Here is a 72,089-nt window from a genome sequence, read left to right on the forward strand (position 1 = left end):
CAGTTAATCTCACTATGGCTTTCGGAGGTAATCATCAACAACTTGAGCAATCTGATATCTAATTGCAGAAAAGTAAACTTAAAATCAAATCACATCAATTCATAGTCTGACCCCTCGCCAGTTAGTCTCGCTATGGCTTTCGGAGGTAATCATCAATAACTTGAGCAATCTGATATCTAAACTAACTAACAAAGCAAATGAATAAGACTGAAATCAAAGCATAACTGAAATTGAAAAGTTGAAAAAAACAAAGTCAGCAGAGAGGTAAATCTCATATCACTATTTGATGCAAAAACATGTAAAGAAAAACTAATCTACAATCAACAGGTTGAAGACACTTACATGAATTAAAATTGCATGAATGGAAAATCTAATCTATCAAACTTGAAAGCAATCAAATGACATAATGGAATCAAAGCAAAATTACAAAATGAAATCTACTCTACCTTAAATTCTAATATGCTCTATGACATCTACTTCACATCTTCTTCCATGTTGAGAACATCAAAGCTTTATTCAAATTCTTCAAAATCACAAAGTACAACAAAGTTCTCCAAAGCTTTCAAAAGCCATCAAGGAATAACTACAAACTCCAAGCTAAATAACTAAATGCCAAGCCAAGCTAACAAATGAAGGAGAGAGATCTCCTATTTATACAAAAAGATGAGAAGCCATCTCATTAATGAGAGTCCACGAATCTCTCCCTCTACCTCTAGAGTCCTAATCAAAATAGGAATTGATAAGACACATGTCTTCTTAGAGTTACAATACAATTAGGAGATGTGACACATATCCTCATGATCCTATGATTCTTTCCACTCAAATTCGAATTTGGCCTTAGAGTGCCACATAAGAGTCTTCTAGAAGCTTCCTTTCAACCTACACATGTCAACAATCTCAACCCATTTGTTAGGTATAAGCATATGCACATTATTTTCTAATTTTTAACCACAAATTCACTTAAGAGGCTTAGAATTAATAAAGTTTGGAAAAACATAAATGTGCCCTAATGATAATGAAAGTGGGATGAATGTGGTGACATAGTAGTGAAATGGAGGTGATATAATGGACATAATAGTGAAAGTGTAATGGAAATGAATGACATTTTCAAGACTCAACATACCCCCCAACTGAAGCTATTGCATGTCCTCATGCAATATATATTTCATTAACTCTTTTGATCCTTGAGCTTTGGCTTAACTTTGTATGATATCATTTGATAGCTTCATATTTCTGCAAAGTGTTTTGCTTGATGCAACATGGTTGCTTCTTGTGCTACAATCATTTTTTTGTTGTTGCCTTCTATTTTGATCTTTGAACTTTGCATAATGATATTTTGATTATTGTTGCAAAGTATATATTTATTGGATTGTATGATGGTTGGTTCTTGTGTGACAACCATGATTTTGTTTGTATCCAATTTATCATTTAAGCACTTTTTGAAAAGCCATTATATGCTCATAATAACAATGTAATAGTTAATATATGTTGGAAGTATGTGGGCTCCTGAATATGATATGGATATGGCAAGATATAAATATGAATGTATTCTCCCCCCTAACTGATGGTATTGGCAATTTTATGAAATGAGGAAGAGAAATGTTTTTCAAAAAATTATCATTCTAGCTTTTTATGGAATTATATGGTCAAAAGTTAGAAAATGACGTAATTTAACTTACCCTTTGGAATGGATGAGTTGTATGTGTGGTGGCTGTAAAATTCTGATCATATTCTTCTTCAAGTAGCTGAACAAGAGGAGTCATGGATAAAGAGATAAGATGACTTTTTATTGCTTCTACTAAAACTTGTTGAATCTGCTCCAAAATGTTGAAAATAATAGTCTTCATGTCTTCAAAACTCATTGGCACAATTCCTACTATGTGAAAAGATGTTCTGATGTCGAACATAGTAGGAAATTGTTAGCTTAGTGGCCATTAATGGATGCCACTAGTCAACACGAGAACTCTCACCTTTGATGACAATGAGAGTCAAGATGCCCAAACACATGTTGCTAGGTACAAATGAATTTGTCGATGTCGAATCACCTAGAAGATCTGATGAACAAGGGACATTAATGTATTCCCATTGTTTGTCAGCATGAGGACTTGCCATTAAGGCATGCAAGCCTCAAGGTGTTTTTACAAAGAACTTAGACTCAAAGGACTATGGACTCAATAATTTGCATTGAAGCAGGGCTTATTTGCGGAATGAAAATGACAGGAAATGGAGATGGCAATGGAGAACAGAAATGGAAATGGGCAATAAGCATGTGAATGAGCCTCTTGCTTTTATTTTTGGGTTAGGAATGGACAAAAAGAGATGGAAAGTGTATGTGAATGTAAATGGAAAATATGGAGGAAAATGAGATAAATGGTTTATTATGAGGTATGGATGTGATGGAGACAATAGTATCTAAAAGTTTTTCAAGTGTTTGGATCTAATTTTGCATCAACATATTTCCTCTTTGTTGCTGATCATCCTCCTATGAAACAAATTGGTCTCTTAGAGAGACACCATTCTCTTGTAGTCATTTGTCTTTCCTCCTGGAACCTGCAAAAAAAAACTAATACTTCTTCTGCAATGGAATGTAAGATTATCAAAGGAGAGAGGTGATCAATCTCTCTAGTTATGATATTTACACACAAAACTAAGAATTTGTATTAATGAAACAAGTTCTCAAAGGAAAAATCAAAAGAATTTATACCTGCTTTGGAATTGGTGCCCCAAGTTGAATGTTGTTTCTTTCCAGCAATTTATTTCATTATTTGCCATTTCAAACTCTAATGATGGATTTCTCATTATGTAGATCTTGTTGAAATCTTTCCAATGATACTTGAATCATCAAAATCTGATTTTGTATGAGAAGGTTACACTGATTTGAACAATAAGGTTTTTCGGCTTGCGGAATTGGACTTCAGTTGCAGAATGTGCACGGTTTCTGTAGCTAAAAATCTTAAATACAAAGTTAGCCATTCATCCTTTATCATCAGTCCAAAATTAATCAATACCTTCAGAAATGTGAGCAAATAACTTATTCATTTCATTGATTCAAAATTATTATTTTTTTCTTGACATGCAGCGACTTAGTGTGGCGACTTAGTAATAACACACAACTTGACTTCCCTTTGACCGGGGTCTTTTTCATCAAATTGGATCAAATGAATAGGACACCATCCATGTACTGACATTTTCCCAGCTACCCATGTGGCTTGTTTTGCTTGATGACACCTGCAACCTAGAGTTTAATAAAAACAGCTGCAGAAAGTTGAACCAGCTGTGGAAAGTTGAATCAACCGCGGAAAGTGGCTGAAACAGTCAATCATCAGACGCATATTCCTGACTGCCCCTTTTATCTAGCTAAAGAAAGTCCAAGTCTAAGTGTGTTCAAATGATTTATCTCTCCCAATGAGCCCCATCAGTTTTTTTTTCGGCTACTCTTCAGAATTCCCTTTATTGTCTGTGAAATGGAGTGACTGCAGGGATAGAAATCAGACATTTATGGATATGGAAATGGAATGAAAATGTATATGGAAGAAGATGACTGTGATTAAAGCAATTGTATGTATAGAGTATGTGAAGACAGAGTGAATATATGCGTAGGCTGTGTGAAAACAAGGTGACTGAGTATGCAAAGAGGCTGCAAAGATATGAAAAAGAAAAAAAAACTCGGTGTAATGAACAACTAATAAGGGTTTAAGAGTCGTATGCAACCAATTTATTATTCACAAGAATCCAATATTGCCATTCACGAGAATGTTGCTGCAATTCAAATCTTTAAAAGATCAAATCTGTTGTTCCTCTCATTCTTATTTCTTTCCTTGCATTTACATAATCACTGATAGCCTCAAGGTTTTCCTACCTTCGTAATGTTGGCACCCTCTACAAAGCATGGCTCCACAAAAGCAATTTCATTATTTCTAAAGTCGTGGTCACAATTTTCTATAAATCCTGAGAGCAATGAATCTGCGAGAAGCTCACTGGAAATGCCATTGAGAAGCTATCTGTAAAAGATGCAACTAGAAAGCCTTCTAATATCGATGCTTTTGATTTACAAACAGCATCACAGTAAGTCAAATTCGCAGAACCATTCCCAGAATCATTTGAAATAAGAAACCTTTCCAATTTATGAAATCCATTAAGTGGAACCATTTCATATGGCTCTGATGTGTACAAAACAGCGTATATAATCCCATCTTGTTGCAGGTTCTTGATAATATCAGCTAGCATTTTTCCTTCTACTTGAGTCTTTCCAGAAGCTTCAAACACCGAGGACTTATCATTGCATATCGAATCATGCAAGGCATGTGACTATGCAAATAATAAAATCCATCAAAAAGAACAAGGGAATAGTCGTTAAAACAGGTGGAGAAGTTCGATTTGACAGATCAGTTTGGAAAAGGCATACTGAACTGGTTCACGTAATGGAGTTTTCAATAAACAAAGCCGTCTTCAATTGGGAATGCTTGTTAACAGGTGTTAATGAGTTACAAACGGGTGGCATTAAGGGCAGAAGACGTGGTGGAGTAAGTTCCAGCACATAATCAAATTAGAATTCCCCTTTCTCAGGCACGCCGAAGTAAATCACAGCGTGTTCATTAATTAAATCTCGTTTTTTCATGCGGCAAGCAAAAATGCGCTCCAAAGAACCGAGGATATCTCCCAAACCGCCACGAATTTCTAAAAACTGTTTCTGGGTTATCTAACTGACCCTATTGGCGAAGAAACCCATGTTTTATTTTTTTCAGATTCATCTTCGTTTGGCCAACTAATGCTCTCAAAGTTTGACGTTTTTCTTTGTTTACGCTTTTCTGAGTTAATGCATTCAGCCTGTAAAATTTTCGAATTAGAGGTAGGACGATACGTCTTTATTTGCCAGTGGTAGTATGCACAATGTTGAAACGCATAATTTGGTTTTAGCCTCAAGGATTTAAATGAAATTCGTGAAGTGGAATGCTCTATAAAATCGATTTCAAAGAAAGATTGTTTTCAGATACAGTCAACAGCAAATATGGTGAACAAGCGAATTGCCAATAACCAAGAATTTAAAGAAGTTTGTGAGGCTTACAATGGAGATCACGAGCTCAGCATTTTCTCTGTGTATTGGTGACTGCAGCATACCTTAAACTTCTATTTTCAATCTATTTGCACAGTTTATGTAGGTCATCCATAGGTTTCAGATTTTGTTATGATTGAGAAATTTCCTATGTTGGCTTTCCAAAAACGTTCCAAAACCAAAAGCTTCTTATATGAATAAGATGCACAGTTCAAATGAATGCAAATGGATTGCTTACAAAGGGTTGAGGATGCACTGAAACGAAATCATGAAGAGGCCATAATATCAAATCAATGTGTATGTAGATTTTTCAGGTTTTGACATTGGGAGGTTTCAAAAAAAAAATTCCACATAATTGGATGCCACATACACTCTTTTGAAAGCCACACAAGGGTTTTTTTTTTTTTTTTTTTTTGGCCTCATCTTATTTTATTTACAACAATCCATGCAATTTGATATGTTGAATTTGCACTTTTGATATATATTTTTTTTAATGTTCTTGCAAGTTTGTTTCAGGACCAAGGCTTCAAACAGGAATGCAAATTTTCCTATTGAAGCCACAGTGAAAGCTAGGATTCAAGATAGCCATAAATTGTTTTCCCCTTTTTTTCTCTGAAATTGTAAATTTTTATAAGAAAGATTAATGATTTTCAATTTCAGGCAGCAAAGACTTCAAGGAAAAGAAGCTAAAAACAAGACTTTGACTGAGGTCTTAAGCTGATTTTTTATCAATCTGGGCTGGGTGACTAGGATAGGATCCATGTCGGGACAATTCTGGAGATGCCCATGTGGTCGGTTTCTTCATTGGACGTCTGTAACATGCTAAACCTTGAAATCAGCTGTGGAATTCTCAACTAGCTGCGGAATCAGGCTACATTCCGTAGCTAAGTTGCAAAACCTTATTAAAATAGGATACAGTGTTTTGAGGACCACTACAAACCATAACCAGTCAATCTTGGACAATTGAACCTATCAAAGCAGTTGGGTTTCATTATTATTATTATTATTACTACTTTTTTTTGAATCAATTGAAATGATGAAGTTTATTTTGTCTCTTTTTTTTCATCTTTTCTTTTTTACATAACAATTCTTTTTCTGATCCTCTAGATCACACAAAGTGCAGGAGGAGAGCATACTGAAGAATTATTAATTTTTTTATATGTAAGAAATAAGGTCTCCTAATTACACTTCCCCGGAAACGGCACCAAAATGTCTAGTCAATTTAACGCTTTAAATTTCTCTACATAAATTATCAATCTGGGTATCGTAAACTGATGAAGTGTGGTGCACCATATGTGCTTAGTTAACCTTTTTCTTACTTCGTTGTTTTATAGATTTTATTTTGTTTTGGGGTTTTGTTCTTGTTGATCTCCTAAAGTATCTAATGCAAATGGAAATCCTATTCTAAGGTCTTAAAAATACTTTTAAAGGTCAAGTATGGATTTAGATTTCAAGACAAGGTCTATGTCCTAATGGTAATTTCCAAAACTTAGCACTTCAAAAGATCTTAAAACATGTTATTGATGGAATTAGTACTTAAACAAAAGTGTAAGTATGCAGCTACTTTAATCAAGCAAAAGATGAAATACTGATCATGAAATCACTATCTCTGCTGCTTGTGTAAATACGAAAATAAAAGTTAAGCTATTGCACTCAAACAAATAAAAAACTGCAAACCAATAAAAAGTAAAATCAAATCACATCATTCATAGTCTGATTCCTCGCCAAGTAGTCTAAGCTATGGATTTCGGAGATAATCATCAATAACATAAGAAATCTAATATCTAATTGCAGAAAATTAAAACTAAAATCAGATCACATCAATTCATAGTTTGACCCCTCTCCAGTTAGTCTCTCTATGGCTTTCAGAGGTAATCATCAACAACTTGAGCAATTTGATATCTAATTGTAGAAAAGTAAACTTAAAATCAAATCACATCAATTCATAGTCTGGCCCCTCGCCAATTAGTCTCGCTATGGCTTTCGGAGGTAATCATTAACAACTTGAGCAATCTGATATCTAATTGCAGAAAAGTAAACTTAAAATAAAATCACATCAAGTCATAGTCTAACCCCTCGCCAGTTAGTCTCGCTATGGCTTTCGGAAGTAATCATCAACAACTTGAGCAATCTGACATCTAATTGCAGAAAAGTAAACTTAAAATCAAATCACATAAATTCATACTCTGACCCCTCGCCAGTTAGTCTCGCTATGGCTTTCGGAGGTAATCATCAACAACTTGAGTAATCTAATATCTAATTGCAGAAAAGTAAACTTAAAATCAAATCACATCAATTCATAGTTTGACCCCTCGCTAGTTAGTCTCGCTATGGCTTTCGGAGGTAATCATCAATAACTTGAGCAATCTGATATCTAAACTAACTAACAAAGCAAATGAATAAGACTGAAATCAAAGCATAACTGAAATTGAAAAGCTAAAAAAAACAAAGTCAGCAGAGAGGTAAATCTCATGTCACTATTTGATGCAAAAACATGTAAAGAAAAACTAATCTACAATCAACCGGTTGAAGACACTTACATGAATTAAAATTGCATGAATGGAAAATATAATCTATCAAACTTGAAAGCAATCAAATGACATAATGAAATCAAAGCAAAATTACAAAATGAAATCTACTCTACCTTACATTCTAATATGCTCCATGACATCTACTTCACATCTCCTTCCATGTTGAGAACATCAAAGCTTTATTCAAATTCTTCAAAATCACAAAGTACAACAAAGTTCTCCAAAGCTTTCAAAAGCCATCAAGAAAGAACTACAAACTCCAAGCTAAATAACTAAAAGCCAAGTCAAGCTAACAAATGAAGGAGAGAGATCTCCTATTTATACAAAAAGATGAGAAGCTATCTCATTAATGAGAGTCCATGAATCTCTCCCTCTACCTCTAGAGTTCTAATCAAAATAGGAACTGATAAGACACATGTCTTCTTAGAGTTACAATACAATTAAGAGATGCGACACATATCCTCATGATCCCATGATTCTTTCCACTCAAATTCGAATTTGGCCTTAGAGTGACACATAAGGGTCTTCTAAAAGCCTCCTTCCAACCTACACATGTCAACAATCTCAACCCATTTGTTAGGTATAAGCATATGCACATTATTTTCTAATTTTTAACCACAAATTCACTTAAAAGGCTTAAAATTAATAAAGTTTGGAAAAACATAAATGTGGCCTAATGATAATGAAAGTGGGATGAATGTGGTGACATAGTAGTGAAATGGAGGTGATATAATGGACATAATAGTGAAAGTGTAATGGAAATGAATGACATTTTCAAGACTCAACAAATCTTCAGTGGGTCAGTTCTTTGACTTGATGAGATACTCTGAAATTGATTGATTTCGTAGTTGTCCGGTTTTTGTTTCTGTGACTGCTCCAGGTTCCAAAATGATTTTTTCTTCCTTGTCAAGTTTTGACAATATTGTTTGAATTGGGATCTTCTGCAACTTTTTAATGAGTGACCACACTTCTTCGTCCTTCTTCCATTCATTCCTTGCTTCGTTTATCGAATCTGGTTGGATAATAGAAATAGCACAAAACAATGCTTCCACATCCCCATCCTTTCCTGAGAGTGGATCTGCAATAACATTTTTCTTCCCTTTTCTGTAGATGATTTCAAAGGCATAACCCAACATATTTGTGATCCATTTTTTTCTATTCTTCTAAAGATAATCTTTGTTCTAAGAAATATTTAAGACTATCATGACCCATTTTTACCTTGAAGTGTCTTCTCATTAGGTAAGGTCGTCATTTCTTAAGTGCATGTAGTATTGCCAACATTTCCTACTCATAAATAGCTTGCTTGAGATGTAACCATAAAAATACCCAATCCCCTACATAAAAAATTCTTTCACTGCGATGTTGATCTACCTGTTGTTTCATTCAATTCTTCACCAAAGCGGTGTTATCTTTTAAAAGTTGGAGAACTTGTTGTTGATGCTCGATGTGAGCTTTCACTGCTTGAATATTTTTCTTCTTGATATGTCCTTCTATCTTGATAGTTTGAGGAGTGGTAATTTCTCCCAATGCATTACAAGATATGGTCAGATTCATTTCTTGATTCTCGATGTGATCTTTCACTTCTTGAACATTTTTCTTTTTGATATGTCCTTCTATCTTGATAGTTTGAGGAGTGGTAATTCCAACCATTGCATTACAAGATATGGTCGGATTCATTTCTTCTTTCTCGATGTGATATTTCACTTCTTGAACCTCTTTCTTCTTGATATGTCCTTCTATTTTGAGAGTTTGAGGAGTGGTAATTCTTGTCAATTATTTACAAGATATGGTCGGATTCATTTCTTCTTTTTCTGGGGTTGGTTCCTGGTGTATATCCTCTTCTTTTGATGTTTCTTGATCATTTTCTTCACCTTCTTCATAATTTATGTAAAATAATTTCTTCTCAGCACACTTATGACCTTTTTTGTATTTGCTATCACAATTGTTACAAAGTTCTTTTTCTCTTTTTTCTTCCAATTGTTGTGGTGTAAACCTTGTAGGTTGTCGAAGGCTAGGAGAAAAACACTTCCATAATTATAGTCGTGAGTGGTGGGATTCCTTGTTTCCATAATTTCTCTTTCAATTTTTCTTGCCAACCTAAATGCCTTCTCTAATGAATCAGGTTCCCAAAGACGAACCTCATGTTGAATGTTATCCTTTAAAGTCCCTATGAATACATCAATCCTTTGCTTCTCTGGAATATCATTTACCCTTATATTCAAGTTTTGAAAGTCCTCAATGTGCTCTGCCATTGAACCCTTTTGTTTAAGATTTATCAATTTGCTAAAGAAGGTGTTTCTCTTTGTATCCTCATAATGTGCTATCATTTCCTCCATAAAAATTGACCACGTGACAAGTGGTTTATGAGCACAAAGCCCTTCATACCATAAAAATTGATTCGGTTCTAAATATAAATATGTGATACATACCTTTTGTAACAGTTGCACCTCATGTAGATCAAAATATTGCTCCATCTGTAGTATCCAATTTAACTAGTCCTTGCCACCAATCTTCCTCATATCGCCTTTTCTTGATTTTAGGAGCTTGATCTTGAAACGAATGTAACTCTGTAATTTGATATCTCCAAGTTCTGACATTTCTTCTTGCAGTAGCCCTCTGAGTCCTCTTTCTAACCATGCAATTCTGATCAAGATTGGATTCTGCAAGGAAGAGTTATGTCAAATCTCCCACGATGACCTGATTATAAATTTGTTTAGTAGAGCGCACTTGTACGAAGTGCCACGTGACACTATTTCAACCTTAGGTCCTGAGATTGATATACAGATAACTACAGTCTGTTCTTTTTTTGCAACTCCTTACGAAATTTCAATCTGATCCTCAAAGAGAAAGTTATGACGATTTTCCCAAGGCCACCTATTTGGGATGTAGTTCAGGAGCCTGCAAAAACCCTAAATGTCTTGGAGTATCTCTCTAAAAATATAACAAAAAAAGATCTGAAATTCAGACCCAAGCTTCACCAAGTTTTAGGCTCAAATGGGTTTCAATTTCAAAGCCTGAAACTTTGTAGAAAACCAATTATAGCGAAACTTCCACGATGGCCTATTTGAGATGGAATTCTAGAGCGTGCAAAAATACTAACTTCCTCAAATCATATCTTCGAAAATATAGACAAACAAGATCTAAAATTTGGACCCAAGGTTTAGCGAGATGTCATCTCAAATGGGTTTTGTTTTTAGCTTCTGAAACTTCGCCGAAAAATCATTATAGCAAAAATTCCACGATGACCTATTTGGAGCAACGAAACCATAGAATCCAAAGCTCTAATACAAAATGTTATGAAACCAGCTCACTAAAAGATAAAAAAGATAGATAAACGCCTTCAAAATAAGCGTCTTAAAGGGGGGAAACCTCCTTTACATTACACAAATGAACAATTCTTGGATGATACAAATGACAAGACCTCCTTTCTATATATAGGAGTCTGAGGGGTCATAATATAATCAGAGCAAACTTAACAATAATAATGTAAGGGCACAATAATAACAATAGTGGTAAGGGGGTTTTACTATTAACAATAATAAGGGAAGGGGGTTTTACTATTAACAATAAGGAGTTACACTAGTAGTATATGGACTTAACATGCTCCTCTCCTTCAAAAAGTGTTGTCCTCAATGCTTAAGTAGTTCTTGATGCTTCTGTATAAAATTCTTGTCCTCCCATGTGGAATATTCAGTGGTTAATTTCTTCCACTTGACGAGATACTCTGAAATTGATCGATTTCGTAGCTATCGGGTTCTTATTTCTGTGACTTCTCCAGGTTCCAATATGATTTTTCCTTCCTCGTCAAGTTCTGACAATATTGTTTGAACTGGGATCTTCTGCAACTTTTGAATGAGTGACCACACTTCTTCATCCTTCTTCCATTCATCCCTTGCTTCATTTATCCAATCTGGTTGGATAATAGAAATAGCACAAAACAATGCTTCCACATCTTCATCATTTCTTGAGAGTGCATCTACAACAACATTTTGCTTCCGTTTTTTGTAGATGATTTCAAAGTCATAACCCAACATATTTGTGACCCATTTTTTCGTTCTTCTAAAGATAATCTTTGTTCTAAAAAGTATTTAAGACTATCATGATCCATTTTTACCTTGAAGTGTCTTCCCATTAGGTAAGGTCGCCATTTCTTAAGTGCATGTAGTATTGCCAACATTTCCTTCTCATAAATAGCTTGCTTGATATGTAACTGTAAAAATACCCAGTCGCCTACATCAAAACTTATTTCACTGCGATGTGGATCTGCCTGTTGTTTCATTCGATTATGCACCAAAGTGGTGTTATCCTTTAAAAGTTGGAGAACTTGTTGTTGATGCTCGATGTGATCTTTCACTGCTTGAATATTTTTCTTCTTGATATGTCCTTGTATCTTGAGAGTTTGAGTAGTGGTAATTTCTTCCAATGCATTACAAGATATGGTCAGATTCATTTCTTGATGCTCGATGTGATCTTTCACTTCTTGAACATTTTTCTTCTTAATATGTCCTTCTATCTTGATAGTTTTAGGAGTGGTAATTCCAACCAATGCATTACAAGATATGGTCGAATTCATTTCTTCTTTGTCGATGTGATCTTACACTTCTTGAACCTTTTTCTTCTTGACATGTCCTTCTCTCTTGAGAGTTTGAGGAGTGGTAATTCTTGCCATTGCTTTACAAGATATGGTCAGATTCATTTCTTCTTTCTCTAGGGTTGGTTCCTGGTGTACATCCTCTTCTTTTGATGTTTCTTGATCCTTTTCTTCCTCCCCTTCATAATTTATGTAAAATAATTTCTTCTAAGCACACTTATGACCTTTTGTGTATTTGCTATCACAATTGTAACAAAGCCCTTTTTCTATTTTTTCTTCCAATTTTTGTGGTGTAAACCTTGTAGGTTGTGGAAGGCTAGGAGAAAAAACACTTCCATAATTATAGTCATGAGTGGTGGGATTCCTTGTTTCCATAATTTCGCTTTCAATTTTTCTTTCCAACCTAAATTCCTTCTCCAATGAATCAGGTTCTCATGTTGAATGTTATCCTTTAAAGTCCCTATGAAGACATCAATCCTTTTCTTCTCTAGAATATCATTTACCCTTATTTTTAATTTTTGAAAGTCCTCAATGTGCTTTGCCATTGAACCCTTTTGTTTGATATTTATCATTTAGCTAAAGAAGGTGTTTCTCTTTGTATCCTTATAATGTGTTATCATTTCCTCTGTGAAAATTGACCTCGTGAGAAGTAGTTTACGAGAAAAAAGCCCTTCATACCATAAAAATTGGTTCGATTCTAAATTTAAAGATGTAATACGTACCTTTTGTAACAATTGTAGCTCATGTAGATCAAAATATTGCTCCATATGTAGTATCCAATTTAATGGATTCTTGCCATCAAACTTCCTCATATCGCCTTTTCTTGATTTTAGGAGATCGATCTTGACACGACTGTAACTCTGTAATTTCAGATCACCAAGTTCTAAAATTGTATCCTGCAGTAGTCCTCTGAGTCCTCTTTCTGACCCCGCAAATCTAATCACGATTGGATTCTGGTATGAAGAGTTATGTCAAATCTCCCACGATACCCTGATTATAGATTGGTTCAATAGAGCATACTTGTACAAAGTGCCACGTGTCATTTTTAACCATTAGGACTTGAAACCGATATACACAAAACTACAGTTCGTCCTCTTTCTGTAACTTCTTACAAAATTTCAATATGATGCTCAAAGAGAAAATTATGACAATTTTCCCAAGGTCACCTATTTGGGATGTAATTTAGGAGCCTATAGAAACCCTAAATGTCTTAGAGTGTATCTCCAAAAATATAGAAAAAAAAAGATTTGAAATTCTGACCCGAGCTTCACGAAGTTTTCGGCTCACATGGATTTTAATTTCAAAGTCTAAAACTTTGTAGAAAAACAAGTATAATGAAAATTCCACCATGACCTATTTGAGATGGAATTCTGGAGCTTGCAAAAACCATAACTTCCTCAGATCATATCTCCAAAAATATAGTGCGACAAGATCTGAAATTTGGACCTGAGGTTCCATGAGATGTCATCTCAAATGGGTTTTGTTTAGCGTCTGCAATGTCGCATAAAAAACGTTATAGCGAAAATTCCACGATGACTTGTTTGGAGCAGTGAAACCCTAGAGTCCAAAGCTCTAATACCAAATGTTATGAAACCAGCTCACAAAATGAACAATTCTTGGATGTTACAAATGAAAAGACATTCTTTCTATATGTAGGAGTCTAAGGGGTCATAATATAATCAAAGCTAACATAATAATAATAATGTAAAGGCACAATAATAAAAATTGTGGGATTCAATGGGACACAATAATAATAATATGGGGGCTACATGGGCACGACAAGATAATAAGGTAAGAGGGTTGTACTAATAACAATAAGGGGTTACACTACTAGTATAGGGACCTAATATGATCCTCTCCTTCAAAAAGTGTTGTCCTCAATGCTTGATTAGTTTTTGATGCTTCTGTATAAAATTCTTGTCCTCCCATGTGGAATATTCAGCAGGTAAGTTTTTCCACTAGATGAGATACTTTGAAATTAATCAATTTTGTAGTTGTCTGGTTCTTGTTTCTGTGGCTGCTCTAGGTTCCAATATGATTTTTCCTTCATCGTCAAGTTCTGAAAATATTGTTTGAACTGGGATCTTCTGCAACTTTTGAATGAGTGGCCACGCTTCTTTGTCCTTCTTCCATTCATCCCTTGCTTCGTTTATCCAATCTGGTTGGATAATAGAAATAGCACAAAACAATGCTTCCACATCCCCATCCTTTCTTGAAAGTGGGTCTGCAACAACATTTTGCTTCCCTTTTTTGCAGATGATTTCAAAGTCATAACCCAACATATTTGTGACCCATTTTTTCTATTCTTCTAAAGATAATCTTTGTTCTAAGAAGTATTTAAGACTATCATGATCCATTTTTACCTTGAAGTGTCTTGCCATTAGATAAGGTCACCATTTCTTAAGGGCATGTAGTATTTCCAACATTTCTTACTCATAAATAACTTGCTTGAGATGTAACCATAAAAATACCCAATCGCCTACATAAAAAAGTCTTTCACTACGATGTTGATCTACCTATTGTTTCATTCGATTCTGCACCAAAGCAGTGTTATCCTTTAAAAGTTGGAGAAATTGTTGTTGATGCTCAATGTGATCTTTCACTGCCTGAATCTTTTTCTTCTTGAAATGTCCTTCTGTCTTGAGAGTTTTAGGAGTGGTAATTTCTCCCAATGCATTACAAGATATGGTCGGATTCATTTGTTGATTCTCGATGTGATCTTTCACTTCTTGAACATTTTTCTTCTTGATATGTCCTTCTATCTTGATAGTTTGAGGAGTGCTAATTTTGACCATTGCATTACAAGATATGGTCAGATTCATTTCTTCTTTCTCGATGTGATCTTTCACTTCTTGAACCTCTTTCTTCTTGATATGTCCTTCTATCTTGAGAGTTTGAGGAGTGGTAACTCTTACCAATTCTTTACAAGATATGGTCAAATTCATTTCTTCTTTCTCTGGGGTTGGTTCCTGGTGTATATCCTCTTCTTTTGATGTTTCTTGATCATTTTCTCCACCTTCTTCATAATTTAGGTAAAATAATTTCTTCTCATCACACTTATGACCTTAAGTGTATTTGTTATCACAATTGTAACAAAGCTCTTTTTCTCTTTTTTCTTCCAATTGTTGTGATGTAAACCTTGTAGGTTGTGGAAGGCTAGGAGAAAAAACACTTCCATAATTATAGGCGTGAGTGGTGGGATTCCTTGTTTCCATAATTTCGCTTTCAATTTTTCTTGCCAACCTAAATGCCTTCTCCAATGAATCAAGTTCCCAAAGACGAACCTCATGTCGAATGTTATCCTTTAAAGTCCCTATGAAGACATCAATCATTTGCTTCTTTGGAATATCATTTGCCCTTATATTCAAATTTTGAAAGTCCTCAATGTGCTCTGCCATTGAACACTTTTGTTTGAGATTTATCAATTTGCTAAAGAAGGTGTTTCTCTTTGTATCCTCATAATGTGCTATCATTTCCTCCATGAAAATTGACCAAGTGACAAGTGGTTTATGAGCACAAAGCCCTTCATACCATAAAAATTGATTCGGTTCTAAATACAAATATGCTATATGTACCTTTTGTAATAGTTTCATGTCATGTAGATCAAAATATTGCTCCATCTGTAGTATCCAATTTAATGGGTCCTTGCCACCAACCTTCCTCATATCGCTTTTTCTTGATTTTAGGAGCTCGATCATGAAATGAATGTAACTCTGTAATTTCATATCTCCAAGTTCTAAAATTGTGTCCAACAGTAGCCCTCTAAGTCCTCCTTCTAACCTCGCAATTCTGATCAAGATTGGGTTCTCCAAGGAAGAGTTATGTCAAATCTCCCACGATGACCTGATTATAGATTTGTTTAGTAGAGCACACTTGTATGAAGTACCATGTGTCATTGTTTCAACCTTAGGACCTGAGACTGAGATACAAAAAAGTACAGTCTGTTCTTTTTTTGTATTTTCTTACAAAATTTCAATCTGATCCTCAAAGAGAAAGTTATGATGTTTTTCCCAAGGTCGCATATTTGGGATGTAATTCAGGAGCCTGCAAAAACCCTAAATGTCTCGGAGTGTATCTCTGAAAATATAACAAAAAAAGATCTGAAATTCGGACCTGAGCTTCACCAAGTGTTAGGCTCAAATGGGTTTCAATTTTAGAGCCTGAAACTTTTTTGAAAACCAATTATAGCGAAACTGCCACGATGGCCTATTTGAGATGGAATTCTGGAGTGTGCAAAAACACTAACTTCCTCAGATCATATCTCCCAAAATATAGCAAGAAAAGATCTAAAATTTGGACCTGAGGTTCAAAAAGATGTCTTCTCAAATGGGTTTTGTTTTTAGCTTCTGAAACTTCGTAGAAAAATCGTTATAGCGAAAATTCCATGATGACTTGTTTGGAGCAGCGAAACGCTAGAATCCAAAGCTCTAATACCAAATGTTATGAAACCAACTCACAAAAAGATAGATAAACGCCTTCAAAATAAACCTCTTCGAGGGGGAAACCTCCTTTACATTACACAAATGAACAATTCTTGGATGATACAAATGACAAGGCCTCCTTTCTATATATAGGAGTCTAAGGGGTCATAATATAATCAGAGCCGACATAGCAATAATAATGTAAGGGCACAATAATAACAATAGTGGGCTTCTATGGGGCACAATAATAACAATATGGGGACTACATGGGCACAACAATATAATAAGGTAAGGGGGTTGTACTAATAACAATAAGGGGTTACACTAGTAGTATATGGACCTAACATATCGGTATAAGGAAGGATCTTGGGTTGAGTAGAGATCCTGTGAAGAAAAGAGCTAACGACTTCATAGTTAGAGGATTCAGAAGATGAAGCAGCATCCGCTGTTGCCACTCTCTGAATTACCTTAGGTCCTTCACTTTCAAGAAATTGGTACATGGATTCCCATGAGGATGTTCCACTATCTATCGTGCATGTAGTGTCCGAGAAAAGCAGGCGCATTTCTATTACATCGGAAGCAGAAGGTGTGGATTGCGAAGTTTCCATGGCTTTCTTTCCTTTCTTTGCTTTGGTCATCATGTTACACTACTTCTTCTCGAGTTTAACCTGCAACCAGAAACACAGAGGAATGAAGAACAACACGTTTGAAATGCGGGAACGTTTGAACAAACAAGGTTTGAAATGATCGAGAGTGTAGTTTGAATGCGAAAATCTGAGATATCTACATATAAGCCGTCAAATCACCTTGGGGCTTTAAATCATAAATAATGTTAGAATTTCTTAATAACTGAAATCATGGCTTCACGTGATAATTTATTATTGCATTAATAGATCACATCACAAAATTCTTTTAAACAGTAATCTAAAAAAGGTTTTCTGTGCTTTCCCAATATGCAATAGCAATACCATTATAGCAGCGGCTTGGTTATCGGAATTTCGTGATGCGATGATCGTAATATCGCAATCGAAGGTTTGGAGTGAAGGAAAATGGAAATGATTGAAGGAATTTTTTGATTATGAAATCACGAGGAATGATGTGGCAATGGAGCGAGCCCTCCTTCTATTGCCAAAATGTTGATGCCTCGGAATTCGCTGCAACAACATGGGGGATAACCACCCAGTCGAGGACTGGAATACTGTCCCTTTTCCACTTTTGATTGATTTCAGGGGAATAATATCCATTTTTTAAATAGAAAATGAGATTAGGATATTGGAACTCTGATTATTTTAGGCTTACCTCAGATATGTGTACAATATTACCTGAGTCCTCATCTACTCGTAGGTTGGAAGCTCCTGTAAGCAATATGCAAAAACCTTGCCCTTTGACAATTTTAGTTGGTTTAATGTCAATATCATTTTCTTGCATGGATGTTACCCAATTTTCTCTCTTTTACCCTAATTCCCTTTTCATAAGAAGTTGTCTCACTACTGAGAATGGGACTATTATTTTAGTGTGTGTGTGTTTAGTTGAAAAGGCCTGAAGTGCTTTACAGATTTAAAAACAGAAAAAACTTGCTTCTCCACCTCTAAATAATTTAGTTCAACACCTTGAAAATTAGAACTAAAAAAAGAGATGAGTGCTTCAATTTGTTGATCATTAAGTTGTGTTAAAACAACAACATAAGGTTTTTGAGAAGCGAAAGTGTACAAAATAATATGATTAAATTTTTTTGGAGTAGTTAAATAGGGAGCATTCATAATGGTTTGTTTGATTAAATCAAAAGCTTCCCTTTCATTATTTCCCCACTTAATCATGGTTTGTAATGGTAAAACAATTTGGGAAAAGTCAGGGACAAATCTCTTAACAAAATTTATCTGGCCTAGAAAGGACTGCATAGATTTTTTATTGTGAAGCAACACAATTTTAGAAATTTCTTTTATTTTATCAGGATCAATACATATGCCCTTTTTGGATACAATAAACCCTCAAAGCTTGCCTTCATTTAGAGCAAACTAAGATTTCTTTGGATTTAATGAAATTCCATACTTCTTGCAACGTTCAAAGATCTATTTCAAGTCATGCAAATGGTTACCTCTTTTCTTGGAGTAAACAATTATGTCATCCAAGTAAACAACAATAGTTTTATTTATCAAACCCTTGAAGGTTATGTCCATGGGTCTTTGTAAGGTTTCCCCTGCGTTTATTAAACCAAAAGACATTTTCTGATAGGCATAGGTTCCCCATTTAGTCATGAACATAGTCTTTAACCTATTGTCTAGGTGGACCAAGAGTTTGTCATACCCTGAAAAACCATCAAGAAAATACATTAGTTCGGAACTAGCTACTGATTGCAGTATTTGTTCCACGGTCAGTAATGGGAAATTGTCCTTTTGACAAGCTTTATTGAGATTTCTAAAATCTATGCAAATACAAATATCACCATTTTGTTACTGATATGTACTAAGTTTTAAACCCATTTTGAATGCCTAATAGGAAAGATAATCTTGGCCTTAAGGAGTTTATTCAGCTCAGGCTTGATTTGGCTTTCTAGATTGGGGCGAATTAACCTTTATTTTTGTTGTACTGGTTTGTCCTTGGATATCATGGGAATAATGTGTTCTATGATGGAGGTATCATATTTTTTAAGATCATCATAGCTCCAAGCAAAGATACCTTTATACTTTTTTAATAAATGAATGAAGGCTAATCTCTCATCAGGTGAGAGACCAAGTCCTAAATTGATGTTTTGTGGTTTGAGATCAGTTCCAAGGTTTACTAGTTCAAACCTTAAGGTTGAACTTTGGAGTTTAGAATTAGTAACCTTCTTAAATCTGTCTTTTAGATCATAAATATCTTCAAGCTTTACCACAGATTTAGGTATGGGATTTTCATTGGATTTTTGTTTCAACTGATTATCATGTTCATTTTCATCAATTATCTGATCATCATATGATCCTTCAGATGTTAAAAAGCTTAGGATATCTTCATCATCATTAAACACTTGCCAATTGGTGACATTATCAGGAATCGATGGTTGAAAAATTAATTCTATAGAAAACCTATCTGGACTGTAGTCTTCTGATGGTATAAGCTTGGATGCTATATTAGCCAGAAGGTCAGCACTTTCATTTTGAAGTCTAGGGATAGGAGAGATGTTGAATGCTAAAAAATGTGAAGTAAGGTCCTGAACCAATGATTGGTAATGTTTTAAATGTCTAGAGAGATAATGAATGGTGTTTCTTACTTGTTTGATAACAATTTCAGAATCTCCAAATACTTGAAGATATTTGATATCAAGACCTATTTCTTTATACAAACCCTGGATCAGTGCCTCATATTCAACAGTATTGTTTGTGCATTCAAATTCCAACCTACATGCTAGCATTGTTTTTTCTCCTTCTGGACTAATTAATATACAACCGACTCCTGCACCATCATTAGATTTAGATCCATCAAAATATAATGTCAAAATAAATATTTAACTAATGGTTTATCTACAAGATTTATACATTTGGAAGAATCTGTTTGTGAAAAGTTCTCAATCTGAGAAGTAACAGAGTTATCCAAAAAAGGTGACTTCTGTGCATTGAAATTTCCTAAAAATGACTCAGCATAGTAGTTTCCAATAATGTTATTGTTAAAAGCTACTGGTTCATTTTCATCTTCAAAATCAGTTATTGTATACTTCAAATGTTTTTCTCGGTCAATTATGATTTGATTTGGATTTTCGTTGTAAGGGAGCCACATATGAGACAGATCTATTGCAAAATAACCATGAAGTTTCTCATACCAATATCTACTAAGAATTAAACCATAAAACTCGGGAATATCAGCAACTAGTATGTCAATTATTTGAAAACCTTTTGGGTTAGAAGAAAGTCTAATGTTGACTGAATTCATTTCCCCCAAAACCTCGACTTTTTTTCTATCAAGTTGGACAATGTGAACTGCATACTTTTGGGGTGAGACATTTAATTTCATGTAGACTGATCTTGGCATTATGTTTGAGGAGGCCCTTGAGTCTATTAAGCAGTTGTGCAAATTTTTATTAAAGATTTCATAAGTCAAGAGGAAAGGGGGAGTATGTGAGTTATATCTATCGCGAATTAAGATAGCATCAGTGGAATCAACCTTATTTGATGAATCATTAGGAGGCTTACCCATTCCTCTAGAAGCTTTGGATAAAACAAAAGTAGGAAGAGGAGAAGCAAGAATTGCATTCAATTCTTTGAGTAATAGCTTATGCTGATGTTTAAGCTTACTCAGCTCATGAAGAGAGATATTTTCTCTGGATTTCTTCATGTATTCCATGGTATCAACAACTACCAAGGTTTTGGATGAGGATGGAGGATTATATGAGGATGGGGTTGGTTGAGGAGATGTAGAAGAAGACTTTTTACTGACCACTTTATCCTTGGTAGTAGAGGTTAAAGGATTTTTCTTTTGGGTTGATTTTGTAGAATTAGCAGGGCCTTTACTCTTAGTGCTAACAGGTAAATATTCTTGCTCATCTTCACCGCCAGAAGTAGGTAGGCTAAAATCCCACATCCCATGTACTTCAACCAATTCTTCATCTTCAGATTCATCAATAGATAATGTCGTTTCTTCATCATCTTCATCCAAATTAGACTCACCATTAGATATTGTATTTAGAGGTTGAGGATTAGATGTTTGATTTCTCTTGAAGGATCTAAAAGGTTTTTTAGAAGAGGACTCAACTACCTGTTTCTTAATTTCTACCATCTCATTTGACATGGTTTTAAGGAATTTTTGTAAGCCTTCAAGATCAAAGGGATCCTTAGGGGCTTTCTTCTTTGATTCATCCTTAAATGTAACCTTTTTCGTCTTTCTTTCTTCCTATGCAGTCTTCTTTTCTAATGCAACTGTTCTATTTTCAAAAAAACAACGCTTCTTTCATGTTTTCTACTAAAGTAGCCTTATTGGCTCTATCCAAAAAAATTGCTATATTGGAAGGAAGAGAGGAAATGTACCATTCGATTTGTACATCAACACCAAGGCTTGATGTAACTGGGATTTTGTTTAGCAATTTATTAAATCTAGAATTAAAATCTTTGATCTTTTCACCTGATTTTTCTTTTAAATTAGAAAGATCATTAATAAGGGATGTAGTTGTGCGATCATCACCAAATTTAGCTAAAAATTGTTCTTCAAACATGTCCCAATTCGTAATAGATCCTGGTGGTAATGAAAAATACCATGAACCTGTCAATCCTTGAAGAGTGTAGGGAAACAATCTTACTACACAGTCTTCTTCAACTACTCCATTAAGATTAATGGCTAACATATAATTGTGGAGATTCTCTTCAGCAGGTAATCCATCATCAAGATTAAATTTTGGTAGCCATCTTTCAGGATGTTTAGGTAGATCATGGAGAGGTGCTAGCATTTTCACAGCTCCAGGATTGGCCCATGGTCTGACTGGTGGTGGGGGTTGTTGTTGTTGTCTTCCTGCCATTATTGGAGTTTGGGAAGAGGTGGATGTTGAGGGTGATTGTGTGGAAGAAGAGGCAGGTTGTGTATTAGTGTTGGATGAACTAGCACTAGTACTTTGAGAAGAAGGGGTATTAACAAGAATGAATGGAGGGAAAGAAGGAGTTTGTGGAGGTGAATTTGACAAAATCTCACTAGTAGATGTTTATGACTCAGATTTCTTAGTCTTTTTCCAGAAAGAAGGAAGAGGAAACTCAAATGGAGGAACCCCAAGCTTCTCGCTTTGAGAACGAGTTAAAATCCGAGTAGGTTGTAAATAGAAGTTACACTTCCTTCAAAAGCTTCAGATGGCACAGGATTTTCTACTAAAATATAGATTCCTCCTAATTTCATTATTAAAGTATGGACTTCAAGTGATTCTGGATTATAATCTAAAGAGGGTACTTCATGAAAAGTTCTAGGAGATTTAGGAGGTGATTTCTCAAATTATTATCTAGAAATAAGAGTTTTAGATGAAGATATAGAAGTTGGGGATGATCTTGAGGGGGAGTGACTCTTGGAATGGATTTTTAATTTAGATTCAGTTCTTTTTGCCATTCATAGTCATGGCCCTCTTTCCAGCGCCGAAATGTTGATGCCTTGAAATTCGCTACAACAACAAGGGGGATAACCACCCGATCAGGGACTTGAATACCGCCCCTTTTCCATTTGGTATAGTGGCTCCGACTGGATATAATGGGACCAATTTCCCAATAAAAACATGATATAATGGATAGAGTGTTTATAACCAAAAACTAAGTAATAGATGGGGTTGTTTATAAACTGAAATACATGTATATTATTCTACCTATTACCTGAGGTTACTTATGTTTATGCGATCTAGAATAATTGTCCTTAGTGCATGATAATAAAGATTAATCAAACACTTGCAGAAATGAAAATCATTTAAGATAATTATTTTGATTAAATAGTTAATCGAAATAATTGATAAAACTCGTATCGCAACCAAATAACATTTAAAAAATCACTTATATATGTATTAAAGATGACAATTCTAACATGTTCAGAAGTGAATTAATGCATAATTGAGTTAGAAAAGATACATATAATAAACAACATAAAGAGGAATGATTATCGATTCATAAACAAAACATAAATACAATGATAAAAGTACCCGATGTATGTTACTCTTCTCATGAAAGAAATAGTTTTGGTCGAGTCTTTCTCATTAATATGGTTTAAAAAGTACAAAAGTGCAAGCTTCCAATGCCTTCTCTACAAAATCTCAGGACGCTGATCCGGTCATTCTACTAAGATAAACTTGAAAGTACAGAAGTGCAAGCTTCCAAAGTATTTCCTTATAAAATTTGGGGACCCTTTCTTTGTAGACATGAAAGGGTTTATATAAAAAAAATAAAGTATAAAATAGACAATACATAGTGTTGAGGAGGTTGAAACAACTCTCTTTAAAATAAGAGACAATAGGACATAAATAGAAGTTGTTGAAATGACGAGCTTATGAATGCAATTTTGTCTATTCTTTCATTCACTGCTTGAGCTCGTAAATATCCATAATTGGCTTAAATTCGAGGGGCTAACCTGTCCTCATGCGTAGTTATCCAGTGTACACTGCATCTGAAAGCGTGGGAAGCATATGAGTGGACGAGTTAGTAAGGCAACAAAGCATTAGCCAGTGACTGTGTGGCTTCACAAGATATTTCCAATACATCTCCCAGTCAAGTTTGGTCAATTTTTTAATTGCTTCTTCCTTTTATTTTGAAGTTTCTTGCCATTGCCTTTCCAGGACTTTGATATCAGAAATATTACCAGGTGGGCATTCTTGAATCAGGTTGGCATTATGCAAGTTATCATTGATAGTTTTAATGATGTTATTGGCAACATTGGTTGCCCTAGAGACTGCTCTTTTTGTCTGTTTCAACTGAATGTCCCAATCAGTAAAGAGGATTTCCTTGTGAGATTCCTCTATTCTGGGAAGGTCTGTTGCTCTGCCTTCTGGTGTATCCTACCATGTTATAAATCCTGATATTTTATCATCAATGTCATTGAAAGTCACCCTCAGATCGGATGATTGATTCATCAGTGAATCACTTTTAACACATAGTGGATTGATGATAGATAACTTTTGACAAAACATTGCTTGTTGCTTTGATAACAAAGTGTTTAGCTCCAATGCTTCCTTTATAAATTCCTCCACTTTAGGATTGTCCTTCAGCTGATCAAGTGAAAATTGGAGTTGTCAAATTTGAGTGTCCTTAGTACTGATCTCTGTCTGATGTTGGAGCTTTAATTGATCAAAGCTCTATTGGAGTTGAGACAATTGTGTCTTGACTTGTTGATCAATACTTTGTCTTTCCTCTACCAACTGTTGTTCCAACTGTTGGATTCTCTCTTCCTTTTCCCTAATCAGTATTCAAACTTCTGCTGCTTTATCAATCATAGCAGATGCATAGGCACCTGTGAACTGTGAAAACTTTGTCAAATTCTCTGAAGGATCAGTTTGTGTATCCTTCCATACTATGTCCATTGGTATATCACTAGGAATGACTGTTGATGATGGCTCTATTCTTCTCCTTTTCCTCTGTCTTTTCACCACAACCCGATGTTTGGGACTGTAAAAGACGTCAAGAGGAGGGATTTCTTCCACTTTAAGGACAATTTCAGATGAAGGGAATGTTGGGATGATTTCAATTTCTTTTGTAGTGACAGCTTTATCAGAATCCCTATCAGTAAACGAGCTTTGTCTAGTGTTCTAGGGTGTGCTGAATGTTTTATCCATCTCAATATTCTCTTCCCCTTGCTTTCCTTTAAGTTGTTGATCAAATTGTTTCCATGCTTCATCTAGCTCATTATTGAAGGGTGTTTTATCAGTATGAATTTCTGTGGATTTATCTTCCACTTCAATATCCTTAGAAACCTGCTCTAAGTCCTGTTCTGAATTTTGTTCTGAACTTTTCTCTGAATTCTACTTTGAACCATGTTCTGAACCCTGCTCTAAACCTTGCTCTTCTTGGGAAATCGGTTGAGGAATCCTCAACAGATCCAAAGGGATGTTCTGCAGTCTTCTTTCCATGTATTCTTTGAATTGCACTACCTTTTCTAGATTCAGTTTCAATGTAGCTAGGTGTTGTACTTGTGAAAATATCTCGACAGATTCAAATAGGTCATCATAGTCATCATCTTCATGAATGAATTTCCTGATTTTCACTTAGGCAGTAACATTTTGTGCTACTTTGTTTGGATCAAACTGTCTACCAGGCATAGTAGCAAGATTTAAACATGTAATATTATCAATTTCAAGCGAAGTATGTTTGAAATCATGTAGAGAATATACACCACATTGGATTGGGAATGAAGGCCAAAGATATTTCTTGGCTTCCTTTAGGGTCTTTATCAATCCGTGGTCAATCCATTCCCTACAGTTTGATAGGAAATTTTCCTAGTGAGTAGTTTATCAAGGACATATAATGGGAGAACATGAGGAGGTGCCATACTTCCATAGACTCTAATATAGGTAAATATCTCTTCACCAAACCACCTTCCTATTGGTATGAAATCAATTTTGGTCTCTTCATATAGTCTTGGGGCTCTTTTGTCAAAAACGACTTGGTGTACTGGTAGAATGACTCCTTGGCAAATTTTATAAAAATGGGCGTGGAAATTAGATTCCCACAGGATTTTATGATATATATGGATAGGAGTGGGGTCTTGAATGGTTCATTTCCATCCCATGGTTGGGAAATTTAAAGTGAAACTGACCGCATCCATGATATATGCGCTCATAAAGAATGGTGGAAATACTTTGGTAGAAACATATTGATTTTGCCTAAATTAGCGGATTTGGGAGGCAATATTATTTGAAAGGATAGTGCCCCAATCCATTATATAAGAATTGACTACTACCTCAATAAGAGGAACCCATTTGACTGAGAATTTAGTTGTATTAGGGTATCTGAATAGCCTACACATCATAGCTACGATATAAGAATAGGGAGCGGTGAGAGAAGATATAGAGTACATACCTAACTTTTCATGTTTGTGTTTGTTTGGGTAGGATCTCCATCATTTAATTGGATCTAATTCCACCTCATTCTCGCTTGCAAAATGTTCGAGGAAAGCTTTGTCATACACCTTTTATGGGTCAGGTATATGGTACATTTTCTTCAAATCTTGAGCTGTAAAAGACCCGATGACTGTTTTTCTTAAAGTTAAGAATGTCCTATTGGTGATATTGATATTCTCAATTATCCATTTCATCATATTGGTATAAGGAAGGATCTTGGGTCGAGCAGTGATCCTGTGAAGAAAAGAGCTGGCGGCTTCATAGTTGGAGGCTTCAAAAGATGAAGCAGCATCCGTTGTTGCCACTCTTTGAATTACCTTAGGTCCTTCACTTTCAAGCAATTGGTACATGGATTCCCATGAGGATGTTCCACTGTCTATCATGCATGTAGTGTCTAAGAAAAGTGGGGGAATTTATGTTACATCGGAAGCAGAAGGTGTGGATTGCAAAGTTTCCATGGATTTCTTTCCTTTCTTTGCTTTGGTCATCCTGTTACACTGCTTCTTCTCGGGTTTAACCTGCAATTGGAAACATAGAGGAATGAAGAACAATAGGTTTGAAATGTGGGAGCATTTGAACATACAAGGTTTGAAATGATGGAGAGTTTAGTTTTAATGCGAAAAATCTGAAATATCTACATACAGGCCATCAAATCACCTTGGGGCTTTAAATCATAAATACCGTTAGAAGTTCTTAATAACTGAAATCATGGCTTCACGTGATAATTTATTATTCCATTAATAGATCGCATCGCAAAAACCTTTTAAACGGTAATCTAAAACATGTTTCCATGTGTTTTCCTGATATGTGATAGTGATACCATTATATCGGCAGTTTGGGTATCGGAATTCCACGATGCGATGATCGTAATATTGCAATTGAGGGTTTGGAGCAGAGGACAATGGAAATGACCAAAGGCCTTTTGTGATTGCGAAATCACGAGGAATGATGTGGCAGTGGAGCGGGCCCGACTGATGATTTAATAAACATGCTTTTCCTTTGTTTTATTCATTCTCATGATTTTATTAAAGTCATGCCTTTTAACAAAGAGCTTTATCGCAATTGGAAGATCGGAAGTGAATGGAGCGGCCTACCTTTTGCTAATTTCTGATTCATCCAAACGCGACATATTTATAGGTTGCATTAATTTTTATATCAGGTCTGAATGGTTTATCATATATCGCAATCAGAGTGGTCCTTGGGGCTTTTATATATCATGCTCGTTGATCCAGGTGGATATTTAGACACCATGGCATGGAAATGCTCAAAAATCAAAGTGATAAAAATGATGTCGAACTAGGACCAGATTGAAGAGCTCATCTTCCTAATCGTGGAGGTGCAAACGGTTCGTCAATCCAAGTCCAGATGACGAAGTTATCGCGAAAAGAAGGTCAGCTTGATCCTTAAGAAAATGAGGTTTTTCCATAAAAATTGGACTTTAAGCCTTAAGAGGCAAATCGCAATCGGCATAGTCCAAAGGGCAGACTTAAGGTAGGCCTTTAGGATCCCCAATCAGCGATCTTCGATATCGGAGTCGAGGGCAGGCAATCGGCAATGTCGGAGAGTTGTCTATGCGATCGGTAATCAGCGTCAATGAAACCCAAAGGCCGAGGATTGGGACCCCTGCGATTAGCGACCACCGATATCGGCGATCAGAGTGATTGGCAATCGGCGTTGGCACATGCCAATATATCGATGAAGGACCCTGGGCCAATGCGATAGTGATATGTGATTTAATCTCAGCCGTCGGATCAAGAAGCCGATCAATGACCACGATTAAATCAGTGATCGGAACGATTGGGGTTGGCGATCGGCGAACCCGACTTGTGATTAGGCGTGGACCCGACGAATAATAGATCCAACTTTATAAAATTTGAGATCCGGGAATTCAGAATTTTTAGTGTATTCACGGTTTCGGCCAAATCAGTTATGCAATGAGATAAGCGATTAAAGCGGACCCGATAAGGTTTGTAGGGATGATTTCAATTGTTTTGAAGTCTAACTTTAAAGGGATTTGTCAGTTTTTTAGTGTATTTCTATTTTAAAACAGAAAGAAGGCTATTTTCAAAGTTTTGTTGCAACGTCTGATGCTTCTAAGCAAACGGCTTCTATTCTGAACAGAAACGACTCCGATTTAGATGCGGCCTTGTCCCAAATGTGTATAAAACATGATGGGTGATACAGAGCCGAGGGGAGAGTGCGAAAGGTTGTGTAGCAATGGTATGATAGAAAGCCCTAGGGTGGCATGCCAGAGGAAGAGTGTCTGTACCAGAGAGCCCAAGAGCCTGTGTTGGGTAATGCTAGAGAGCCATAAGGAGGCTGCGCCCGATGAATAGTCGCAGAATGAGGCTATGTAGAGATAGCTAGACCGTGCTACGAATTATGCAGGGAAACTTGAAGCAGAGCTGCACTTGAGATGCGTAGAGCCACAGAGCTTGAACTTCAGGTAGATCACAGAGCTGCAGTGATAAAAGCCAGAGCGCTACAGAGCCAGATAGCCAGCAAGCTACAAAGCCGAGAGTCCAGAGAAGTTCTTCTTATCGATTCCTTAATCAATTCTTCTTGATTGATTTTTCTTGTGATCGATTCTTCTTCGTGTGATCAGCTCATCTTTTGATCAATTCTTCTTGATTGAATGCTTCTTTGATCGATTCTTCTTCGATCGCTTATTCTTCTCGCATATTGATGCCGTGAGATCAGTGCTTCAACACTTTGACAGTTGCTTCAGAGCAGCGCTTCTTCATATCGCCATTCATAATGAGGTCGTGACAGATTGGGAGTAGACTGTGCTTGTGCATTAATGATATGAATAGATGTTCACTATGAATCGCTTTATCCACTTCTTCATTCATATCGTCAGATGGCCCGTGGTTGGTGTGAGGTATAAGATTATTTCATATATTTCTTCTTTTACATTATGCTGCAGATCCTAGATTGATATTGATGCAGGATCTTCTTTATTTTCATGTTGTCATGATTCATTTTTTCATGTTATGAGGAATCTTCATATGATGCACTTTATGCTTTGAGATCCCTTATTGTATGTTGTTGGGATACTATTGTTGTCGTTGTGCATGTGTTTTGCTTTGACATCCCTTTTTATGCCTTGTTGGCGGGATGCGCACTATGCATGTTTTTGTATCATACTGATAGGAGTCTTTGGATTGAGAGTTCTAGTTTTTGAATATCTCTTAAAGCCACTCCTACATGAGGGCCTTCTTCCTTGTATGATCGAGACAGAAAACTCTTGTGTACATCACTTTAATGCAGCGATCTACACCACCTTGACTGGGTCCTAGAGACGTAGTCCCTCCTGGACAAACTCTGTTAACAACAGCTTATGTTTCCATGTGTTGACGATTATATTGTTCCTCTTCTTTTCTGCATGCACTTTGATTCCTTAACGTTCTTTTCGAAAGAAATTTTAACACATCATGAAAGTAAAAGGTCTTGGTAAGTTCCTTCTTCACACCCGGACCTAGATCACTTGTTCTAAGTTTTGTGATGCGGGCAAGCTCCGATATAGAGCGACTTTTTAAACAATACCTAAGCCTTTTAAAGTTTAAGAATGTTTTGTTCTTGGGGGCTATAATTTATCGCAACCCAAATCTCAAAAGGATAAAACGGGATTTTCTCATTAGGACTTGCGAAGTGCGCTAATGTCGGGATTTCTTTAAGGCAGGTTCATTCAAGTTGTTCAAGCCAATGAAATTTGGATTTTTTTATTCAAATAAGTTCAAATTTGTCATTTTAAAACACGAAAATGTTTTATTTTTCTATGTTTTTAAAAATTTAAAGGGTCCCCATTATTTATATAATAATTTCTGAAGACATTCATATATAAATAAATGGGGGGGTTGTTGAATAGCACAACAAGTAGTTATACATGCTAGTGCAAAAGAAAGAAGCCCAGGTCTGGACGGCTGGGGAATGGAATTGTTTCACCATTTCCTAGATCTGATGATTACTGATATTTTAGCTCTTGCAGAGGAATCACGTACAAATTGATGTATATCAAGGGCATTGGATGCTACATTTATTACTCTTATCCCTAAGAAGGACCATCTGATCCCTTTAAATGATTAAATGCCCAGTTCTCTCTATAATGCCTTATACAAAATTATTTAAAAAAGCTGATAGAAATATGGGTTAAGAAGACATTATCAACATACATTTCTCCAAAAAAAATTGGATTTTTGGATGGTAGACAAATTCAGGGTGTAATTGGCATCGCTCAGGAACGTATGCATTCTATCAAGATTAGAAATACGCAAGCTAGCTTGATAAAGGTGGATTTGACAAAGGCATACAATTGTATAGATTGGGATTTTTTGCGAATGGTTCTGTATAAAGTGGGCATCTCCTCAAGTAACATTGGATGGATTATGGGATGTATACAATCCACGAATTTCACCATCATTATTAATGGGTGCCCAACCAGATTCTTTAGGGCATTCCAGGGTCTCCGACAAGGATGTGGTTTATCGTTTCTCCTATTCATTCTGGTCATGGATTCTTTGAGTCAAAAGATGAGAGAGGAAAAAGAAAGTGGTAGTATCAAGGGAGTGAAAGTTTCTAGGAATATGCAGGTTACTCATATTATGTTTGTAGACGACCTTCTATTCGGGGGCATAGTTTATTTAGTGAGGCATCAGGCCTCTTTACAGGCACAAACAAATCAATATTGATCACAACAAACATCAACGAACCTAGATGCAGGAGATTTGTATTTTATTTGGGATCTCTCCAAACAGTTTAGAAGAAGGCATCAAATATCTTGGGTTCCAGCTAAAGGAAAATATATATTACAACAAGGATTGGGCTTGGCTACTCGACAGATTCAACAACAAATTCACAGGGTGGGCACATAAATGGCTTTCCATTGGAGGGCATTTGACCTTAGTCAGATATTTCCTACAAAATATTTCGGTGTACTGGATGCATCTATTCTTGTTGCCTCTGGAGGTTTGTAAAAAGATCAACGTGATTATGGTGAGATTCCTATGGTCTAGTACGGAGCTGAAGGGGAAGATTCATCTGGTAAAGTGGAAGGCCATTGCAAGACCGATAGATGAGGTGGGGTGGGGTATTCTGGATACCCACAACTTCAACTGTGCCTTAATCATAAAAATTCTATGGAGGGCAGCTAGTGACAATGGCATATGGGGGCAAATAATCAGAGATAAGTACATGAAGGGACATGGCCTCTCGTCATGGTCAAGGATGGGGGTAAGAAGGATAAATGGAGCCTCATTCATATGGAGGAGCATGATGAAAAATAGTCACTGGATGTTGGGGAATACATGATGAGAAATCGTGGATGGAAACAAGGTGGAGGTAGGCCTTGATGCGATAAAAGGCCTAGAGAGAAGTCACTCCGTATTGGCTACCCTTATTACCCTTTTGCATGAAAAGGGAATCTACAAAATTGCACATATCGCTGTCAGGAAAAATCTGTTTATTGCACATCCAGCTTCGCCGAGAGTTATATATATTGGTTTGATTGAGAACATGGCCATTGAATGGGAAGCATACATCACAAACCTATATGCATTTGGTACATTCATTGGAAAAGGCGAAGACGAATTGCAATGGGAAGGCCCTACAAAGGATGGGTTCCAAAAAGTTAAGGAAATATACAATAATCTTCCTTTAATGGAAAAATCTTTCAATTTCATCACTTGGTACAAGGCAGCATGGGGTTGGGAGATACGTACGAAACTCTAATGCTTTGGGTGGTTGGCTATTCACAAAAGAATTCTCACATGGGATAACTTACATGGCATAGGTTTCCAAGGGCTGGGAATGTGCTCCATGTGCAGGATGCATGATGAGGAGGATGATCATCTTTTCATTGTATGTTCGTTCGCCAGGGGAGTATGGTCTGGGGTGATGACCATTCTGTTGTGGCCAGCAACAACCCCCCTCCTTATTTAATGTTATTCCTAACACTAAATAAGTGGGGACCCTTAATTAAAAATTTAAAAATCAAAATAGTGCTTAAATTTCCTTTTCAAATAAAATTACCATCATAAGCTTAGGAAACTCCCTTGCAAAATCTAAAAAAATCTAAGTTTTATGATAAGGTAAGACAAAATCTTTCCTTAGGAAATATCACATCGCAAAAAGATGACAGAAGAACACCTTACAAGCCAAATTCCAATATTGCGAGATCGCGATACGCGATAATAAACAAATATCGCATCACATACATCAAGCACAACTTACATTGAAACACTTTAATTTGCCAATATGCGATGACGCCAATCGCAAATCGCATTTCGCAGAAAACAGGTTAACAAATATTGTCATATATAACATTCCTGCGATATGCGATATTGCGATATTGCGATTTCGCGATACAGCAACAATGCGATAATGCGATGTCACGAGCAATCAACTCTGCGATGTTACAATTCTGTGACATTATGATTTCGCGATATTGCAATCTACGATATTGCGAAGCAAATCGCAAAATTGCTTCATCGCAGATCTTTTGGGCTCTTTATTCAAGAAAAGAATTTTCCATAAGCTGACACCTGGTTATGCGCTTTAACGCTAATAAATGAGTTATTTGCCAGTTATTAATGGAATATGGTTTCATGCTTATCGAAAAATCATCTCACGTAAGGTGGTATATTTGATGTGTCTTCGTCATTTAAAACTTTCCCATCACCCTTCCTTGTCATTATTTTCACTTCACTTGTGAATTGCAGGAACGGAGAACAGAGAATGATACAAATCAATATGCAGGATAAAATGGGAAAGAAAAGCAAAGCTCCGAGCTCTGAAGAAAAAGAAATGGCACCCTTGTATAGAGACGCGGCCTGTAACAGAGACGCGGGAATTGCTACGTGGGAAGGCATGTATAATCTGCTTGAAGACGAGAATCCCAGAGTAATGGAAGTCACTGCTACCGTGGGCTCAAATAGTTCTTCTGAGGCATCCATTACAGAGCTAGCTTGCTCATTCCTACACCGAATAGCAGCAAGACCCAAAATTCTCCCATACACGGACATGGTTAAAGTGGATACTGGACAACGTTGATATCAGAAATAGACAATTTAAGACTCAGGGTCAAGAGCTTACGGAAATATTATTTTCACAAAATTTGAACTTTATATCACCTAAAAGGAAAAAGCGCAAAAGGCAAAAAACACATCAAGGAAACCCGGATCAAGAAAAATTTCTCGAAAATGAAAGCTGCTAATTGCCCAGTCACCTGCAAGCCCCGAAAATTGCAAGAAAGCAACGATACAAACAGATTGGAGGCAGAAAGCCCAAGAAAAGGCAGAAGCAATCCAAGGGTTAACCAAGTTGAACTGGGATTATTACTGGGCATACTTGGTAAAGCCACATATCCAGTGGATGACTCTTAAGTGTATCATCAATTCGGCAGAAAAGATGGCGCCAGCTCTTGTCGATTCTGTTTTCTCAGCTCAGCTAAAATTGTAAGTTAGCCAGCCAACTCTTCTCAAACAGATGTTGCATGCGTGCGATTTCAAGGACCAAATATAGAAGTAGTTTTAATTTTAGATTCAATTTTAGTTTTAATTTTGTTTTATTTTCCTGAAATGAGAACGGTCATTTAAACTGCATCCTACATTTTTGTAATAATTTATTTTTAGATTTAGTTAGTAGTATTTAAACCCTTCTCATGCATTTAGAGAAGGGTCCTAAAATTTATCAAAAACTTATCCCCAGAACATGCACTTTTGTACCCTCTGAGGAGGTTTTGATGAATGAATGGAACATGATTTATTGATGTTTGCATTTGATATCTGCTACTGATGTTGCACTTTTGTACTCTTAGTGGATGTTAGATGAAGAAGAGATAAATCGTTATCGCTTGAAGCTCATGAGTAGGACTAGTTATAAATGGTATTTCTATCTCTTAATTATTTCTGCCCTTGTGTTAAAGTGATTTTCATGTTCATTTATTTATATATTGATGTATGAATGCCTGAGTTATCATTTGGCACTTTTGTACGGTGATAGATATTTATTTATGCTTGATGTATGAATAGCTTATTATGCGATAAGTTTTTCACAACTATTTTGTCTAACTTTTTATACGAAGTGGTTCATCTTTATTGAATTATTTTCTCATAACAGTTGAATGATCTTTATTACCAGTTGTTATTTGAAATCATTTTAGATCTCATAACAGAAATATTACACCCTGGGTTAAGTGTAGATTTAGATATTTCTGTTTATTAGAATACAATTTCCATATTACTATATTAGAATTAGAGTAGAAGTATTCCATTTAGAAACTGTTAGAAAGAGAAATATCAATCTGTCACACACACACACACCTAAATTGGGAAATTGGTCCCTTATCCCCAGTCGAACCCACTATACCAAGCGGAAAAGGAGCTGCTAACCAAGGTTCGGACCGGGTGGGTATCCCCCTTGTTGTAGACCCAATTTTCGAGGCTTCAACAAATTCTTAAGTTGGGTCATTTGAGAACTCAGAATTCTCTTGAAAACGACTTTCTCATATGGTCTAAAGACTTGCATGACTACCATTCCCTCCCCTTCTATGTCATCTAGGCATATGGAAAAATCAAAATGCTTGGTTGTTCGAACAAAAGAAACTGGTGGTTTGGGAGTTGATTTTAAAGATCATCATTTTTTTTTAGATTGGTCCAAAGAAGTTTGTGATAAAAATAAGGAATCATATTCACAAGAACATTAAGCAGATTTACCCCAGGGTTTTTTTTACGGGGCTAGACAACAAAGAAGGTATGGATGTGGTGTTGCCATTATCTTGGAACCAGGGTGCATTTACCACTTCTGGTGGCAAGGAGGAAGGGGGGCTAATAGTAGAGCTGAGCTTATTGTGCTCTGGCATGTTCTCACCTTCGCAAAATGGTTGAGGTTGGACAAAACTTATGTACATGGAGACGCCAAGAGCATTATAGATTGGGACAAAGATTACACTCATTTCAACCCTCATATTTTGTCGAATTGGATGAGATGCATCAAGATTATGGAACCCTCTTTCCAGAGCATTACATATACTCACATCTAGAGAGAACAAAATCAGATTAGTGATCTTCATTCAAAAAAGGGAATCAAATCAAGATCAAGTAAGTATTATTATGCAGCATATGTTTAGGATAGACTCATGAATGTAGGGTGTTTCAACACCAATTGAAAATTTATTACAATGTTTTGTAGTAGAAGGTTGTTCCTTAATAAGCTGGTGATATGCTTGCAAACAATAATGATTAGGAAACTAAATACCATTTTTGTGGATAAATAGAACATAGCTATTCTTGAATAGATATGATAGGCAAAATATGCAAAACAATGATTTTGGTATGGATATTATTAAAAACTTTGTAAAAATGTGTGGAAAAGAGATTTTGTCTCATAAAGAGAACTTTTGTATGGAATCTAAGAGAACGTACTTTCTTTTTATTAATGAAAAGAAAACTTTTTTTTCATATTGAAATATATATATATATATATATATATATATATATATATATATATATATATATATATATATATATATATATATATATTTTATTTCCACTGGAAAAATCGTAATCTTTCATTAAAATTGAAAAATTACATGTTGTAGATGCCATCGGCATATGCTGAAAACAGTGATCCGTCAAAAATGGTGCTTTTTGTAAAAAAACAGTGATCCGTCAACACCACGCAGGGTGTACGAGTGCAGGATAATATCATGTTATGCATATATGATTATGTACATGTGGGGGAAAATCATAATTTTCGCCCCTTTTTCTTCTCAACTTTTTTCCAAACCCCATGTGGTTCTGTTGGACTTATCAGTGCCAGTGCAGTTTCATCCACAGGTTGTGGATTTTCTTTATCAGAGTCTGATGAATCTGATATGTGATGTCGTTTGTTTCTGCTCATGTCCATGGTATCTATTGTTTTTGCCTGTGTTATTTCTGATTGCTCCTGTGGTTTTTTGTCTTCCGCTGTTGGTACTTCATTCATCTCGCTGGGCTGTTTGGGATTGGTGGTCTCCATCTCTTCTTCCTCCTCGTCATCTGAATCGGGTGGAGGGAATTGCCATCCCTTCGCTTTTTTCTCTGTTTTCTTCTTTCTTCGATTGTCTTTTTTGGCTGTTGGGCATGTATTTTGTAGGTGTCCCGTTTGTCTACATATTCGACATCAGAAGGCAGTATTTTCGAAGTCTAAACCTTGAGTCCAGCTCCTCTGTCCATGCCTCAGCTGAATCTGGTCTGGCAGGCCTTTGCTGAGGTCTACTTCCACACATATCCGAGCATATGTGTAAATTATTTCCTCCAATCGCTGTGTGTCCCATTTGATGTAGCGTCCGATGGTATTTCCAATTCCAACTAGTACTTGATCAGTCTAGAGATGGATTGGGAGGTTGTGTAGTCGCACCCAAACAGGCATTTTGGTAACAACCATTGTATTAGCGTCAAATTCTGGAAACCAAGGTGTGATGAAAAGTCCTGTGGAACCCCAGAACCAAGGTCCTTCCTGTATTACTGTGTCCCTGTCAGATGCTGATAATAAGTTTACTATAAAGAATCCTTTGGAGCAGAGGTGTATTTCGCATTGCATGGTCCAGTTCGTGAAGATCCAGTGGAATAAATCAACTGGTTTGGGCCAAAAACTGTTAAATCTGCATATTACTGCTTGCCTTTCATATATATTGTAGTACTCCTCTGTTTCTGGTGTATCTATGTTGAATATTGGGGTATGATCCAGCTGTTCCACAATATATGGCCTGGCGATCATCCCTGTTTGATTTGATGTTGTTCCTTCTTTGTTTTTCCCTTGTAGGATGTCTTTGAAGGAGGTGTTACTTGGTTTTCTCCCTGCACCTGTGCCACTCCCTTCAGCTCTATTATTATTCCTGCCATTGACGGATGCTCCCCCTCTCAATCTCAGATTTAGTATGATTGTTGACAGGGGTTTTATCTGATATTCCCAGAGATATTTAGTATCTTGAAGAGCTCTGCCCTCGTATATCAGATTTTGTGATCTGATAGGGAAACCTAATTGTTTCATGATCATTTCCTGTAATTGCTTAACAGTATCCGATTCTTGTACCCAGATAATTTTCGATTTACCTTCAGGTAGTTTTATAAATACTTGGAATCCTCTTGCCGGAGTTCCAACTCTTGTAATTGATGGATCTGTTGCAGAGATTTTGTTCTGTGGCTTTTGCATGTCCCATATCAGTGGATGGGCGACCAGATCTGTTGTGGTTTGAGTCCGATTTTTCATATGAGTCCGATCTGCCATGTTGGTATCTGGTTCGACGAACCCAGGTCTTGATCTGCACATATTCTCTTGGATCGGGCCAGGATAGGGTCGATATGCCATAATAGGGTCTGGATCTGTTAGTTCAGGGCATACTCTGTACAGGGTGCCGCGGATCGGTGGGAAAGAATCCCATTCGGAGCTCCAAGGTAGGAGAGAACCCAGATCTACGCCAATAACATGCAGAGCAGCATTCTGATATTCGATGTAAGGGGTTTTTCTTCCATACCTTGAACAAGAACTGCGTTTTTCCATCCTGCAAGATCCATTGTTGCAAAAAATCGCCTCTCCGCCGAGCTTGATCGCGTCCGTTGAGTCCTGGTGGTATCCTGAGTGGCCATTCGAAACCCTTGTTTCAACCCAAAGCTTTGCGGCGTTTTTCGTGATCTGGGTGTTTGCCGTATCTGTCAGATCTTGGCGGACCAGGAGTTCATTGTGATCTGGGTTCGCTTGTGCCAGGGGTTGTAGCGGCGGGCAATCTGCTATGGATCTGGATCCTCCATGCGTTGAACCCTCAAGAGGGCCCGAGGAGCAGCAGACGCGTACTGTTGAGGCCATTCCGGAATCGATCGCGAATCTCCAACCCGTCCATATATATATATATATATATATATATAGTCAAAACATTGTTTGCTCACTACTCAAACTTGTTTCACTATTTCAACATCTAAAGTAGATGAATCATACATTTGAGAAGAGGAGGAGGATTAGGGCCCTGTCACAAAGTGTTAGGTTTATTTGTTTGATGCTATCTCTTTTTGGCTATCTAGTACTATCTATTTTTTCATCTCAATGACCATTTTCATTTGCCTCACACTTTAGAGAGACTCTTTTGATTCGAAAATTTCCGTTAAAATGTATGCTTCTTTGCGAATCCAAACATGAAGCTCCAAAACTAAATTACTAGCTATTAGACTAGAAAATACTTCCTCACACTTTAAACTGACATGATTGGCAATTTTCTATTAAAAAGTCTGCTTTCTTTTGACATTTCAAGATTTAGCTCAGTCAGGTATGGAAAAATCCTATCCATAAATTGTAGCAGCCTTGGAAATTTTGTCAATTTTTTGTGGTAATGTATTAAATATAAATAATAAATAGGAAAAATCTCGTAGCGTTGAAATTTTAAATATTTATTTATAAATTACATCTTTGATAGCATATTTTCCAAACTTATAAGTTGGCTAAAAGGAATGTAAATAATCGATATAAAGTTATAAACAAGTAAGCAGCTGAAATTGTTTTCCATTGAAATACAGAATTCATGCCAGAACTTTGTTTACAAGAAAGGACTAATATTGACTTCATGGTTCTACAAATAAAAAGAGATAATTGTTAAACAAAATATACTTTATGCTTGGTGACCTTAATTTTTTTTCTTTTCTTTTCTTTTCTTAATCATTCAGACTTTGAAAGTACAATATTCAAATAACAAGGGGTAAGCTAACATAGTATCTTGTATGCATTTTATTTCTTAATCCTAATTCAGGTTATTGTGCAAGAGATAGAGATTCCTATATTATTTTGTATCTATACTTCTAAGAAATAAAAAATCCTTTATTACTTCACTTTTTCTGTATTTCTTTAATTTTAAAGAGACTTCTTATTTCTACAACACTCAAATGCATGAGTAAAGATTCTAAGAATATATTTGATTAAAGTTTTAAAAAAATTATGTAAACAAATATTGATTTCCTTACCTTTCATTTTTTTAGGCTTAATCATGCATGATTTCTTAGTATGTAATGGTAGGCAGCGTAACTACACTTCTGAAAATCGATTTCTATATGCACATTGTGACTGCTACTAGATAGTAACCATGAAGATGGTATTGGCTTCTCATTTGTTCTAAAGATCAACCTTGACTTCGCCATTTGTGTTCTAAAGATCTTCCTTGACTTCGTTATTTGTGTTTTAAAGATCAACCTTCAAGTTGTTAGGCTTTGAATGAAGGTACTGGCTCTGATACCAATTGTTGGAAATGCTGGGGGGGGTGGTGAATTAGTATTCCATTTTTCAACTATTATTTTACCAGTTAAAACATTTATATTCAGAACACAAGATGAACAACAAGTATCAATGCTTTTATTAATATAATCTTTTCAATAAAATAGATACAATATATAAATAGTTGCAATCAGTTGCCAAGAACCAACGTGGACTTTTGTGAGGCTCCAACCTCCAGAGATCCAACTCTTTTTCACCAGGCAACAATCTTGGACTTAGGAGCACCAACTCCCAAGGACTTCAATCCTTCCAATTCCTGAGACACCAGTCCCAAGGACACCAATCCTTCCTATTTTGAGGCACCAATCCCAAGGACTCCAATCCTTCTTACTTCTGAGGCATCAACCCCAAGGACTCCAATCCTTCTTACTTCTAAGGCATCAACCCCAAGGACTCCAATCCTTCTTACTTCTGAGGCACTAACACCAAGGATTCCAACCCAATCTTGTCAAGGCATGTTTGATAGTAATGTTCTGCTCTCAGAACTCTTTTTTACTGAGTTCTGTCTATTTATAGCTTCACTGTAGTTTCCATGCTACAGTATCAATGACAGCCAATCTTCTTATGAAGGAGTTTTTACAACTCTTCATATTGTCCACACAGAGTCTCTAATAGCCTTCATGATCTCTGATAATGTCTCCACACAACATTAGTGAGTCTACCATTAGCTAGACTAAGCTCTGCATAAGAATTGACTTTTTGTTCAAGCATCTGTTCTAGCTGTCACAATAAATGCTTCAGCATGACTGCTTCTCTGCAGGCTACTTCTCCCTTCAAACAATGTTAGATAAAAACCTTATTCATTACATCACAGAATTTTTCTTCAGATTGCAATGTATACCTGATTAAATCTTTCATAGGGTAATACGATTAGCTGAGAAGCTCACCCTTCGAATGCCTCCTGTCTTGTTGGTCGTTCGGCCCTTTTCTATTGTGCTGGACCCTACAACTGCCTTTGTTTCCTCTAGCTTTTTCAACAACACTTCCACTTTCCTTGCTCTCTATTTTTGTATCTTCCTGATGCCTATAACCGTCGGTTTCCTCTTTCCGTTGCCCCTTCGGCTTCCTCAATGCTCACTTCAGCTTCCCCTACGTTGGCTTGTCCTCTTCGGTGCTTTGGCTTCCTCTGCACTGGCTTGTCCTTCAGCTTCCCAGCTTTTCGGCTTCCTCAGTCTCTTCGTGCTCACCAACACTCCTGGGACACGTTGATTCAGTGATGAGGACCAAATACACAGAGAAAAACTGCTACATAAAAAACTGTAACAGAGGCCCGTTTTTTTTTGTAAGAATATACAAACACAGGTCTTTATTGTTCACGAAGAGAACTCATTGGAGAGACAGTACCAACAAGGAAGCCCCACCTGCCACGTCACCACCGAAATTCGCAATCTCCATTGTTCAGGCCTCCTGAACTATTGAGTGCGTTTTTATGCATTTTGTCCTTCAAACCCCGTGCAATACAATTTTCGAAATACACAGGAATATATGAAAAAATCACTAAAACGCAAGGCCGAACTTCAAATTTATTACACCTGCATCGGGTCCGCAGTGTAATCACAATCGGCAGTCACAGCTTCCAGAGGTCTGCAACATATATCGCAATCGGCGCTTTATAGAGTGACAAGGCTTTATACATTGCGATGTGAGAGTCCCAATGGGCAAATACGATGTTATTATGGGTTATTGCTATAACCTGTTCGGGTCCGTGTATATACTCCTCCGCTCTTAACTTAACCCATAACTTGATTTCTGCCCATATTATGTTACATCACATTGCAATGGTCTGTGGGGTCCACACACACACACACACACATATATCACAATCGGGGGTTTTGGGTAGTGGCACATAACCGAACCCGCCGATTATCATATCGCCGATATATATATATATATATATCTTTTCGCTCCGATAGTGTAAATTGCATATATATGTTATATGTTGCTCCGCCTCTGCCTTTAACTCTTCCGCATATATATATATATATATATATATATATATATATCCGCTCTTTGGCACTTTGGCATGTATTACTCTCGATAAGACTCCTTTGCATATATTGCTCCCGATATCGCTGATATGCCTCCGATAGCTTTGTTTTGCTCCTCCGATATGTTCTTCTTTGGTATATATATATGACATATATATATATATGGTTCCTCTTGTAGCTCTGATAGCTCGGTGTTACCTCCTCTGGGATGTTAACTCCTCTTTTGATGACTTCTTCCTCTCGGTTCTTCTTGGGCATGTATTACATGCAATGCTCCTCCGATGTGGCTCCTCTTGCTCCAATGTCTTCCTTTAGCTTTGCAATGAACTCCTCTGATGGCTTCTGCCTTTTCCGATATGCCTCTCTTGCTCTAATACTCTATAATACTCTTAAGCATAAGCGATAGCTTTGATATGCCTCCTTTGTTAACTCCTCCATTAACAGACTCTTGCTCATGGCTTGGCTATCCTGATGGCCTTGCTCCTCTCTTCAAGGATCTATTCTGGTTCCCCTTCATGGATCTTCTAGTATCTAGAATATTTCCATATTGACATCAATGACAACCTAGGTCAACAATCTCCCCCTTTGTTATTGATGGCAATATTCTTCTTCTCTCCCCCTTTGACATCAATGGAAAAGGAGTGCTCTGGGACTCCCCCTATCAAACTGCTTCTATTCTTCATGAATGGTAGGTCTTCATGGGTCTATGACTCCCCCTGTCATAGTGCTCTTCTTTTTACTCAAGATAGAAGGATTTATGCTTTATCATCAATTAACACATTATTCCCTCTTCATGTCTCAGAACTACTTTATCATGGCTTCAACAATTCTTAAGATGCTCTACATCAATGCTTTCAATTAGATTGCAAATAGCCATACACCAAGTGTCCAAGTTCAGGTTTTTATGCTTCAATCCATATTGTTGTCTCCACAGTCAGAATTGAGAGGCCTTCATAGTCTGAATCAAGAGAAAATGCCACTGAAATTGTCTTTCTTGCTATCTTTCTTCAAATCCGAGTTCCTTTGTGTCTCTGTGCTTCTCCTTGAGTCACTGCCATCTAGTATTCAACATCACTGCATTTGGATGAAATTGTGAGAGGTTGCGCCTCACTGTTTCTATATTTTCTAAGTGACCAATATCAGTTTAAGTTATATTTGACTGCACAACATTCTCCTTTCTATGAGCCATCTTTTCCTTGTGTTCTTGTACATATCTTTTCAAGTTATTTCCGCTAGCAGATTTAGATATCCAATATGTGAATGTCTTTTAAATAAATTTGTTGATTTGCATCTTCATGCAATGCTTCAGTTTTGTTATATGCTGCCAGCTGCTCTTACTTCAAACTCCATTCCAAATGTATCTATTTGTTTGAAGGTTGCCTCTATTTGTGTCCATAATTTACCTGTTCTCACATTAAATCCCTGAGTCAAGGCATTTAACATCTGTAATATCAACACCATAGTTATTTTCCCTATTTCTCTAGTATTAGATGACCTTCTCTGTTGCTTCAGATACTACTTAGTGATTAAGTGGAAAGCATCTTCAACAACAGTCCAAAGAATGGTTACAGGATCATGTTCTTCAATGGAGTATTCCTGAGAAATGATCTTTATCAAAGAATGATTGTTAATATAACTCAGCAAGGATTTTATAAGGACCCCTTCACTAATAGCTTCTACAATAATGATCAAGAATCACAGGCTCCCCCTAACTGTATGCATAATCTCTTTTGGCAAAGTCTTCCCATCAAATGCTTAGATTGTCAAAATTCAGGCCAATGACATGTGTTGTTGGCTGGAGAGTTCAAGGGACTTTCGGATTGTATTTTCTTCCTTCTCCATACTTGTGCAACTTTCTTATTTTGCATGGTTCTACCTTGTGTAAGGGCCCAAGTTAATTTACAATCACATGCCATATGACCAATGTTATGACACTTGAAGCATTCTACATTGTTCATGAATAAGAATTCATGATTTCTTCTTGCAAAATTGTTTCTTGGAGTTTGTTAGGCCCCTATACTACTAGTGTAACCCCTAATTGTTATTAGTACAACCCACTTATTATATTGATGCACCCATGTAGTGCCCATATTGTTACTATTGTGCCACATAGAAGCCCAATATTGTTATTATTGTGCCCTTCCATTAATATTGTTATGTCGGCTCTGATTATGTTATGACCCCTTAGACTCCTATATATAGAAAGGAGGTCTTTTCATTTGTATCATCCAAGAATTGTTCATTTATGTAATGTAAAGGAGGTTTCCCCCTCGAAGAGGCTGGATTATAAGGCATTGATCTATCTTTTCTATCTTTTTGTGAGCTGGTTTCATAACATTTGGTATCAGAGCTTTGGATTCTAGGGTTTCACTGCGCCAAACAGGTCATCATGGCATTTTCACTATAACTTTTTTTATGCGACATTTGCCAAGCTAAAAAAAAACCCATTTGAGAAGACATCGCGCTGAATCGTGGGTCCGAATTTTAGAGATTTTCGCACTACATTTGCAAAGATATGATCTGAGGAAGTTGGTCTTTTTGCAGACTCTTGAATTACATTAAAAACAGGTGACCTGGGAAAAATCGTCATAACTTTCTCTCTGAGCATCGGATTGAAATTTTTTAAGAAGGTATAGAAAGAGGATAGACTGTAGTTTCTTGTATATATTTTTCAGAGCCAAAGGTTGAAACAGGGACACGTGGAATGTCGTACAAGTTCGCTCTACTGAACTAGTCTATAATCAGGTCACTGTGGGAGATTTGGCATAACTTGTCCCTCGAGAATCCAATTTGGATCAGACTAGTGGCATTGGAAAGAGGACACAGAGGGCTACTATAGGTCACAATTTCGAACTTAAATATCCAAAAGTATGGAGTTACAGTCGCTTCAAGATCAAGCTCCTAAAATCAAGAAAAAGCAAGATGAGGAAGTTTGATGGAAAGGATCTGATAAATTGGATACTTCTTATGGAGCAATATTTTTATCTACACGGTGTATCACTGTTACAAAAGGTATGTATTGCATCTTCATATTTAGAACCGGATCAATTTTTATGGTATGAAGGGCTTTGTTCTCGTAAACAACTTGTTACGTGGTCAATTTTCACGGAGGAAATGATAGCACATTATGAGGATACAAAGAGCAACACCACAACAATTGGAAAGAGTAAAAGGGCTTTGTGACATAGTGGAAAGCAAAATTATGGAAACCAGGAAGCATACCCCTCACAACTATAAAGATGGAAGTGTTGTTTCTCCCAGCCTTCTACAACCTACAAGGGTTACACCACAACAATTGGAAGAAAAAAGAGAAAAAGGGCTTTGTTACAATTGTGATAGAAAATGCACTAAAGGTCATAAGTGTGCTGAGAAGAAATTATTTTACATAGAATATGAAGAGAATGAAGAAAAGGATCAAGAAACATCAAAAGAAGAGGATATGCGCCAGGACCCCACCCCAGAGAAAGAAGAAATGAATCCAACCATATCTTGTAATTCATTGGTCGAAATTACCACTCCTCAAACTATCAAGATAGAAGGACATATCAAGAAGAAAAATGTTCAAGAAGTGAAACATCACATCAAGCATCAAGAAATGAATCCAACCATATCTTGTAAATGATTGGAAGAAATTACCACTCCTCAAACTCTAGAGATAGAAGGACATATCAAGAAGAAAAAGGTTCAAGCAAAGAAAGATCACATCGAGAATCAACAACAAGTTCTCAAACTTTTAAAGGATAACACCACTTCGACGCAAAATCAAACGAAACAATAAGTAGATCAACATCATAGTGAAAAATGTTTTGATGTAGGTGATTGGGTATTTTTACTGCTACATCTCAAGCAAGCTATTTATGAGAAGGAAATGTTGGTAATACTACATGCACTTAAAAAATGGCGACCTTACCGAATGGGAAGACTCTTCAAGGATGAGGATGTGGAAGCATTTATTTCTATTATCCAACCAGGTTGGATAAACGAAGCAAGGGATGAATGGAAGAAGGACGAAGAAGTATGGCCACTTATTCAAAAGTTGCAAAAGATCCCAATTCAAACAATATTGCCATAAATTGAAGAGGAAGGAAAAATCATATTGGAACCTGGAGCAGTCACAGAAACAAGAACCCGACAGCTATGAAATCGATCAATTTCAGAGTATCTCATCAAGTGGAAGAACTTACCCGCTGAAGATTCCACATGGGAGGACAAGAATTTTATACAGAAGCATCAAGAACTACTCAAGCATTGAGTACAACACTTTTTGAAGGAGAGGGGCATGTTAGGCCCCTATACCACTAGTGTAACCCCTTATTGTTATTAGTACAACCCACTTATTATATTGATGTACCCATGTAGTGCCCATATTGTTACTATTGTGCCACATAGAAGCCCACTATTGTTATTATTGTGCCCTTACATTATTATTGTTATGTCGGCTCTGATTATGTTATGACCCCTTAAACTCCTATATATAGAAAGGAGGTCTTTTCATTTGTATCAGCCAAGAATTGTTCATTTATGTAATGTAAACGAGGCTGCCCCCTCGAAGAGGCTGAATTCTAAGGCATTGATCTATCTTTTCTATCTTTTTGTGAGCTGGTTTCATAACAGAGTTTGTTGGGGACCATAATATCTATCTTTATGAGATGGTTTACAATCTTTTTCCATGTGACCAAAGTTTGTACAAGAATAATAATAACCAAAAAAGGAACTTTGGTACTTGGGAGATGGAGATTTCCTTGATGTGCTTCTGAAGCCTTTCTGCCTTGGGATCATTTGATGATAACCATTGCCTCTCACATCTTTGAAATCATCTACATTTCTTCTTGGAGCAGGATTTCTTCAATTGTAGCCTTGATGTTTCTCCTTGCCTTTGCTAAAACTGGGAGCATCGCCATTTCTTTCTGGCTTCTTCACATCCTTTTTGTTTGAAGCATTATCATTCTTGTTTGAGGGTTCACCTGCATACCCAAGACCTGATTTATCAGATGGACATCTGTGATAGCTGAGCATGTCATCCAAGGCTTGAGAGCTCTTCAAGATTTTGTTCATCCCTTCAACCTTTTTTTTGAGGAAGCCAATCTCTTCTTCCAATATTTCACACTCATTATTCTTCTTAGCAAGTTGTTTTTCAGTTTATTCCTTGATATGAGTAGCTTCATCTGCTTCTATTTTAAGGGAGATGATACCTGACTTCATTTTGAGGATTTCTTCATCCTTTACTTTTAGTTGACATATCATGGTGTTTCTTTCCTTTCCTGCTTCATCAACGTATCCTTCTATGACTTCCAATGCTTCCATTGTCTTCTCAACTCCTTGTGCTTGTTCAAGTTGACTTGACAAGGTATCTTCCCGTTTCTTTACGTTATCCAATTGATTTGTCATGGATATGACTTCTTCATGATGCTTTCTTTTTCTTGATGAAATTCCTTCTTAAGCTTGGTAAGCTCTTCATCCCTTTCTTGTACTTGACGCTTGACAAGGTCAAATTTCTCCCTTGTTTGATATTGGTCACTAGCTAGTGCTATCTTCTTAAGTTCCTCATTTTCCTTTTTCAAATTGTTAATCTCTTCCATCGCAGCCATAAGTTGGGCGAGGAGATCTTCTACAAAATATTTTTCATTCTCTTCATCTTCTAGGTCTACTTTAGCCTTGATGTAATCATTCTCATTTTCAGCTTCTATGATGGGTTCTGGATTTCCTTCTTGATTTCCATCATCTTCTTGACTGATGGTCATGGTCAATGCTCCTTTTGAATGAAGGTCATGAAGTTTGTCCCATATACCCTTTGCTGATGAATATTTTCCTAGATTGTTCTTTATAGAATCAGGCAAACCATTCAAGATTGCCTTCATTGCTTTTGCATTGTACTCCTTGGATTCTTCATCCATCCTACTATCAACAATCACTGATTTCCATATTTCAATGCCTTGAGTCTGTAAGAAATTCCTCATTCTTGATTCCCATATGTTAAAGTTCCCATTGAACCATGGAGCCTCCTCAAATTGATTATCTTCTATTTTAGTGGTATAGGGAGACACATCCTTAGGAGAATTGGAGACTTTCTTCCTTAACTTCACAATTTGTGTTCTAAAGATCAACCTTCAAGCTGTTAGGCTTTGAATGAAGGTACTGGCTCTTGTACCAATTGTTGGAAATACTGAGAGGGTGGGGGGGGGGGGTGAATCAGTATTCCTTTTCTCAACTATTATTTTACCTATTAAAACATTTATATTCAAAACACAAGATGAACAACAAGTATCAATGCTTTTATTAATATAATCTTTGCAATAAAATAGATACAATATATAAATGGTTGCAATCAGTTTCCAAGCACCAACTTGGACTTTTGTGAGGCTCCAACCTCCATAGCTCCAACTCTGTTTCGCTAAGGCAACAATCTTGGACTTAGGAGCACCAACTCCCAAGGACTTCAATCCTTCCAGTTCCTGAGACACCAATCCTTCCTATTTCTGAGGCACCAATCCTAAGGACTCCAATCCTTCTTACTTCTGAGGCATCAACCCCAAGGATTCCAATCCTTCTTACTTCTGAGGCATTAACCCAAGGACTCCAATCCTTCTTACTTCTGAGGCACTAACCCCAAGGGTTCCAACCCAATCTTGTCAAGGCATGTTTGATAGTAATGTTCTGCTCTCAGAACTCTTCTTCACTGAGTTCTATTTGTTTGTAGCTTCACTGTAGTTTCCATGCTACAATATCAATGCCAGCCAATCTTCTTATGAAGGATTCTTTAGAACTCTTCATACTGTCCACACAGAGTCTCCAATAGCCTTCACGACCTCTGATAATTTCTCCATGCAGCTTTAGTGAGTCTACTATTAGTTGCACTAAGATCTGCATAAGAACCAACTTTCCGTTCAAGCATATGTTCTAGCTGTCACAATAAATGCTTCAGCATGACTGCTTCTCTGCAGGCTACTTCTCCCTTCAAACAATGTTAGATAAAAACTTTATTCATTACATCACAGAATTATTCTTCAGACTGCAATGTATACCTGATTAATTCTTTCATAGGGTAACACGATTAGCTGAGAAGCTCACCCTTTGAATGCCTCCTGTCCTATTGGTCCTTTGGCCCTTTTCTGTTCTGCTGGACCCTACAGCTACCTCTGTTTCCTCTAGCTTTTCAACAACACTTCCACTTTCCTTGTTCTCTGTTTTTGTATCTTCCTGATGCCTTTGACCGTCGGTTTCCTCTTTCCACTGCCCCTTCTGCTTCCTCAACGCTCGCTTCAACTTCCTCTGCGCTGGCTTGTCCTCTTCAGCGCTTTGGCTTCCTCTGCGCTAGCTTGTCCTCTTCAGCACTTTAGCTTCCTCTGTGCTAGCTTGTCCTTCGGGTTCCCGGATTTTCGGCTTCCTCAGTCTCTTCATGCTCACCAACACTCCTGGGACACGTTGATTCAATAGCAAGGACCGAATACACAAAGAAAAACTGTTGCATAGAAAACTGTAATAGAGGCCCCTTTTTTTGTAAGAATATGCAAACACAAGTCTTTATTGTTCACGGAGAGAATTCATTGGAGAGATAGTACCAACAAGGAAGCCCCACCTGCCACGTCGCCATCGCAATTCATAATCGCCATTGTTTAGGCCTCCTGAACTATCGGGTGCGTTTTTATGAATTTTGGCCTTTAAACCCCGTGCAATACAATTTTCGAAATACATAGGAATATATGAAAAAATGACTGAAACACTAAAGGTCGGACTTCAAATTTATTACACCCACATCTATACCTACATCAGGTCCGCAGTGTAATCGCAATCGACAGTCGCAGCTTCTAGAGGTCCGCAACATATATCGCAATCGGTGCTTTATAGAGTGACAAGGCTTTGCAATATATGCGATACATAACTCCTGATATGACAGACGCGATATTATTATAGGTTGTTTTTAATGCCTCCGTCAGGTCCATACATATATATCGCAATCGGTGGTTCGGGGGTGACAACCCTTTATACATTGCGATGTGAGAGTCTCGATGGGTGGACACGATGTTATTAAGGGTTGTTTCTATAACCCATTCGGGTCCATGTATATACTCCTCCGCTCTTAACTTAACCCATAACTTGATTTCTGCCAATATTATGTTACATCACATTTTAATGGTCCGTGGGGTCCATATATATATATATATATATATCGCAATTGGGGGTTTTGGGTAGTGGCACATAATCGAACCCGTCGATTATCATATCGCCAATATATATATATATATATATATATATATATATATATATATATATATATCTTCACTTTGATAGTGTATTCCAATATAACTATGTTTTCTGCCTCCGATAGTCTAAATTGCATGCATATGTTATATGTTGCTCCTTAACTCTTCTGCATATATATATATATATATATATATATATATATATATATATATTCCGCTCTTTGGCACTTTGGCATGTATTACTCCCGATAAGACTCCTTTGCATATATTACTCCCAATATGGTTGATATGCCTTCAATAGCTCTATTTTTGCTAATCCGATGGCTCTATTTGCTCCTCTGATATGTTATTCTTTGGTATATATATATGACATATATATATGGCTCCTCCTGTAGCTCCGATAGCTCTGTTTTGCCTCCTCTGGCATGTTAACTCCTCTTTTGATGACTTATTCCTCTCAGTTCTTCTTGGGCATGTATTACATGCAATGCTCCTCCGATGTGGCTCCTCTTGCTCCAATGTCTTCCTTTGGCTTTGCAATGACCTCCTCTAATGGCTTCTGCCTTTTCCGATATGCCTCTCTTGCTCTGATATTTTGCAATACTCTTAAGCATAAGAGATAGCTTTTATATGCCTCCTTTTTTAACTCCTCCGTCAACATACTCTTGCTCATGGCTTGGCTATCCTGATGGCCTTGATCCTGTCTCTTCATGGATCTGTTCTACTTCCCCTTCATGGATCATCTAGTATCTAGAATATTGCCATATTGACATCAATGACAACCTAGGTCAACAATAACTACTATTTAATGTAAGAATTAGAATATATATATATATATATATATATATGATAAATATAATATAAATAATAATAGACATAAACAATGATTAATTAACTAATAATTAGTAAGGAAGAGACATGTCTCTACAGACATAACCGTTCATGAAAGGGTACTTACCTGGCTATATATACAGGACCCTCACTCTTAATTGTATCATCATTCTTATTCATACATTTATTATATATTCTTGTATCTCAATGAAGATCTACACATTCCAAGTCTTTTGGAGTATTTAAGTTGAAGAATGAACTTCGTTCATTCCATTTGGTATCATAGTTGTTCGATCCTTTAGTCGGTGCTCAACCGCTACACAAAGCCAATTTGATCAAGGTCTTTTAGCCACGAAAGTCATCAACCTTGTTGCCGTTGAAAGCATTTCGTTATAAAAATTTTGGAGTTTCTCCATCTTGTCATTAGGCCTTTGGCCACTTCAACAAACAAACAAAAAATAGAAAAGAAAATTCAAATTTAAAAAAGAGGAAAGAAATCAAAATACAAAAAAAAAAAAGTTAAAAAAAAAAAATCATATAAAAAATAAAGGAGGATATATACATTTATATTTAAAAAAAAGAAAGTGAAAATTAAAAAAAATAGAAATAAAAATTATTATTAAAAAAATAAATAACTAGAATTAAAAAATAAATGAAAAAAATTACCATCATACCTAATCGACGCCAACAAGACTTCTGCAGCCATCCCCTATCTCAGCAAACAACGTTTAACCCCCTGGAACCTGTGCCACATTGTCGCCGCCACCATGAGCTATTGGAGTCGTTGAACCTTCGAACCATGTTGGTGTAACATCCTGTTCTACTGTTGTTCGCGCAACCACCATTCAGACAACCGCCTTATCACTGATCATAACAATAATTCATCCACCTCGCCTGTCTGCATCCTTCCGAGAAGCCTCAACCTCAATAACAACTACCACTGCCATTCACTTTCATGTGACTAGAACCCACTCGCCACCAAAGCCCTTTAGCCACAGGTAGACACCTGACACCCTGCCTGCATTGTTCCTTTTTCCGTAGCCATTGCTTTGTCGATTTGACATGAAAGAAGCCTAGGCGCAACTACTATCTCTACAACGCCATCGCTGTATAGTTTCCTCAACCATTTTTATTGCAGCTGTAAGACATCGATCAACCTCATGTCTGTCGTCATTCTAAACAAGTCGCCACTCCAACTAGGCTCAATGAAAACCGCCCATATTTCCATTCTAATAGGACCAACCACATATTAATCCATAGCATTTTTACAACACTACAAAAGTAAGAAATTCTTGAGGGTGCATATAATCAAACTCACCGTGACACCCAATCGAAAGCATAAAAGGAGTTGTTCGTTGCAATTCACTTAATCTTGAAAGGAGATATCAATTGGAATACTTTTGTGATGGTTGGTTGAATAATATCAAACTTGTGTATGTTGATAAGTTAAAAAAATACGCCTCTCTCGAGAATTAAAAAATATTAAGGTGACCGAGTGGATTAAAATAAGTTTATTGAAGTTTTTTATTTCCAACTGAAAGAGGGGATTGCTATAAAAAGGTTTTAAATCAAAGGTTTGTTATTATTATTAAAAGAATATTAAGTTAAAGAAAAATAAAAACCTTTATAATATAAAAGGGATTACTTTTAAAAACCCCAAGTTCATCTTAACAAAGTAAAAATGGAGTCAATCGCTGACGAGAAAAAAAATGAGTGTAATTAATAAATGAAAGAGGGAAGATTTCCTAAAGCTTTTAGTATATGTGTTAGTGTGCTATTTAAAAGTAAAAGATCACTTAGGAGAAATGATGTCATCATCTCTATTGGTCTTACTCAAAATAATAACTATGTCAGTACTAAATGTGCTAACCAATTAATGATTCCTGAATCAAATACAGTTGAAACGAATTTTGTTGACACAGGTGACAAACAACATGACATAAGCAATCTACAACTAAGTATTAGAGACTATACTTTTGTCTTGCAATTCACCATTAAAACCTTATTTTGTGACAATAATGATATAGTTATGGGTTCGCCCTGGATCAAGTAACTAGGACCTTTTATCCTACACATGAAGAAGAATTTTTTGACATTTTCATACAAAAAGAAAAATATAACATTACAAGATGTTACATTGAAGCCAAATTTAGGAACATCCAAAGACATAGAAGATATTTGAAAAGTAATTTTTCAAGAAGGTAAAATATATTACAAAATATACAAAATTAAATTGACAAGAACATTGCTGACAAAAATGAAGAAGTTTCTTGGCTTAAAGACCATAATGAAAATTTATTAATACAAATTAAGAAGCTTAAGAAGGACAAGAAGTCGTTGGAAAATAAGTTACAACAACTTATTAAGAAGGAAGCATTGAAATCTTCAAATAAAGAAATTCAAGTTGAAGAAAATGAAATGAATACCAATCTAGTGAATATAAAAACTCAAGAAGAAAACAAGTCAGTTAAGGAAAAAACACACTCAGATGTTGAAACAACGAAAAACCTAAGTGAAGATTCTGTAACCAACTCGACGACATCAGAACCTGAAGTGAATCAGAATCTTGCCACACACATGATAAAGGAAGGACAAACCAAAAGAACGCCTTATCTACATCCAAATCACAAGAATAGACATATCAATAAATCTATGAATCTATATCACTTTGAACATAAACAACAATTCATCACAAGTCTTCAATTCATCACAAGTTTCCAGTAATCGAAAGATTCCACCGAAGATTAATTTAGGATGGTCAGATCCATTCTTAGTTTGACAATTTTGTTTATCACTCAGAGGATCATATCGTCTTGTTTCGACGAAGATGACAGTTCTGAGACAAGAAGACATTTGAAACAAAAAAAGAGATAAAATATTTCATCAATAAGCTTTGAGGACCAAGCTTTTTTGTATATATATATATATATACAATTATTAATTAACTAATAATTAGTACGGAAGAGGCATGTCTCTACAAACATGACCGTCCATGAAAGGGTACTTACCTGGCTATATATACAGGCCCCCACTCTTAATTGTATCATCATTCTTATTCATAAATTTAATATATATTCTTGTATCTCAATGATATCTACATATTCCAAGTCTTATAGAGTATTTTAGTTGAATAACGAACTTTATTCACTCCAGCTACCCTATCAAAATGGCCATTCTCAAAATTGGGAATTTTTTCTTTTGAAAATGATTTCTCAATACTGACAATCAAACTGATTCTCAAAAGATAAATGGTAAGGAACATAAGTGTGGGACAAATATGTGGTTCACTATTGAATAATGGAAATTAAATACACAAATAAATTGAAACTATAAAGTAATCAGGGCGTGGTAGGGTTAGTTATTACTAATCCTAACAAATGGTTTGCATAATAGGGTCATGAGGGTCTAGTCCAAAAGCGTGAGGACCTAATTCAAAGGCTATCTTGATGAACCTGTCGGTTCCTGTAATGAGATCCACCACAGTGTCTCCATATTTGGAGAAAGCTTGGAGGACTCTGCTCCTCCTCTCCCACTTGTCATGCCTTCTCATTCCATCTTGTTAGTCCACGTGATTGATTCCCAACAAATCCAACACTCTCCTTCACACACAAATCAGGGAATCAAACCTAGGCCAAGGTTCTGATACCATGTTAGGTTTTCAGTTACACCAAAATCCGCAGGCATTATTAAACTTCCAAACCATGATCATTACCTTTTTAAGTGGTTCCACGGTGGATCCAAAAGTGGGAATTAGTCCACGTGATCGATTCCCAATGAGGTGAGTGTGAAAATCCAACAAATAATAAGGTCTTGGAGTGGGATTCCCCGACAACGGAACAATGATACAATGAGAGTGTGAATCTTTGTCTGTGGGTAGTGGAGTTGATAGTAAATTGGTATGGATGAGATGAGTACCAAGGCCCTTGAGCACTGAAGACCACATTCCAAGGCTTCGTCGTTGAATAGTCTATCATGTTGTGAGATTTCATAAAATCAAACATTCATTTCCATTTCATTCCCACATTACCATATTTCATGGAAACCCCTAGAATTCTGACATCCCCCGCCATAACTTGTAAGTCCTTGTCAGGTCGTCTGCCAAGGTTTGGTAAGTGTTGCTGCTATTCTTAATCTCCCCCTCCTCCTCTTCGGAATCTTTGCCATTGAATGTTATAAATATCAAATGTTCACCCTCCACCCTCTCTTCTTCCCTTATTGGTTTCCTAGATATAATTTCCGTCAATTTCCTTCTCTCTATGTCACTATAACAAGTTAGTTGTCCACCTTGGCACTTCTTTCCAGTATCTCTCAACTACGATGTTGTGAACAATTCATCACTTCAATTTACTTCGACGTTCTCTTTCCCCTCCCCCTTCTTAAAGGGTATGATATTTCTATGGTGAAATAAATAAATAATATTTTAATTATCTTTTAATAAAAATATTTGTAGTTATATTGAATTTAATTATTCATTATATATTTTTTAATTTCTTTAACAATAATTAAATTACTATTTCGTTGGAATTCTATTTCTGTAGTAAATTCACTACCCTCTAGACAAGCAGATAATTAACGCCTGAACAAGCAAATACTTACAAAGGTTGATCTAAGAGACTACACAACTCATTTGAATTTCTTTCATAATCAAATATTTTATGATTTCCTTATTTAAGTTTTCTTTTGTTACCATGATAGTAATTGGGTAACCAAGCAAAGTGTGTTAGAAGAGAGTACATGATTTATTCAAGTTTCTTTTATAGTATTTTAACATTTTTTTATTTGAATTTTTTTTTTTTACAGTGATAGTAATTGGTCAAGTAAGAAATTATTCAAGTTATGAGATTAGGTAGTTAGATAGTAGTTACATTTATTATTTCTAATTTATCACTTCAAATTTAATAATAATAATTTAATTTTAAGGTTATTTTTTAGATTTGATTGTTAAAATTTATAAAAACAAATATATATATATATATATATATATAATTTTTTTGGATTTGAACTTGTAATTTTTTTAAGAAAAACAGACAAGATTTTAACCATTAGATTCATTCAAACTAATTTTACCTAATAAAAATTAAAAATTAATTGCATTTTTATTTTTATCTAATAAAAAATCAAAATTAATTGTATTTTTATTATATATATATATTTGACATGCTAAAAATTTATATGTTAAAAAGTGAAACTAATAATCTGATCAATCAATTACTGGAATCTAGACTAATAATATCAGTATCATTATCATTCATGTGAGAATGTTATTATTGGTTTTAACAATATATCAAACATGATTACTCAAGCCAACAAAAGGATCGAATTCATGGGAAAGTAAGCTAATGATCCTAGCCAACAAGGTATTATTCGAGTTGCCAAAGTTGAAGCGAGTCGTTTATGTGAAGTATGATAGTGATACATATTATAATAAACACAGAGAGAACTCTATATTAATTAATCTAAGGTGTGTTAAAATAAAATCTATTAGAGCTAACAACTATGCCAAACTATGTGCGGCAATGCCCCTAATTGAAAAATTACTCAGCCTCCATATTGATTAATCCAATGAGTTTTAATTATTATAATAATAAGTACATAGGTTTTTTATTTGTTGTATAAAATGTTATAAACTAGCCTAGTTTAATCTCAACTCCGAATCTATTAAGCGCTAGGAGGGACCAATCTCTTGAAGTGCAAACTTCTTTTTGAGTGCAACACTTGAGGAAAGGCTTACACCTCCAGAGATTTGATCCCTCTCGACGTTTGATAGATCTAGGGTTGAGATGGATCTAGGTTAGTTTCAATCATGCATGAACACACAAAATTTGTCGAACATATGATTAATCTAATCATTTTAAATATACTAAATACGTCTAAGATTAATCTGATGAGTTCCTTCTCTTCTACATCTCATTCACATTGGACTTGTGCTCATATTATGTACCTGAATTCTAGCATATGACTCCTCACACACATGACACATTTAAACTTGAGGTAATCAAAATCCTATCAAGAAATTTTTTATATGCAATATTCATATCAATGAGATTTATAACTTGAGCTTGGCCATAAATCTCTTTTAAAATTATTTTTTTCATAGGATTTTTTTCTACATCTTGTATTATGCCTGGGTTGGTTGAATATTGTTTTCTTTGTTGGTATGCTCTTTGTTGTTCAATGATTCATTTCTTCTTTTCTTCATGATCTTGAGTTGGTCTTTCCTTTACTTTTTTTTTTTGTCGATTTCCTCTTCATTGTGCATTTTTTTATATTATTTTCTCTTTACACTCTTCAATTGCCATTTCTTGTATCATTCTTTATCGATATGCTCTTTGATATTCTCTTAGATATATTCATTGTCATTCAATTTTTTTATTTCATCTAATATTGTTTTGTTGTTGTTTAGTTGTCATGTGTCATGACTATCCTTGTTTCTTCATTTGTAGTTGACACTCCTTAGTTGTCATTTTTATGTCTTCCTCTATCGATTTTCTCTTTGTTGTTCATTTCTATTTAAGATTAATCTATGATTTTTCGTGTCCATTTCTATTTAGTAGATATATCTAGGATGATAACTATTATAACATAGAAATCAATGCACACAAATAATAATTACTTTGTGCATACACTAAAATCCATATTTAGTGGAAACAATCAAATATGATCATAAATTTTCGATATGAAATATCCATATTAGTGAGAGTTATAGGTTGAGCTTGGGCATATATATCTTTTAAATTTCTAGTTTTCATAGGATTTTATTCTACATCTTATACTATGGCTGGGTTGGTTGAATATTGTTTTCTTTGCTCGTATGCTCTTTGTTGTTCAATGTTTCATTTTCTTTCTTCTTCATACTCTTTAGTTGTCATTTCCTTTGCCTTCTTTTGTTGATTTCCTCTTTGTTGTGTATTTTCTTGTATTATTTTCTCTTGACACTCATTAATTATCATTTGTTGGGCCATTCTTTGTTGATATGCTATTTGATATACTCTTTGTCATTCAATTTTTTTTTCATCTAATTTGGTTGTTGTTCAATTTTCATTTATTGTAATTGTCTTTGTTTCTATGATTTGTTGTTGACACCCCTTAACTGTCATTTTTTATGCTTTTCTCTGTCAACTTGCTCTTTGTTGTTCATTTCTATTTAAGATGGATTTATGTTTCTGATTAAAATAGATCTCTTTCTTGTTCATTTCTATTATATATATATATATATATATATATATATATATATATATATATATATATAGGTAACTGTCAAGCTAGACATCAAATTAGTATATGAGATTTTTTTGTTTGTAAAACAAAAGACTCCTTTTTCAATTGTTAAATCTAAAAAGACATACATACTCTACTTATTTGATTAGATGTTACAACATTACATGCCCACTATTCAAATTTAATTTGCTATTTCAAGATTTGAATTAGATGCATTTGCGAATATAACAATCATACAGTTGAGAACATAAGGGGAATTAAAGCAATTGAAAATAAAAGAGTATCAACCAGAGCAGTTGCAACAACAGGACCTGTAACAAAGTGTCAGGTTTACTTGCTATTTGATGTTTTCTTTTTTTCAATATGGTACTATCTATCTGGAATTATTTATTTGCCTCTGCTGTTTGATGCTCTATCTTTTTTCAATATGATACTGTCTATCTGGTATTATTTATTTGCCTCATACTTGAGAGAGACTGTTTTGATTTCGAATTTTCTGTTAAAGTAGCTTTTTTTTACATTTCAAAATTTGACTCAGGTTTGAAAAAAAAGCCCACCCAGGAAATTTAGCAGCGCTGAAATTTTGAATATCTATTTATAAATAACTTATTTGATGTTATATTTTAAAACTTATAATTTTGCTGCCATCTGGAATGCTGACCAAAGCAACATACGTAAACGATAACACACATCAAGCAGCCGATTATTTTTTCCATTGAAATACAGAATTCATTCTAGAACTGGTAAATGTAAATAAAGGTAAACATCTGAATTTTTTCCTTTGAAATACATAATTCATGCCAGAAATGGTGAATGTAAATAATCGATATAAATAGGCGAGTAACTGAATTTTTTTTCCATTGAAATATAGAATTCATGCCAGAAATGGTGAAGCTAAATAATCAATATAAATAGGTAAGGAGCTGAATTTTTTTCCATTGAAAGACATAATCCATGACAGAAATGGTGAACATATATATATAATTCTTGCGAGAATTTGTTAACATTGTTTACAAGAAAGGATTGATATTCACTTCATGGTCCTGGTCTTACAAATAGGAAAAGATGCTTGTTAAACATAATATACTGTATGCTTTGTACATTTAAATTTATTTGTTTTCTTAATCATTCATGCTCTGTAAAGTACAATATTCAAATAATAGGAGGTAACATATTTTTGTCTTCTTAATCCGAATTCATGTTCATGTGCAAGAAATCAAGAAATCAATTTCCCTATATTGTTACTAGGGAAGAAAAAAGAAATTCTGTGTTGCTTCATTTTTAAAGAGACTTCTTATTCATACAACATTCAAAGGCCTGGACTAAATATTCCAAAAGTGTATTTGATTAAAGTTTTTGAGAGAATATGTAAACAAATATTGATTTCCTGACCTTTCGTTTTTCTTTTGGATTAATCCTGCATGATTTCTTTGTATGTAATTGTAGGCAGCTTATCTACACTTCTGAATATTGTTTTTCATATATACATTATGGCAGCCACTAGATAGAAACCATGAAGATGGAAAGGGTAGATGAGGGTGGATTTCATCTTTAAGGAGAGTTTTCATTTCCTCGCCCCCTCTCCCTTTGGCTTTAGATGGAGTGAGGCTGTGGCTTTCAAGGTGGTGGGGAGTAAAAATAACCATGGTGCAGAACATCTACTAAATTGATATGCATTGACCATATTCATTTTGCAATGTCAGTTGTTGATCTGCATTGCCTATATTTATTTGCAATGTCAGTTGATGAGAATCCATTGCCTATATTTATTTGCAATGTCAGTTGATGAGAATCCACTGATGTGATCAGCATTGACTCTAGTCATTTGATGTGATCTGCATTGACTGTAGTCATTTGCAATTTCAGTAGCTGAGGATCTACTCAATTGACCTGCATTAACTGTATTCATTTGTAGTGTCATTTGATGAGATGATGAGCATCTACTGAATTGATATGCATTGAGTAGATTCATTGAATTGATATGCATTGACTGTATTCATTTGTAGTGTCAGTTAATGAGATGATGATGAGATCATGGGCAATGGAACACACTTCTTTGCAAGAAGAATAAGTTGGTGTGTTGAGGCTGTGGCCACGCAAGGTGTGAACTTAAGTGAAGTAGTGAACTGCAGGCCAGCAGGGAGTGGCGTGGGTTTTTAGACTGCACCATTTCTCATAGTCATTATCATAGCTAGTATTTAAAGTCAAAATCAGAACAACAACACCATTTCTCAAAGTCATTGGCATAGCTATTATTTAATGTCAGAATTAAAAAAACAACAACATTTCTCAGTCATTGGCATAGCTATTATTTAATGTCAGAATCATTAAAACAACGGCAGTGTGAGGATTGGAGCTGCCCTAGCATTCACAAACTTCGGAATTTTTTCTTTTGAAAACGATTTCTCAATACTGACAATTAAAATGATTCTCAAAAAGATAAATGGTAAGGAACATAAATATGGGCCAAATATGGTGTTCACTGTTGAATAATGGAAAGTGAAGGCGCTATCAAATTGAAACTGTAAAGCAATACGGTCGTGGTAGGGTTAGTTGTGATTAATAGTAACAAATGGTTTGCTTAATATGGTCATGAGGATCCACTCCAAAAGCGTGACGACCTAATTCAGAGGCTATCTTGACGAAACTGCCGCTTCCTGCAATGAGATCCACCACAGTGTCTCCACATTTGGAGAAAGCTTGGAGAAGGAAGCGCCAAATGGTATGAGACCTCTCTGCTCCTCCTCTCCAATACGCCCTTTGTTCAAATTCCGCCTTGTCCTCCTCTAATGAATTTCGAGAAAGTGAGCATTCGTGGTGTGCTGACTCTACCAACGCTGCCTGGGAATAGTAAGGCCTTGGAGTGGGCTTCGCCTCATGGTGGAACAATGATACAATGAGAGTGTGAATCTTTGTGTGTGGGCGGTGGAGTTGATAGTAAATTGGTTTGGAGGAGATGAGTACCAAGGCCCTTGAGCGCTGAAGACCACATTGCAAGGCCCCGTCGTTGACCTGCCTGTCCTGGTGATAAGTGTGAATGCATACCAGAAATCCTGTATCAGACAAAATTTTGGAGGCAACTAGAAGCCCATTTAGAATCAGGGAAGGGGTGACCGTGTTCCAAGAGGGGACCGTTTTCTTTTCATCATCCACCCCGCTTACAGGCAATCCAGAAGGCAAGTTAAGGAGCACCATATCAGCTATCATACTGCCTTCAATGTTGTGGATTTTCATAAAATCAAACATCCCTTTCCATTTCGTTCCCACTTTATCATCTTTCATGGAAACTCCCAGACATTCCACATCCCCCACCATAACTTCTAAGTCCCCTTCCGGGCTCTCTAGTGGGGTTTGGTAACTGCTGCTGCTATTCTTAACTTGATTTTCACCTTCAACTGCAACTGCGTCGCCATAAATCTCGTTCTCCTCCTCCTCATCCTCTGAATATCCATATCTATTGAACCTTGGCAATACCAAATCTTCACCCTCTTCCATCTCTTTTTCCATCGTTGGTTTCCTTAATACAATTTCCATCAATTTCTTTCTTTTTGTGTCAGTGGAACAAGAAGTCAGCTGTCCCACATGCTGCTTCTTTCCAGTATCATCTCTCAACTGCGGCTGTGCAAGTGATTCTGGAGAGGGCCCTTTCTGTTGGTCACTAGTTTGGACTCCAGTGGACATCGTAATAGAATAAGTCGGACCCTCCTGTGCTGCTGTCATTTGCTGATCTACATCTTCTTGAGCGGCGGGCTGCATGTTCTCATGGCTACTAATTGAGTGCTCCTTCCCTTTCTCTAGAGTACTAGCTTTCCTCCTCCTGGTATGAGTGGGATTCCAATTATAAACAGCAAGCTGTAAGTTCTCATGGCTACTAATTGGGTGCTCCTCTTTCTCTGGAACATTAGCTCTGCTCCTGGGGTGACCTTTTTCCTCTGGGATATTAGCTCTGGCCCTGGGGTGCTCCTCCGCCCCTGGAACATTAGCTCTTCTCCAGGGGTGCTCCTCTTCCTCTGGAATATTAGCCATGGTCGTGGGGTAATCCTCTTCCTCTGGAATATTAGCGCTGCCACTGGGGTGCTCCTCTTCCTTTGGAATATTAGCCCTGGTACTGGACTGCGCCTCTTCCTCTGGAATATTAAATCTGGTCTTATTAGGACCTCCACGGAGCCTAACCATGGTCGCTAAAAAAGCAGAATTCAAAACTAATTGTATTGCAATCTCAAGTTTAGGCAAACATATTGAATTGTATCTGTAACAGCAGAGACCCAAATAGGCAATTTGGATCTGTATCTCTCATTATAAAAATGATACAAGAGCATCCTGAAGTATAAGAATGAAGAAAAAGCACATATCAATATTCATATCAAACATCGCGATCTAGAATTGGGTACCTTTTCATACAATTGCTTCGCTTCCCTTTCCTCGCATTACTCCAACAGCTGATTTGTTAATAGTGGTTAACCCAATTTTAGAAATAGAACGTTGGATGTTTACAACATTTATACTTATCATAAGCGACGACAAATAATATACTTGCCGGATGTTAATGCAGAATTGACGGGGTTTAAATTCCAAGAATTTTTTGATGGGACATTTCATCCCATATTAATAAAGTTTAAGTAATAAATTAAATGCTATAAATAGTGACTAAAAATTGGTTTTATTTTGGAAAAATATAAAATATTGAATAGATAGTTAATGATAGTGGGTACTTATGTACTGGCACAATACTCTTACTAAAACAATATTACTTTGGGTTTAAGTACTTTACAATTACTTTTAGAAAACAATAGAGTTTTATTGAATTGAAGTTTTTTGATCTATATCAAATTTTTAGACATTTTAAATAATCAGATTATTATTCAATTGAAGTTTTCGAACCAACAAGTATGGTTCATGCATGAGACAGGTTTTTGACCATAATCACATCAAAATTCATTCGTCCATGTGTTTCGAACCAACAAGTATGGTTCATGCATGAGGACAAGATAAAGAACCAGATCGCATAGCTTAAATAGAGAGATCATTCAAACGGTTAGAAAAAAACAGCTATAATTGACCAAGAAACAACTATAATTGACCACATGGTAACAACTATATCTCACTGGTCCAAGAGATAGTTAATTCATTAATTAATTTGTTAGATATAATTATTTTTAATTCATATGAAACTGAATAAATCTCATTTAAAAATATTTTTAACCTAAGAACTATAATCTAAATATTTATGGCAATTGGAATCCATCTCATATCGTTATTAATAAAAATATTAGTTATTAATTATTAGCTATAAAAATTTAAAATTTAAACACATAGTTAATAATATTAGTTATTAATTACCTATAAGATGTAGAATATATGATTTAATGATTAAAAAATTTAGACGAAATGATTTTTTTCACTATTTTTTTCTGGTTAATTTTAATCAAAATCTGACACATACTTTTAAAAATTTGAGTTTAAATTGTTTAATCTGCATAATTCAAGTGTCTCAAGGTTTTTAGATGGTGCTGAATCCATTTATGCATTCAAAAATGTATTTTAAATAACAAAAAATCTTGAAATTGTATTGCCGGATTATGGTGAATTCAGGTGGAAAAAGTTATTTCGTATATAAATTAAACTACGCCATTAAAAAATAAGGATTATTGAGAATAAATATAAAATATTAAACATTGGGTTAATAATATTGGTTATTAATTACCCACTAGCCCAACTCAACTCAAGTCTCATTCTTAGATGCCCCTTGCTAGGATTTCAAGGTGATTTGGACAACTTAGATGTTCTTTTCTAGATACATGTGTGTGTCATTTCTTGGTGGTTTTTAAGGCTTCGATACCTTGGGTTGCCATTCTTGGGTGATTTTGACAAGTTAGATACCCAAACAAAAAAATAACCTTAACTATTAATAAATGCCTCAGTGGTTTTTATGGCTTAGGTGTACTTTGTTGTGATCCATATTTTTAGATATCCTTTGTTGTGATCTAGAGTGATTTTGGGAGCTTAACTACTCTTCGGCCATAATTTCCACAAGCCATGGACAAACTAACAAACCCAAAAAAATAATATTTGTTATTAATGAATGTTAAGATCTTTACCAAAAAATCTCGTAGGAAACGGACAAAAAGTTTCGCATGTGATTTTTACAGAAAAATGGTAACATTCATAATATGGATCACATAAACTTAAATTCATAATATTTATTATTATTAATGATTTTTATTAAATAACAAATAAATTTGATTTAAAAATAGAAAATAAATCTAATTTAAAAATATAAAAAATAGAATAGATGGTTCAAAAAGTTGACTAAAAAATAATGATGTGAAATTTAATTAAAAAGAAAATAAATCTAATTTAAAAATTTGTAAATTAAAAAGAAATTAGAATGAACCTTAAATTAAGAAAAAAAAAACAAATATAAAATAAATATAACTAGTATAGTCACATTAGGTGATTAACCATGTATAAAAAGGTTATGGGTCAACTTTAACTTAAGATAAAAAATTATAAATGAATGTTATAAATAATCATGAGGAAGTTATCATGGAGGAACTTATTAAAATTGGAATAATCTGAAATCCCAAGGAAATTGGTGGGTGGGGAGCCACGTGACACCAATATAATCTTTTAAATTTATTAAAAGTAATGGACCATTTTGCTTTAAAAAAATCGCTTATATATAAATGAATGTTATAAATAATAATTAGGAACTTATTAGAATTGAAATAATCTTAAATCCCTAGGAAATTGGCGGGCGGGGAGCCACGTGACACAAATCTAATTTTTTAAATTCATTAAAAGTCAATGCAACCTAACAAACTCTTTAATAAAACCCTTGATAAGCATTAAGACTAAGCATATGGTGAGCATATTCCCTTGAGGATCAATATAGACTCTTAATTCAAAAACAAATTGTCTTTAGTTAGACTTTTTGGAAGTTTTTCTGGTGGGTTTTTCCAGCCTAATTTCTCTAAAATCCGTGACTTTATTGAAATCACAAGTTTGATGAGTAACCCCTCCACAATCTAAGTGCCCTAGGGTTTTTCAAGGTGCTCAATCCATATATACAGTCAAAAAACCAATTTAAATAATACAAATTCCCGGAAAATCCAAAAAATCACACTAAAAACAACGCCATTAATAAAAAACTTTCTACAAATATAAAATATAAAAATTTAGAAAATAAAATTCAATATATAAAAAAAATAAAGTTCTTCTATCAACATGATGAATAATAAGTTTCTAATAATGATATTAGTAGTATCATAGAGCTCTAAATCCACTTCTAGAATGACAAGCTCAACCAAAATATCACACTCATATTCTCAACGTTTTAAGTTCATCCAAAGTATTACAAATTATATTTTCCAACATTTTGAATTTTTTTTTAAATTATAAAAATTTTAAACCATTATTCAAAATATTCTTGGATAAATTCAACACTGTACTTATCTTATCCTTGGTTAAGAAACCTATCAAATTATCGTTTTGAACATTAATCATTATATTTTACTCATTTTTTATAAAAAAAATTATAAAATATAAAATAATGGGTTAATAATATTGGTTATTGGTAACAATGTGTTTTGTTAAAGTATTATTTGTATTAAGGTTATTGATTCAAAATGTCATTTCCAAAAGTCCATTTCAAATGTCATTATTCCTAAGTAATTTGGACAACTTAGATCCTCATTTTTAGATCCATATTGCGTGTCATTTCTGGGCGTTTTTTATGGCCTAGGTTTCCTTTGTTGTGATCCAAATTGGTTCTTAGGTATCTTTTGTTGTAATATAGAGTGATTTATTGAATACTTTTAGGTTATAATTTTGCAAGTCACAAAAAAAATTAACAAACCTAACAAATAATATTAGTTATTATTAATGTTTTTTTATTAAATAACAAATAAATCTAACTTAAAAATATTAAAAATAGAATTCATCTTGAAGAATATAAAATATTTAAGTTTTGATTAAAATATTGGTTATTAATCACTGGGTTAAGATTTTTATTGAAAGAGGGAAATAAATATAATTTAAAAATAAAGAATAGGTGTAGTAGAAAAACTTGTGAATTAATAAGAAGTTAGAAAGAATCTTAAATTAAAAGTATAAAAATAAAATATAAAAAAATAAGAATTCAGAACATCTAGAAAAAAAAATGGAGGTTATTCATCAAGATGATGAATAACAGGGTTTTGAGAATGATATCAAATAATATTATAGAGTTCTAAATATACTTTTAAAATGACGAATTCATTCAAAATATCGCAAATCATATTCTCAACATTTTAAGTTCATCCAAAATATCACACATTATATTTTTCAACATTTTCAAAAAAAAAAAACATATTAAATTTTTTTCCAAATTATAAAATTTTTAAACAAATATTCAAAATATTTTGAATGAATTTTATACTTATCGTATCCTTGGTTAAGCAATCTATCAAATCATCCTCTTAAACATTAATTACTATAATTTGCTCATTTTCTATATATTTATCTTATATTTATAATCATATTTTTATTTGTTTCTATCCTAAACTCTCTGACTACTTCCATAATTTAAGTTCTATCCTAACATCTTTTTTGTGCACATTTCTATTTAATTTTTCCTAACATCTTTATAGGGCACGTTTCTCTTTTACATTTGACATGGTACTCCTTTTTTTTTTAATGAATTTTTTATATCTTTTTACAATAGATTTTGTTTTTTAATCAAAATTTGTAATGATGGTTTATTATTTTAACAAAATAAATATTATATTGTTTAATCTTAAATATTTTATACATTATCATGACTAACTTTAAAAAGCTATATCAAAAGATTAATATATTTTGAAAAATTAGATTAATGATGTGAAATGTCAATTCAACTATATATATAGATGAGGTCAATTCAACTAAAATTATATATATATATATATATATATATATATATATATATATATATATATATTCAACTAAAGTTTTATATATAGACATCCACACTCCATCTTTGAAAATCAAATTGCATTCCACTTTTTTTTGGTAAATCTAAATATTTCACGAAAATGGCATCAATGATAACAATTTTTTTTTTCAGTCTGCCCAATTCTTCCAACCTCACTCTTACCGTATTTGTTGGCTATAAAAATCACATCAAAACACAAAACAAGATCCAAATACAATTGAGAAAACCAAAAATAGTATAGCCAATAATACTGGAAGACATTTAGCACCAAAAAGCAGCCTACAATCATCAAGGGTATGTAGAATTGATTGGAACAAGGTTTTCTAGAAAAGACCAAGGGAAGAAATAGGTTGATAATCCGAGTGGTCATGCTTCTCCATATGAGCGAGCCTCCCCTCCAAGTGCTCCAACTTCTCCATAATTCCTCTTTGGACACTCTCCAAGGAAGCCAATTGATCCTGCATTATCCACTACTTACTTTGTATCTCATTGAGGAATTCTATAATTGCATTAAGGTCTTCGTGCCAATCATGACTGAGATGCCACAACAGAGAGGAAGCCCGACTAATTTGGCTCTCTAAAGCATTACATGAAGGATGAAGAACCTCCTTCGAGGGAGAACAACCTCCCCTAGTTTGTGATCATCCCTATCCAAATGTGCCCTTAGAACTATCCCTCTCCTACCACAACACCGGACACACTGCATAGTAAGTTTGACAATGCTTTGATGACTCTTGAACACAAGGCTTCCACTCACAAGGCCAATGTAACCCCCAACCCAAAGAATGCAACAACTATGAATTACTAAAACTCTAACAATGCCAACACTAGTAGAGGCAAGCTCCCCGAGCCTCTACCCCTTTGTCCACAAGAACATAACTTCGCCCCTTAGGTGGCAGAACCCTATATGTAAAGAAAAACCCAAGATAGATGAGAATCCCTTCTCTTGAAAATCAACCTCAAGCGCCAACTACCAACGACATCAACCACATACACCAACTAGAGATGGGGGGTCATGGAACTTGAAGCTAGGAGGGATCTTAAAATGCTAATTCTTCACCCCATACATAAAGGGAAACACAACAAAGCCAACAAATAAAAAACTCTTTAAACCACAAGTAAGCAAAGAATAAACCATAAACCAACAAGTGCTTACTACTATCTAGATGCAGGGTACTTTGTCCATGTCTAGCTAAGCACCCTGAAGCATGAAAGTTGCAGCTTTAGGGTCGCCTTGTGATAGTGTGGCGGGATACTGTGCCCTCTAGTAATGCTCAGGTCCCATACCAGATCCACTCATGAATTAATAATTTGACCACCACCCTCAATCAAACTACAGACCTTCTCACACGAATTCCAATTGCATTCCAATATATATAAATAAATGGGATCATGCATTCATTAAATATATCCACACTCCACCCTTGAAAATCAAATTCCATTATCATATATATATATATATATATATATATATATATATATATACCATGCATTTATTAGCTATTCACTGAAGGTTGAAATTTGGAGGCCTTATTGTCTGCTCTTGGATGAGGGACTGTGTACTTTTTGTTTTTTAATAAACTTAATATAATTATAATTTAGTTTGTAATAATAAATTTAATTTTTAGCACACTTACAAAAAGGGTTACACCCTAATTATTCCACGAAGAAATAAATTGTTGCCCAATGGTTATTGTAATTATCGTGAAAAATCATAACTATATATTTAATTTTAATTGCTTGTCTGCAATTGTACCAAAGCCCAAATCTTTAGAATATTATGAGTGCACTCAATATTCCATACATTGTCTCTTCTATCCAACACCATTCCCTTAACTACCAACACTTCAAACATTCTGAGCGACAAAATCTCCTCTCCATCCATTGTACGTTCTCTCTTCCAACAATCTCAACTTTTGGTGTGTGTTATCTCTTCTAGCCAACACCGTCCTCTCATCCACTAACTCTTCAAACATTCTTAGCCACAAAATCTCCTTCAATACCCACAATACAATCAAATCCCATCTTACTCACTCTAGACTCCTAGGATACACCAATCAACATACTAACATTGTATGACCGCTATACCTTCCAAACTTAGCTACCCTTCTTGCTAGGCTTTTTTTTTGGCATATGCAAATAATCAAGCTCATGATGAGACAAACAAAGAATCCCAAAAAAAATCTCCAAGGTTATTAGCAATCTAAGAATTATGTTACCTATGAAGACTTTAGCAGTGAGCTAACATAATTAAAGGATTCAATAGAGGAAATGTCCAACAAACTTATGACATAGATATAAAATAATTGAAGATACAAGTATTTTTAGCACAATTTCCCCAAAAATCAATAAAATAAATTATTTTCCCAAAATCCTTGAAACTATGGAACAAGGATTGAGTGAGTTTAGTAGAAATTATGGTGATTATGCAATTAAAGTTATAGAATTGGAAAGAATGACCAAGGGATTGAGTAGGCCAAGTTCACATTCTCCTTTTCTACTACCAAAGCATTCATCTAATTTTGGTTTCCTTAATAGATTTAAACACAAAATAAAAGCTTATGTACCCAAATTTGATGGAGAGGATGATAGAGAGACAATAAGATGGATAAATAGACTTGAGTGCTACTTTGAATTGTACCAAATATATGATGATTTCAAAAAAAAAGTTCATATGATTACATCTAGAGAGATCAACAAGCTAATTATTTTGTGGTGGGACTCAAAGGCCCAATCAAGGAACTAGGATACATTAAAAAAAAAAATCCATAGGTTTCTAAACATCAAGGAAAATGAAGTGTTTTGTTATTTTTTTATTTTTTTTACTTGAACTCACTTGATTAAAACAATTTGATTTGATGGATGAGTGTTTTTAATGATTTACATGTGTTACTACTAGTTTTCTTGATTCATCAAACGATTATCTCTGAAAAGTTACAATATCAATATTGAAAGAAAACATAAGGATTGAACTCAAATGATAGATATAAATGACATAGAGAAAGCATGACTAAAGGCCTCAATTTTTGAAGAAAAAACCCACATCCTTGCACCAAGGCACAATGATCCACTATGAGAAACTATGCCCAAAGTATATTCCTCCTAGTAAAAGGGTTCCACTGTTTGACCTGAAGGATGATAAAAGTTTTATGCTTTAGATGTCATGCTCCCAGTTAGAGAGCAGGCCACAAATGCAAGGAAAAAAATTCTATCTATGTGAAGTACAAAGTGTTAGTGATAAGGATATAGAAAATATGTCTCCATTTAACACAAGTTTAGAAAATTCAAATGAAGATTCCAAAAATCCTAGACAATTTAACTATCAAAATTATACTCCAACAACTTGTTTGTTATAATGACCACATTTCTCAACCCCAAGTCTCAAGGTTTTGAGCTACATTAAAAGACAAGAGTAAAAGTGCTAATCAATAGTGGTAATTCATATAATTTTATTGATACTAAAATAGAAAAACAATCAAACATGTTTCTCTCTCTTTTTTTCCAACCTTCAAGTTGCAACTCTAGGACATAAAACTACCTTGTGCACGGGGAAATGCCATAAGGTTAAATTGTCAATTAATGATTGCCAATTATAATTCCTCTTGTCTGTCATGGAAATCAAGGGAATGAATGTAGTATTAAGAGCCCAATAGTTTTCCATGATAGGTACAATAGGGTTAAAGTTATAGGAATAATTCCTACAATTCATTAAACATGGGAGTAAATGCATGTTTTATGGAATCAAAAGATGACCCCTCAAAATAGTCTCATCTAATAGAATGGAGAAGATGAATAGGAAATAGGCCTAAGCTTTCATTTTCTATTCTTGATGTTTCTAGTGGCGTTGATAAGATTCTTGGAGAAGTACCATTTTTCAAACCTTCCTTGGGGTATCCCTCCAACATGTTCCAAAGATGACATCATTGAGTTAATACCAATTCAACCCTAATAAAAAGGAAATCCTTGTTAGGTTAAATATTGACTTCGTCATATAGTAGAATATAATAGTTGTTTATTGGTTTAAATGTTGTGGTTTATGAGCCCATGGTATTAGATGTATTGAAACCTATTAAATATTTGAGATACTTCGTTGTAATATGCCTTTATTGGTCGATTTTTACTTGGATTGTTTAGTTTGGTCAAGGCTAATTTATCTATTAGGTGTTGGGTTTTTCAATTTAGTGTTTTCAAAATAAATCATGGTGTCTTGTGTAATTGATGTGTTTTTGTGCCTATTATATGTTACTTATCTCTCTCAAATTGTAACATGTGATATTAGAGCTCATTTGGCTTAAACTCTCTAGCAAGAGTGACTTGGGTGTTTTGTATAATGTAAGAGCCATGTATCAACATATAAAAATTAGGTTCAAATATGGAAAGAAGATTCAACACTTGAACATGTTGAATGTGATGTTGTGTGAAGATTTAAATGGCATGTGGAGTAATGGTTCATGGGTTTATGAACCATGGTGAATGGAAAAAAATGCATACAATGATTGACATGGAGGATTGGTGAAAACACATAGACATAGAGAACAAAAAGAAGAAGAATTTATTGGTGAATGAATGCTTGATTTGGATCACACTAATTGGGAAAGAGAGAGACATGGGAAAATAATAAATTACATGCTTCTTGAATAAGTAAGTTGTAATATTTTTTTATTGATTTGATTTTAATTTTCACATATGAATGGGAATATGGTTGTAAGACCTATTCAGGCACATGCACCCCTTATTTTATGTTTCCTCTGTAAAGTCTAGATGTAGACCTAGATGATAAATGAAGCTTGTTGTATTCCCAATAACCTATTAATTAAACTTTGAGGGGGGTGGGTTATGTGAATATCCCAAGTCAATTTTAAGGGGAGAGGGGGTGGATGTTCAATTAAATCTTGTATCAGTCTTAGAGTAGAAAATAGTAGTAATTTATGGGCTTAAAATGGTGATTTACAAATACATTGTTTTTCCCATGGTATTAGTTGTAATGAAGCCTGTTTAAGAGATTGTACATGCCAAATGTTGTTATTGATCCATTTTTGTTTCCATGTATCAAAGTGATAAATGCTTGGCAATTACGAGGGGGGGGGGGTGAATCAATAATTCTATATTTTCAATTATTTAGCTCAATTTAATTTCCTTTCTCAAATATCTTCCTATGAAGCTAATGGATTATGTATATTTCCAATTATTATTTGTTTCTTTTGTAGTTACCAGAGAGAGATATTTGCATACATACATATTCAGAATTCAAAAGCATACACACAAGTGAGACATTCAACAAGCAACACATGAAGACATTAGATATAAGTGGAAACCCATAAAGGGAGAAAACCACAATTTTTTTGTCTGAAAGTGATGTGAAGGAAAGCTCCTACTCCCATATTACGTTAAATTTTCTATAGGATCCAGCCTACAGGAGGCTGCTACCTCAAGGAAGCTCCAAACCCCACAAATTTTCTGCATGCTACAATGCACAG

The sequence above is a fragment of the Pinus tabuliformis genome, chromosome 5_1, assembly GCF_031772625.1.
Source record: "Pinus tabuliformis cultivar Carrire ecotype Pingquan chromosome 5_1, CPIR1, whole genome shotgun sequence".
In the NCBI taxonomy this organism is placed as follows: Eukaryota; Viridiplantae; Streptophyta; class Pinopsida; order Pinales; family Pinaceae; genus Pinus; species Pinus tabuliformis.